At 36.2% G+C, this 72,089-nt stretch overlaps 2 protein-coding genes across 3 annotated transcripts; one reads left to right on the top strand and one right to left on the bottom strand.

The window, feature by feature from the left end:
- Window positions 1-31,747: 31,747 nt before the first annotated feature.
- LOC114283291 (tetraspanin-15) lies at window positions 31,748-33,641 on the top strand. The gene is made up of 2 exons (XM_028226109.2): window positions 31,748-32,335; window positions 33,328-33,641. The coding sequence occupies exons 1-2, from the start codon at window positions 31,748-31,750 to the stop codon at window positions 33,631-33,633; spliced, it is 894 nt and encodes a 297-aa protein (XP_028081910.1). The 3' UTR covers window positions 33,634-33,641.
- A 5,954-nt stretch (window positions 33,642-39,595) lies between these two features.
- Window positions 39,596-46,469, bottom strand: LOC114283292 (protein FLX-like 4). 2 transcript variants are annotated; one of them, XM_082924515.1, is made up of 5 exons: window positions 46,247-46,429; window positions 43,107-43,235; window positions 40,935-41,536; window positions 40,207-40,346; window positions 39,596-40,100 (listed from the first exon to the last, which is right to left on the bottom strand). In XM_082924515.1, the coding sequence occupies exons 3-5, from the start codon at window positions 41,483-41,485 to the stop codon at window positions 39,856-39,858; spliced, it is 936 nt and encodes a 311-aa protein (XP_082780641.1). In that variant the 5' UTR covers window positions 41,486-41,536; window positions 43,107-43,235; window positions 46,247-46,429; the 3' UTR covers window positions 39,596-39,855. The 2 variants fall into 2 exon arrangements, with proteins under 2 accessions (XP_082780641.1, XP_082780640.1); XM_082924514.1 differs by lacking the exon at window positions 43,107-43,235 and having other exon boundaries at window positions 46,247-46,469.
- Window positions 46,470-72,089: the final 25,620 nt, after the last annotated feature.

Raw genomic sequence — 72,089 nt, 5'->3', positions numbered from 1 at the left:
CCTCCAAAATCAATAAAATATGAAGAATCAACACTGCCACCAATTCAAATCCCAAATTCATTCATTCATACCACTGAATTAAACATAGAAAACAGACCCAATTCATAATTTGTCACCAAATTGAAAAATCCCAAACAATCTTTCCCAGAATTGAATCAATCCCAATTCGAATTACACCCAAATGATACAATTAAACAACTATCACAATCAAAAGAAGAGAATCTTACAAGGACTTCAGTGACGACGCTGGAGTATGAAGGTTCGGCGACTGGCATCACGGCAATAGCGGTGGCGCGGAGGAGGAGGCGATGGTGACTGCGTCGTTGCGAAGAGAAGAGAGTAGAGGGTAGAGAGAGAGAGAGAGAGAAAGAGTGACAAAGGGGTATAATGGAGGGTATATATATGAATGGATAGAGGGGTATAATAGTAATTTCAGTTTGAGGGTAATGGAGACGAGGACGAGGACGAGGACAGGGACGAGGACGGGGACGTGGACGGGAACGAGAACAGGCCGGGGCTAGGGCTGGGGAACGTATCACCACCCTCGGCCCAAAAATTGTCAGGGATTCATTTTCGAATACCATCCCTGCCCGTTGGGAGTATTTTTTGGGAAAAAATCGTTCTAATTGGGGTCCGAGGGCCGGGTCCCGGTCTGGTCGGATTTAAATTGCCATTCCTAAAATGCACCCTAGGATTTAGTTGGACATATAACTTTTCATAATTTTTTTAATATCATTATACTCTTAAATCAAATTATCAAAAGGACAAAACCTATAGTATAACGATTTCGGTTTTAACCCTACCTTTGCTATATTCTGGACTCAGGTTTCTTATTTTCGTACTGTTGAATATGTATTGCTTATTTTCTTTTCTCTTAAATTTGACTATTGGATTGTTGTGGTTGTGTTTGGGATAGGTTGGCTATTTGGTTTCCCAACTCTTGTTGCCCAAAATTTTGCTATTGCGCTCGAGCAGGCTTTGCAAACTCTAAGTACTTTTGTGGGTCTGCAAAACTACTAAGAGAGTGTAATCTACGCTCGAGTGGCGTTTCCTACGCTCGAGCGGGTGTGCACTCGAGCGGCCATTCTTGCTCTCGAGCGATGTTCTTATGTCTACAAAACTACTGGAAGTGTGTATTCTATGCTCGAGTGTCACTTCTTACGCTCGAGTGGAACAACTTATTGTGTCTGACGCTCGAGCATCAACTCCTGCGCTCAAGCAGATTGTGAGTATATTAGTTCGCGAAAATGACTTTTTCATCACTTTTTCAAATCTATTTCTCCCTAAACCCTAAAGTTGAGACCCTCTCTCTCTAAAACTTACCTTCTCTCTACCTTTTCATCTAGATCTAGTGATTTCTCCACCCTTGTGCCTTTGTTAAAAAGGAAGAGCACGTCGTGGGCTCTCTCTCCATCCGATTAAAGCTTGGTTTCAGCGTCTTTGAAGTTCTTCCATATTTTTCTTTGGTCTTCTAAGCTTGAGGTAGGGATTTTCTACACTTTCATATGATTTTTAACTTAGTTATTTGATGTTGTAAGGACAAGATTGAGATTTGGGGGATTTTAGACAAACCTAGGATTTTGATTTAAAATCTCAAAAGGAGGTTGTCAAATGAATGTAATGGAAATAGTTATGGGAGTATATATGAATTTATATTGTGTTAAAATAGTTGATTTTGGTGTTTGAGATGAGCTTGAGAAAAATGAGGTTTCGTCCTAAATTGTCTCCAATGTTGACTTTGCATAAATAATGAAATTGGAGGGTTATTTATACAAACGGTGTAGTTGGATATGTATTGTCTCTCACCTATGAAAAATTAGCTAATTTATCCACCTTTGAGATTGTATATCTGATTAGAAATATTTGTTTTGGGCTATCGATGGAGGATTGCCATAATTGTTGTACAAATTGCATGAGGATTAGGTGAATTGAAACTAATCTCTTGTTGGTAGTCATTGAATATGATGGTGTTATAATACATTGTATGTATATGATATTTGGGAGGAGAAAGGAGATGGACTCCATTGAATTAAGTTGGACTGTTTGTCCTGGGTGTAGGTCCCGAAAACTGTGCGTATACATGGGTGTCGATTCCCGCAGACGAAATTTTCTTAAAATGGCAAATTGAAGTGTTGTGTATTGATTTTGTATGTTTGAGAACCACTGAGTTGTAGTCTCAGTTGGGTGGCCTGGATAATAAGGAATACGACTCATGAATCGATGTGAAACGAATTGACATGAATGAAATTGAGATAAGACAGATTGTTATAAAAGAATTTGGCACATTATGATCTTGTAAGATATGATTGGTTTTATGATGGGCATTGGACATACATTTCATACTTATATCTTTGTGAAGATTCATATACTGTGTTACATTGTTTCTACTGGGCTCTGGTTCACCCTATTGGGAAAAACCATTTTCAGGTGCTGGTGACATGTCTCTGCCAAGACAGTAGCTTAGAGAGACTTAAAGCAAGGGCTCATTTTTTTTATTATTATTTAATTTGTATAGCCAAGGACTTTAACTGAATTGAGCTAGACTCATTTTTTTGTAACCAAGGAATGCCTTGGAAAGATGTATGCCGTTAGGACATTTAAATATCTGTTCAACTTTCATCTTTCGATTACTAGTAACACATACTGTAGATTCAGGATAGGACATTTATGAATGTATATTGCATGTGTCACCTTTTGTATATTAACTCTGATGAATGAAAGTATGTTGGTTCAGTTCTATTTCCACAAATGTGATCACTACAAGAAATTGCACTTTTGGCGACTACTTTTGGCGACAACGTCAATTTTTCATAGGCAAAACTATATTTTTGGCGACACAGTGATCAATTTCGTTGGTAAAAGTAGACCTTTACCAACGCAATTTACAATCGTTGCTAAAAGAGTATAACATTCGCTAGGCGCCAAAATTATTGGTTGGCGTCAAAATTTCAAAAATTTTAGCTACGAGGCTTATTTTTTAGCAACACAATAAGCGTCGCTATTAGTGTGCTTACTTTTGGCGACGACTAGTTGGTGTGGGCAAAGAGTTAAACATTTAGCGACGATAACACTATTCGTTGGTAAAAACTTTGCTAGTGAAATCAGGTGATTTAGTGATTTGTGTTTTTATTATGACTTTTCAAAGAGTTTTAAATATTCTAGTTATTGAATTGTAAAATTAAAGTGATCATCGAATTAGATCACAAAATGAACCCATCAAGCCCAAACACACTAAGTCACCCCTTGGGGCCACTGGAGATTTGCCCGGTCGTTAACTTCAGGGCCCTCAGGATTAGTCCTGGCTTCCCTTAAAATCAGCGGGTTGGGGATACCTGAGTTATCAAAAAAAAAAAAAAATTGAGATGGCTAATTTGAGATAATCTAAACTTTCCAAAGAATGTTAGATTATCAATTTTAATATATTTGGTTTTATTTTCAGAAACCTGTTTCAGATTTTTTTTTTCCTTAAAAACTTAAAAAAAATTTGGTGAAAAAATAAAAAAATACTTATTATTTTTGTATAATTTTATCTTTTAGGAGGTTATAAATAATTTAAAAATATATTTCTAATTTTTATAGTTTTCAAATTAGTTTTAATTTTTTTAAAAAATTAAAAATTATTTTATTTTTATTTTTATTTTTATTTTTGGTGATCTGTCTTTAAAAATTGAAGCGGTGATAAGTTACCTCTCAAAATTCTGTTTTTTTCTAGGAGGTAAAACCCCCCGTTACTCTCAAAATTTTCTCTTTTAATTTTCACATTGCACAATTTATATTGTGAATGATATTTAAAATAAATAAATAAATAAATAAAAGCGCCAATGACCAAAAATGTATTACGAACTGTGGCTTCTAATTGGGTTCTAAAAGGAAGTTTTTTTTGGGTGAAAGGAAGTTAGAAAGCTGTAAATTAGATAACCTAGAAGAGAGGGAGAAGAGAGAAGGTTCGAAGAAGAGAGAAGGTTCGAAGGGGAGAGTGGTTCAACGGCGCCAGATTTCGAAGGGGAACGATCGATGGCGGCAGCGATCGACGGTTCGGCGAGACCGGTTCGGCGGCGAGATTGGTTCTTCTCTTCGATCTGTAAAAAATCTCAGGTATGTTCGGATTCCCCACCCCCCTGCCTCTCTCTCTCTCTCTCTCTCTCACATTCATGTAAAGCACTATGTAAACATTTGGGGTTGTAGTCTCTTACGGTGGAGGATCAACAATTGACGATTGCGATATTTCATATGATCTCATGTTGTATAGGACAATTTCCGAGATTTTTGAATGACATAAGAATATGACTAGATACACTTGGGAATTCAATAGATTTCATATGCCTTGTGTAAGTGGATCCTAATCATGTTATGGACACAACACAATATGATCTCATCTTGTATAGGAACATCTGTGGGATTTTAGAGTCAAATAAGCATATGATTAGATCACGTGGGAAATTAAACATTGGGTTTCATATACCTTGATTAAGTAGATACTAGTCATGGATGTCTGAAAAGCATTAATTGTAACCATTTATACTAAATCGTAATGTCTGCTGTTGATTCATGAATGACTTTTTGAGATGTGTTACTTTGCAACCGAAGATCATGAATGTGTTTGTGCAGGACAGGGATTGTATAATTTCAGCGTATATTTATTAGAAATCTTGAATTAGAACAGATTAGATATGACTATTCAGTTAGGAAGGTTTATCTGGTGTTGGAATATAGTATGAAGTAAAGCTGAAAAGAGATAAGTTTTAGCAAAATGCAGTTGATGTCCAGTTTCTAGTCTATAAAATTCAGAATAAGAGAGAAATGTGTGTAATATTCTGATTGCTTTTGGATTGGCTTATCAATCCAGGAAAATCATCCTTAACCATGTTCCATGACATAAAGTTGAAAAGAATATCAGTGTTTTCGGTTCAAGTCTACTGCAATACATGTTGCTATGGTTCCACAATGATATTGACTGACTTATATAGATTGTCCTGTATCGCTATATCATTAGTGAGAGAGATATTTTTGAAAATGTTGAATAATGAACTACAATTTGGATAACTTTTACTACATAATGTGTGATAAATGACAATGGGCTTGGAACCAAACATTGCCTAAAGTTTTTGAAGTCTATTGCTAATCGTTTCCATATCCTAAGATTGATTGACAACCACAAAAAGAATCAAAACCTGACATATTAAAGTTGCACTTGAATCAGCAAAGAACATAAAAAGAAAAGGAGAAGAAAGTAATAAAATTAAAAAGCTACTGTCGTCCTTGTATGCAATAATTGCTCTTACATTAGTCTGCCATAAATTCTTGAGAAAAAACATCAATATAGTTCAAAATGATGACACAATGTAACTTGTAAGGTGGATGTTTCTGGTCCTTGTACATAGGGTGGTTGCATCCAAGCATAAAAGTGAAGCCATGTGAGAAAACAAATATACCTTAATGCTTATCAATGTTCTAATTATCAATGTTCTAAAAATATCAAATTACATTTTTTTTTTCGGGTGTCAAAATTAGTGGGTTAGTTAATTAGTTAGTAGTACGTTAAATTACTACTTATAAACATTCGATGCTTCACCATAAATTCAAACTCAGAATCTCCCCCAATTTATTTCTTAGAAATCAAGGAGTATAACCACTTGAATGTTTGGAAGAAAAATAAATAAATAAAACCCAAGGATCTCAACTACATAACCTAAACTTAAGTTCTGCATAAAACTATCAATTGATCCATATTAAAAATAGAAAAACAGTTTAGTCTTTAGCATAATTTGAACAAAGTGACAAATGTAAAGCAATAAATATATACATATTGTAAGTACATCTACAAAAGCATTTTGTTTATGCCCATTATTCAATATTCTACCTAAGTATGTAATGGGATAGGGGATGGGTAGTGGCAGAAGAAAGATCTGTCTTTAGGTCTGATGTGTGCACTACAAGAAATAAGGGTTTTTGCGGCGTTTTTTTAACGATGTTTTTTAAAACGTCATTTTTATTAATATTTAACGACGTTTAAAAACGTCGCATATTTTTTAAATTAAAACGACACAGTTTTGTGATTGAAGGCGTTTAAAAATGCCTCCAAATGCGGTAGGCCACACGCGCCTATTTTGAATCTGAGAATAAAGCCTTTGTAAGCCCTTAGGCCTTTAGACATAAACCAACATTGGATCCTCACGTCGCCTCTCTCAACCCTCTCTAAACCCTTATTTTGAATCTCACCTTCAAATCTCATAGATTCACCAATTTTGAAGCTCCACTACCACCACCATCTGCACCGGCGAGGTAGCGAGATTCACCGATTTCACAGATTCACCTAAATTGTATTATTGAAGTTATTTGGAGAATGAGAGTAGTTTATTTTGTGAATACGAAGCTGTGTAATTACATTTATGGTTTTATGATAGTTGTTAACTTCTATTAAGCTGTGAAATTACTTTCCAATTCCAATTCCAGTATGGTGTTCTAGCAACTTTAACTTTAACAACCTCATCAGCTCTATTTGTTGGTCTAAGAGTAAGATGAGCTTTAGGCTTTTCTTGATTCCATTTAGTTAATTTGTTGGCTCTCTTGTTTTCCTTAATTTTCCCATAGTTCCTCTCTCATTTTCTCTCACTTTCTCGCCCCAGCAAATTCCGACGAACGGTCTCCAGCAAGAAAAGGTGAGTAGAACCCTAGTCTGGTTTTGTCAGTTACCTATACCATCAATATCCATATCGTTAGATATTTTTTTGAATATGCTGAACATGTTCATTTGTCATCAATGTGAAGGATAATTTTCCATTGTTGTTTTGTGGAGAAGAATCTTTATTGTATAACATGATTTTGAAATTTTAGGTGTTAAGTATTTTTTTTCTTAAAGTTAGATGACAACTGTTACAATCAGCTTTCTTTTCCTTGTTTATCTGGAACATATGTCTTTCTCACTTATGCTTGGTGTCATTTCGATGTGTGGTGCTCATGCTTGTTAGATTGATGACTATGAAAAATAGAACTTATGTGCTCTTGATCTATGATATTAGGCTCTTCATCTCAAGTACATTTTTCAAATCAATTAATTCTTTGGTAGTCAATTTTGTTTCAGATTATTGAACCTTAGCATGAATTATATAAATAAGTGGCGTGGTTTAAGATTTTGTAGATTTGTTTGTATTTCATTACTTTTGAGAAGAGGTGGTAATTGATTTGCAAGACAGCTTGGGAAACTGATATGTTCTTAGTAATTTTGTCACGGATTAGATAGCTCATACTATAGATGGTCTCATGACCTCAGAGTGACAATGTATGAGAGTATTTGGGTGTTTGCAATTAATTAATCTGTTTGGTAATGCTTTGTTTGAAGTTTTCCTTCCTCTTTCATGCTGGACCTTCTTTCTCATGGGTACTCAAGAGGAGTACGATGAAAACGTTGCTTAACTTGAAATAAATAAATAAAACCAGTTTTTAGTTATCAATATATATTTTGAGCATCTCCACTCACTTGAATGCTCATAATTAGTTCTTTATTTGAATGTAATAATTAATAAATTAGTGAATGAGAAGAAATATTTTGACATATAATTGGTGATATATAATTAGCGATCTTGAGAAAAACAGGGAGAAATTACAATTCAGCCTGTTTGATTAAAAATATTTACAAGTTTCTCACCTTTTGTGTAAAAAAATAGAGCAAGAGTTGCTCTCCCATAAATTTCTCACCTTTTGGTAATTTTGCAACCTTTTCGCCCCTTTTTTCTACTTTAGTGAGTTTACTTTACATATACACTAGGAAATTCTCACCTTTTGGTAATTTTGCAACCTTTTCGCTCCTTTTTTCTACTTTAGTGAGTTTACTTTACATATACACTAGGAAATTCTTATATAATATTCCTATATACTTGTATAGGTGAGACTTGTTGAAATTCTAGTGAAAGAGTGTCAAAAAATTGGACTCAGTGTGATTCCTCTCATTTTGAAACAAAGGTACATCACTTAGCTCATAATTTTAAAAATGTTGTTCCCACTTATTATGGATGAGATTTACATATAAAAATTCAGTATGGTTTCATAATTCACATGGTTGCTAATGTATTTGCATGGTGTGATGTGCGCATGAGCTTATGAATATGATTGCGTTTTGTGTACATTTGTTTCCTCGGTGTAGAGTGCGGTGGATAACGCGTTGGCAGATTCTGAGTGTTATGGGCTGGCCGGCTCAGATGTTCGAATGTCCTGTTTCATTAACAAGGTAATACCTTTCCTTAATGTGATTGAACATGTAGTTAGTCACCCATCAAATATATAAATATAGATGTGTGCATCCACATATATGTGGTTAGTTTGGTGGTCTGACAACTGAGCATGGAATCTGTAGGCTTTAGTAAATGTTGGTGGTGAACTTGCAAAGGTTGTCTCTGGTCGAGTTTCAACAGAAGTGGATGCTTGTCTTGCATATGACACACACAGCATTGTTAGGAAGGTATTGATTTCTTCCAGGTTTTTTAAGTTGAATGTAGGATGTTGGAACTTAAAAGGTTGATTAAATTTCAGTGAAGCTATGCAATCCAGTTTTTTCTAACAAATTTTATTACCTGACATAAGGTAGTGGGACCTACATAATTACGTGTGGTTCATTCACTCATGTCTATAATGAAGATACTGCCATTAGTTAATGGCAGTAAATATCATGCTTTCAATTACTTTTTTGGTAGTTCTTTCTATATTGATTTAACGTTCTGAGCAGCATGCTTTTGTCTTATCTCAAACTACTTTGAGTTGTTGCTCAGTATATTCAACCTCCATTGAACATGAACTGTTCAACAAAGGTTGTGACTCAAAATATTTTTTTTTTAAATTTTATATTTTCTCAATAAGGGGTTTTCTCCCTGACCTGCTGAAACTGTATCATGGAATTGACATCCCTCTAGAACGATTGTTGTTTAAAATTCCTTCAACTTGGCAAGTGAGTATCTGAGAAATGTGTGTATATTTTATATGTTAAGAACTTCATGACACATGAATGTTAGTAATTCTTTGTATGGGTTTCTACTCAGGGAATAGAGGCATCAAGAGTATTGGAATTTGAAGGCATACAGACACACTTGACTTTTGTTTACAGGTGCATTGTAGTGGAAGCTTGTCCGTCAAATATTGCATTTGTTGGTTATGAAAACTTTGAATGAATTTTTATATTAATTCAGATGTGAAACTCCATTTATCAAGTGATCATTAACTGATTGTCGTGATGAAAATTAAGCTCATGTTTGTGCCATTATATCTGGCAAATGTAATATACACGGGTGTTAAAATGTTTCATATTAAAGGTCTCTGATCTAGCTATTGAAGTGACTTATATGGAAGGTGTGGTCATTCTATACATTTTGATATTTAGGATTTTGAGATACTCTAGTTTCTCCCTCTCTCAAAATAATAATGATAATAATAAATAATATAAAAAAAAATCGCGTAATGAACCTTGACTGCAAAGATGTTTGCTATGCATTATGCCCGAGAAAAGAAGTTGTGAAACATTCTTTTAAATACAAGCTTGGATCATTTTAAGAAAATCCTTCTGTTATTTTCTCGTTGACTAGTTTCTTGAACTTGCTTTATTGTTGGGATTTCAGTTTACTTGTCCCATCCCATTTGATATCCTCTGAAATATTAAATTACACTGAAAATGAGGATTTTACTTTTTCATTTGTGCACGGCCAAGATGCCTATAGCATTTTAGTGACGGCACCAGTAATTTGCAATGTGAATCACAATTACTTTTCTTAGGCCACTCAAAAGTCCCCAACTCAACTGATGGCCAGGTGTGCTTGGATGCTGAATTGAATGGCCAAAACTACGTCAATCTAGACATAGAAAATGCGAATGCTTATCCCCCATGCCTTGTGGATATAAACATTGAGAAGGGAAATTTAGAGACACCTAAAACATTGATGAAGATGTGGAAAAATTGAAGTTTGAGGGTCCGTTAACTGTAAGTTCCATTTGTATTTGCATACATACATATACATTCTATATATGATCTCCTTATTTAAAAGTCAAAAACTTTTAAATTGGATTGACAATGTGGTGTCATAGCAATTGGTTTATAATCAATTGGCTATACATACTGCCAGCATCCTTTGTCTCTAATTTTGTTATAGTATTCAATTAAAATATGATTTTTTTAAACATCATGATTAAACAACATTTGCAGAAGGCATTGCAAAGACAGATTAGCTTACAAATAGGGGAGAAGGTTGTGCAACTTTTAATGAACGATAGCCTTGTGTCACCCAAATTCCCTTCTAGAGGTATATAGCATCCTCACTGCCTTTTTCTTGGTGAACTATTATTTCATGTAAAACTCTGAAATTTATTTGTTTCTACATGGTCAATCCACAAATGCTATCCATATCTTCCCTAATATTTACTGCATTCAAGTATTGGCTTGAACTTTCTCCTGAGAATATTGTGCCAAAGAGCAAGCTGAATGGAGCACTTTTGCCACTAAAAATGTGTACTATACCAGGCTAGGATGGATGTTTCAATTTTCAAGTGTATTTTCTCTTAATGGCTGAAACTCAGATGTGCTTTATAGATTTAAATTGTTTTTCTTGTCATGGGATTCTAATTATTTTATTCAAACTTGTAATGTGTTTCATGTGTTTGAGCGATAGGCACCTGTATTTCCCAAGTCTCTGAAGTGTATTTGAATTTAGATTTTTTTTTTTAAATAACAGGATATGGTTGATGTTTGTCCAACAGGTTTTCAGAAGTGCCCGATGAGTGTTGTGTTTGTGTTTGACACGACATGACACGACACCTTAAAAGTGTCCATGTTTCATAGGTGTCAACTGTTAATGCTATTCAGCTTACTCAACTAGAATTCAAATACTTTATGCATGATTGTATTTATGTAGTCTTTGTTACAATTATTTTTCCTTAGTTTGAAACTCAGATGTGCTTGTTTCTTGGTTTTGTCACTGCAGTTGATTTTACCATCAACAAAAAGAGGGGATTGTGGGTCAACACTGGAGGTAGAATCTACTTTTACAGCTTATTTTGCACAACCTGAGCCTTTTGTGGCCGGACATAATTTGACCTGCAACTGCTATATGTATGTTGAATAGAGAATGTTGGTTGTTTCTGCTATACGTATGCTTCAGTCTCTCTTCTGCTTCCTTGGATGTGTAACCAAACAATTATGGAGGACTTCACCTCTCCACATAAAATTCACAATGGCCAGGATATACAGTTATTGTTTTCTGTATCTATTTCAATTATAATTTGGTCCACCTGCATCAAAGTTGTGTCCAATGAGCTTGTCTTTTAACCATCATTTGTTTTTGCAGAGTTATAATCGGGGATCTTTTCTTATTTCTCTACTTCCTTCTCATCATAGTTCCAGCAATTACTTCTTTCAAGATTCATCATGATAAGTCACCAATCTCAGGAAAATCCATACTGTATCTGAACAGGCATCAAACTGAAGAGTGGAAAGGTTGGATGCAGGTTAGTCAGTTTTTAAGATGACATGTCTATTTCTTAGAATTGTCTAATTTTTAGAATTGTCTAATTTATTGTTACTTGTTTTCAGTGTAAAAGAAACAATTTATTTCTTTTTGTGTTTGTTTCTAGTGTCTCTTGTGATTTGTTTGGAAGTTTGAGCTCTAATCAATATAATTCCCTCCCACTCCTTTCAGTTTTTCTCTACCTGGAAACACTTCCTGTCTTGTCCGCATCTTGTAGTCAATCCATATAAAAATATTGGTAGTTGATAAAGAGAAGTAACTTTGAGATGGGAAATTGCAGTTGGAAATGGTTAGAGAGAGATAGAGAGTCAACAAGTTGCTGAAAGTTTATTTATTACCCTGCTCTATAATTGGAACTAGGAGCAGTTTGTGAAGGGCCCAGGAATGTTGCCTTCAAGTTTAATTGAGGTGGGATGCTGATCAAATCTTTTGGTTATAGGACCTCCAAACTGCACTCTGTCTGAAGTCATTAATCCTGTGAATAAATTAAAGCTCTTTTCAGCCATAAGAATTTTGTTTTCACTTCCTAATCAGATGAAACATCTATAATAACTTCTCCATGCTTAAATTCTGCATTAACTTGCCATTCCTTGATGTCCACTCTTTTTTTTTTCTTCTAATTATCATGCAAGGATTAGCAAAGAACTTGGCTTGAGTAGCTCTTATTAAAATGCCTTTACATGTTGGTCATCTCTACTGAAATGCCCCCAGGAATGTCAAATAATGCAGCTGGCCTGGAGGTTGCAGATGCACCAAGCTCATCTAAGATGCATGAATCAGATTCGTCTGGTTTGTTGCTGCTGCCGCCCTTGTGGTTGATGTTTGCTGGGCTGCTGCTGCTGCAATGTTGCTGTGAGGCGGCTACTGCTAGATGTTGGTCTGCTGGATAAGTTTGTGGATACTTTTCGGGTCGTTTTGCCTATCTTTGTTAGTTTCATGTTTTCATTTTGTTATCTGTTGTTTGTAATGTGGATTCACAATTTGGATGTATTTGGGTATTTTAGTGAGTTTACCCTTTTAGGTTTTATACACTACTTCTAAAAGCAGTATCAGCAGTGTTTTTTTTGCTTGCACATCAACTTTAGGTGATTTCATATCAATGTTATTAGTTTGTAATAGTGGTGCCTGAGGGATGCCTCTTGTAAATCTGTAAATCTTATAAAAATATATAAATTATTTTCAATTGTTTTTGTTGGTAAATGTGTCGCCAAAAGTTTATTTTTGCCAACTCATATTGTGTTGCTAGAAGTGTATTTTTAGCCAATGTCAATTTGTCGTTGCCAAAAGTAAACCTTTATCGACAACAAATCGTCGGCAAATGGCAATATGTACCGACGTAAATGTGTTGCCAAAAGTTTACTTTTGTCCACTCATATTGTGTTACTAAAAGTGTATTGTTTGCCAATGCTAATTTGACGTTGCCAAAAGTGAAGCTTTATCGACAAACAAATCGTAGGCAAATGGCAACATTTACCGACGCAAATGTGTCGCCAAAACTTTACTTTTGCCGACGCATATTTTGTTGCTAAAAATATATTTTTTGCCCATGCAAATTTGTGTCGCGAAAAGTGTCACACAATCATCATATTTGAATGACTTTTACCGACGCAAGGTAAATTGCCGACGATGGATGTAGGCTTTTAACGACGACTATGTTCGTCACTAAAGGCATTACTTTTACCAACGCAATGATAAGTTCGTTGGCAAAAACTTTTGCCGACTCACTTTTACCTACGGGTTGCCAACGTAGCTTTGTGTGTCGGCAAAACTTTTTGCCAACGAATTTTCCCTTTTAGCAACATATTTTGTTGCGTTGCGAAATATGCAATTTCTTGTAGTGGATGGGTTTGCCATATTTTATTTTGGGACATTACAACTTGGTGTTAGAGTGTACCGAGTTTGAATACTTTGGGTACGTGGGAAGTGGTTAGTACCACAATGGGCTTGTCTCACTTGCTAGACACTTTAGTGCCAACGATATGTGTTTATATGATAACATGCTTATGTGATTATATGGGTATGAGTTTTAATTTGTAGGATGTTGATTGAGTCTACAGGTTTCTAGAAGTTCTATTAGAAAAGCACTTGATCACTGTTGTTTCTAATTGGAACTCTAGCAACGTCGCGAGACAGTCATTATCCGGAGCAAAATTCATATGTGGTTATGTGACTATGTGCTTATGTGGAGTGAATTATCGTTGTCCACCACATTAGGACCAGGGCCAGCCCTGAGGTGAGGCCACTAAGGTCGTCGCCTTGGGCCCTGTAGACATCCCCGGACGTCTCGGGAAAATCCTGTTTTGTCCATTGGGCTCACTACAGTTCGGACTCAATGTCACGGTTCTTAATCTGATCTCGCAAAGTGCAATACGAGATTGATAAATCATCAAAAAGTTCAAATCCGGCAAATCGTTTTGAAGAACTGATTTTCAGAAAAAAGTGTCAAACATGGACTGCTTTGCTAGATAAAGAGTCACCACCTAAATATTTTATTTTAGGGGAATTTAGGAAACCCTGACTTGTGCCTAAGGCCACGTGTCCATCATCACCAAAGTTGCCTCGGCTCGGGAACTTGGGTACGATTGGGGAAGGTCATGCAATGAGCACCCCCGCTCGCCCGATCAAAGATCGGCCACTACTAAAACACGATATCTTATTTTTGAAAACACATGTGTTCTTATTCCGATTATTAGCTAGAATTACTATGTGATGCGCACAACACACAAGTATAGACTGGATCGCCTAAGTTGGAACAAAACATCTCACGTTTGTTTTTTAAAGCAGTTTGCTACTCGCAAATAGGCTAAAATACGGATTTTACCACCCTCAAGTGGTCTTAGAAAACATGGTGATTTGCCACTCTCAAGTGGGCTTAAAACTCGCAATCGATGAATCATTCAAATTTAAATAATCCAACCTTCACCCACAGGCATTCAAGCAGGTATATCACATAAGCAGTTAGCCTCATGGCAAGCATGCTATCATGGCAGTTCACTCACACACATGCAAGGATGCTAAAGCGTAAACACTCACCGAGTACTCTAAGCCAAAATAGAAACTAGTTAGTAATCAACGCATGATCCTAGTTCATGTTAAGATGGCTAATGCGACACATGCAAAATGCAACTAAGATAGGCTCGGCTATTCTAAGATGGCATATGAGATGCTACAGACAACATGTATTCAACTCGAAATTGAAATACAATGCAGTTAGTATGATGCACCGAGCCCGGTGCATGCAAGACAGATGAATGAATGCAAACGTGCGAAGCATAAGGATGCTAATTGAAACATGCCCTAAAACTAACCATCGTAAGCTGGTAAATAAAATGGAGAAAGACGTGGGGTTGAAAGACATGCAGCACACACACACACACTTATTACAAAATTCGCCCTCTCGACGAAGGGTCCGAATAAATAATACAAACTAACTAGCTAACCTAAGCTAATCGAATTAAACTAGTTATTACACAACGAAATGAATAACAAACTAATCAACAAATTAACTAAGTAAGCAATTTAAATAAGCATGTAAACTAAATGAAGTGGGCTGCCCTAGCTCTGCCTTGGATGGCGAAGGATGCGTGCATGCTTGACTTGCCTTGTTCGGAAACCCCTCGCGACGCCCCAACTCACATTTGTTTGCAATTGATCTCAGAAACTTGCACAAAGCTCTAGAGAGATGAAACTCCACCCTAGGAATCTGTGGGAAGGCTGCCGACCAGCTTATAGGTATGGGAGACTAATGGCCGACCACCTTTTGTGGTGGAAACCAAAAAAAGTGGTCGGCCTACCAGTAAATCTGGTCGACCGACCAGTTTCCTCTCCTGGTTTCTGGTTTTCTGCAACAAAGGGAAAGAGAGATGCACGGCAAAGTATTTGCAACACATGTGTGCACGACCACTCTCCCCATCATTGCATAAGCTCAAAGGAGTGTAGTCCTCGACCCTCGGGCCACCAATCACGCATTTCGATGCATGATGGCCGAGGAGCCGAATTGCACGACTCAATGTGAAATAAATGCACACACAAGCACCTAAAGCCAACAACTCCATCATGGGTAGTCAAGAGTGTTGGCGACTGGGAATCGAGGCATGTTTCGTCACTTTGAGTACGAGACGTCCCTCGTTTCCCATGTTCGGGCTAACTTGCATCCCAAACACAATGCAACAAACATGGCATGCACAAATGCAACTCTAGCATGCAATCCTAATGCAATGCAACTAAGTGATGCAAACATGCAAGGGATAACATGCAAGCATGCAACTAGCATACACAATGCTACAAGCTACATGGCATGCACAATGCTCATGACACTAGCATACACAATGCACATGGAACTAATATACACAATGAGATGAACAAGGCATGCACAATGCAATGATCAATCATGCGACAACGTGGTATACACAATGCTATGAACTACAATGGCATACTTGATACAAAATGGACTTAAACCAAAATGGATGGGCCTCAGCCACACCCAAATCAGTGGCCAAAGATGGTGAAAACAAGGCTCCAAAACTCATGCAAACATGTCCAATGCAAGGACCTAAGCCCAAGGGCACAAAATGCAACTCTACAAAAGCATTAAAAGGATGACATATGGCATACAATGACACATGTTCCAGCTCTGAAATGACATACAAAGTGGCTCCGAATCATGTAAACAATTCACACAATGCATATTGAAAGGCTCAAGTACCGAAGCTAGTGAAGCACATTACACTAGAGGCATGCAAGGCGATGCTCAAATGACAAAATCAACTCCAAACAGACCTTAAACAGGCCCAAAACAATGGCAAAATGAGCCAAGACGGTGGCTTGAAAGGCATAAGAATGAAGCTCAATGCAAAGGCTCATAAATGGGATATAATGATACAACTCTCAAACACATCGAAAGAGTGACAAACATGGAAATATGGCCAAGAAATAAACTCTGAAATATCATGCTCAATGATGCTAAAACATGCAAACACCTCAAGTTAAGCATGCAAGGGGATTCAAAACTCAAGGCTAAGCAAGGCTATTACACTACAACCATACATGGCAAGCATTATTCGACCAAGGGACCTCAAAACAAAGCTAAGGCAACCCAAAATATAAACAAAATCAGTTTGGAGCATGGCCAAAATATACTAGCATAGAGGGCCAAAACAACATGCATTATAAACTAGTGAACATGATTTACACTACAAGCATGTGAAGCATATGAGAGGCTACCAAACCAGCCAAAAATAGAATCATGGCATGCCAAATGATGGCCAAAAACCCACAGAAACATGACCAATACATGCAAGAATGAGGTGTTACTTTGATAGGCTATGCAAAGGATTGTTCTACACATGCAAGAGGCAAACAAAAGGTGATCAAACCAGCCATAGATAGAGTCTAGGCAGGTCCTAAAAGTCACTAAAAAGGGCCTGAACCAAGGCTAGGAAGTGTGGAAATATATGCTCCCTTGGAAAGCCAAAAATGCAAGCAAACAAGGCCAAAAGAGAGAGGGTCACCCCTCTCTGATTTTGGCCCTCAAAACCACATGCCAACCACTAAAAATCTGCTGGATTTCAGTGACTAAAGGGCCAAGTAAAGATCAATACAAAGGTCTCATGGCATGGCTCAAAACAAGGCTAAATAGAGCATGCAAGAGGGTAGATGACCCCCAACACCAAAAGAGCCTTAAACAAACATAAAAATCACTTAAATATGAACCTTTTTTAGTTGACAACAAAGCTCAAATAAGCATGCAAATGAGGCTAAGAGAAGGATCAAAATAATGCTTAAAAAAGGGAAAAGTGATTACCCTTGAAGCTCAGCAAAACCAGTAAAATTTGGGACCAAAAACCAGCTGTTTAACCTCTGAAAACAACCTCCAAGAACCTCAAATCAATGGTGGAAGTGTATGGCTATGAGGTGTAGTATAAAAGGGTCAAGAACAATGCACCTTATGAGCCAAAATATAGAGATATAGAGAGATATGTATTGTTTTGCCTTAGAGAAATTCTGAACCTGGTTCAAGGAGGGGAAGGGTCTCTCTTATAGACAAACAAGGCCAAAGCTTCTTCAAGAAGATAAAAACAAGGCTCAAGATCCTCCATACACGTGTATGGAGGATACAGTCTGTGCTTTCCAGCTAGCACCCACTAAAATAGACAAAACAAGAGGGAGCTGGCCGACCAGAAAAGGTGGTCGGCCGACCACTTTCCCTGGTCGGCCGACCAGGGTAGGTGGTCTCCCACACAAAAAAGTGGTCGGTGGCTCCATTTGGTGGTCTCCACTTTGAAAGCAAGCTAGTGGTGTGGTGGGAGACCAGCAAATGTGGCCCAAAGACCAAGAAAATCAGTTTCCTGACAAGAAAATCGGCTGGCGGGGAGAAAGTGGTCTCCAAGGAGAAAAGGTTGTCTCCCACCCTTGTACCACCTCCCAAACAAGGAAAACAAGGTTCATGCCAAAAAAGAACCAACACGGATGCAAAATGAGAGTTCGAGGGGCAAAGCGCGCGGTCGGGTGCCCCGAAAACTGGTTATTGAGCACCACAAGTGACGTACGGCCACAAAAGTGGTCTCCCGGACCACAATGTCCCTCTAGACAGAGGAAACAAGGTGTGTTCCAAAAAAATCATGCCAAACGGAGAACGTTAAGTGGTCCCGAACCGAGGCGCGCGGCCGACGGCTTCGAAAACCGGAAACAAGTCTCTAAACAGGAACAGTGGCCTATGATCACGAAAAATAGCCTACGACCACTGAGAGATGGTCTACAAGACCTCTCCCTCCCTCCAGGAAGACAAAACAAGACTTAGTCCGCAGACCGAGTCAAAGTATAAAGAGTCCCGAGGTCCGGAGGTGAGGCTCTCAGCCAAGAACTCCGAAACCTCGAAACGAGCACAACATGCCCAATCACCGAGTGCTCAATCGATGACGTCTGAGTCTTAAGGTCGGTAAAAAATGGGGTGTCTACAATTGCGCCTCTTTCACAGAACTCGAAAGTCTTAAGTGACAGGAGTGAATGTCAAAGCCCAGAGACGACCCATTTTTGACAAGGCCGAAGACTTAGACAAACATGCAAGATAACAAAGAAATGTGCCCGCATGCAGGGGCAAAATGCAAGTGACAATGCAAGAAGCCGAACATAACTTATGATCATGCAAAGAAAGCTGTAACGAAACAATTATACACAATAAATGCAACAGTTTAAGCAGGCGAATGAAATCAAACCAAACTACATTACATGCAAAAAGGATGTAAGAGAATTATGCAATTCTCACTACGTCTCACACGGAGTACATACAATACCGTCCGGTTCGTCTGGTCACGCCAGCTTTAAATGAACCATACATACAATATCGTGCCTGTAAAAGAAAAAAGCTCAACAGGTACAATATCGTTAGAATCATGCATAGCAATGCAAGTAAAAAGTGTGTGACCACGCAAGCGAAGGGATGCATGACAATGCAACCTAAGTGTGACGCATAACAATGTGGAAGGGATGCAAAACAATGCAACCTAAGTGTAACGCATAACAATGCGGAAGGGATACAAGACAATGCAACCTAAGAGTGACGCATAACAATGCGGAAGGGATGTAAAACAATACAACCTGAGTGTAACGCATAATAATGCGGTAGGGATGCAACACAATGCAATGCACTAACAAGTGCAGATTAGGTGCGCAAGATAGCGCGAATGATGCAATGCACAAAACAGTGCGATGCGCAAGATAGCGCGATGCGCAAAATAGCGTGAATGATATGCAATGCACAAGACAGTGCCATGCGCAAGATAGCGCAATGCGTAAAATAGCGCGAATGATATGCAATATTAAAAAACAATGTAATAATATACAATGTAACGAAACAATGCAAATGATATGCAATGTATGTGAGATGATCAAACCACAAGCAGTACAAAACCACACAAATATCATAAAGGGATGGAGATGCAAAATCAAACTACTTTTAACACAGAAAAGGCAGTGGGCACGAGCCGAACGACGCCTAACACAAGCTAAGTGCCTACATCCTAGTACTAGCCACAACTCAGCATGTATGCTTACACATAACAGGACCGTGTTTCAACGTGGAAGGGGTGCGAGCACATGCAAAACTATGTGTTTCACAGAGATACCACAAAGTACAAGTAATTGGGTGGCATGATATAAGTGGCGAATGATCTGAGGAGGAAAGATCGTGATCCTAAATGTTGAATGTAACAAACTAAAATACGATGAAATGGATGCAATGGATGAATTGAATAAAGCGCGCGGCCAAACCACATTTTGCCTAGAAAATGCATGGACACGAACAAACCACGTCTAATACAGAAATGGTGCTGTCACCCTCAAAGCACAATTCCCTTAGTGGAATAGGCGCGTACACATAATCACATAACCATGCTTTAACGCGAAAAGTATGGGCACATGCCAGACTAAGCTTAACATGGAAAGGCGCAAGTGATATAATTGATATGCAGTAAATGCATGAAATATATTCTATGTACAATGCAATGGACATACTAGATGATGTAGTAGTTAGGAAGTGAAGGTACCCTACAGGGGCAATTGGCAACGACCTACCTCATGCTGCTGGGGACCTTCCCCTTCTTCTCAGTTGAACATTAAAATATATAATTAATAAGTCATATTATTGAGTCGTGTCATACATAGATTCATGTTAAAAAATAGTCAACCCTAACTTACTATATTGCTTGAGTTGTGTCAAAAATTCTCATTCTTACCCCCAACTAATTTTAGTTCTTATAGCATTGATAAGCTAAAAAATAAATATTCGATTCAACTAATTGAAGTTCAACTATTTTATATATATATATATATATATATATATATTATCTAAATTTTGTTAAATTGTAATGCAATAGAAATAAATTTTTTTCCTTTTTGTTTTATCCAAATAATTTTTTTTTAAGGTAATGATACATGAAGGGCCCAATTTAAAAAATTCACCTTAGACCTCTAATAACTCAGGGCCGGCCCTGATTAGGACGTGATTGAATTAGCTTCAGTATATTTGTAAATGTGCTAATCTCTTTTGTTACCCTCATTAGGATGTCAGGATGTGGACGTGGTGGCAGGTGTGATAAGCCTAGACGGCAGGAGATGCCAATACAAGATGATATTCCGGCACAGGAGGAGGTGTTGGTCAGGCCAATGTGACCGAACCCGTTGGTCAACAAGCCATGGGCGCCTTAGCTCATGAAATGGCCAGAGCATTAAGAGAATCTATGGACATTCTCACGGTTGAGAATCAAGTCCAGACATAAGTAGCTGGGGCAGGGCCATCTTTTCTGAAGCGGGAGTTCTTCCAATCGAATCCGAATGAGTTTTTGAGTGATCCCAAGGAGCTACTGAAAGATGATGAGTGGCTCTCATTCAGAAGCATTTGTTGTGAGAGGCCAAAGCAAAACTAGAAGAAAATCAGAGAGTTCCTCTCATTCAGAAGCATTTGTTGTGAGAGGCCAAAGCAAAACAAGGGGGAGAAGTAAGACTCCTCATGATCGTGATCAAAGCCGTGACAAATCAAGAGATGGTTCTTTTTCAAAGAAAGACATTGAGTGCTATTATTGCCATGAGAAAGGGCACATGAAGCGGGCATGCCGAAAATTCAAGAACAAGGAGAAAAGGCATGACAAAAGTGTGAATAAGAAGCAAGAAGACACAACGGTGGTTACTACCGATGATCTTATGGTCGTTTGTGAAGATAATTATATCAATTTTGTGGGCTAAGAGAGCAATTGGGTGATTGATTCTTGTATTTCTTTTCATGTGACTTCTCGAGTTGATTTTTTCACTACCTATACCAAAGGAGATTATGGTTCTGTTCTAATGGGTAATAAAGGTTTGCCCAAGATTATTGGCATGGGTGATGTTTGCTTGGAAACAAATTTGGGCTGCAAGTTGATGCTTAAAGATGTGAGGCATGTTCCCGACATTCGCCTCAATTTGATCTCTACTGGGAAGCTAGATGATGAAGGCTACAGCAACAAATTTGTTGATGGAATATGGAAGCTCACAAAGGGCTCTTTAGTGGTGGCTAAGTGCAAGAAGACTCATACACTTTATTCGATGCAAGAAAAAATTTGTAAAGGTGTTATCAATGCACTTGAAGATGATACTTCTACCGAAATGTGGCATAAGCGGCTTGAGCACATGAGTGAAAAAAGGCTTCAAGTTTTGTTCAAGAAATAGCTTCTACCCGGTTTGAAAGATGTATTTAAGCATTTTCAGGCCATGGTTGAAAGAGAAACAGGACATAAATTGAAGTGCATCCTATCAGACAATAGTGGTGAATACATTGGGCCATTTGATGAGTATTGTCGCAACCAAGGTATTCGGCACCAAAAGACAGTTAAGAAAACTCCTCAACAAAATGGCATTGCCGAGAGGATGAACCACACCATTGTGGAAAGAACAAGGTGTCTGCTTTCACATGCTAAATTGCCAAGATCCTTTTGGGGGTGAGGTAATGGGGACAATGGTTGACGTGATCAATTTGTCTCCTTCCTATCCTTTGAATAGTGATGTTATCGAAAGAGTTTAAACCGGTAAAGATGTATCTTATAAGCACTTGAGAGTGTTTGGTTGCCAAACCTTTGTTCACATTCCAAAAAATGAGAGGTCCAAGCTTGATAGTAAGTCAAGACAATGTATTTTTCTTGGCTATAGGCGTGATGAATTTGGTTATAGATTGTGGGATCCGATCAACAAAAAAGTCATTCGAAGCCGTGATGTTGTGTTTCTTGAAAACTAAACAATTGAAGACTTTGGCAAAGATGATCAATCGGAGCCAAAAAGTAGTGATCTCATTGACATGCATCCATCTCCTTCATCTTCGGTAGATGATGAAAATGGGAGAGATGTGCAGCCACCTATTAAAGATATAGAGGATGACACTAATCCTAATGAACTTGAGCCAGAAATTGAGGAAGAGCATCTAATTCAAGATCTGCCACCACAACTTGAGTTGAGGAAATCTACAAGGGACCGACAACTTTCAAGAAAGTATCCTCCTAATGAATTTGTGTTGATTTCCGATCAAGGGGAGCCCAAGAGCTACCAAGAAACAATTGAGCATGCAAAGAAAGATGATTGGAAAAAGGCCATGGAAAAGGAGATGAATTCCTTACTTGAAAATCACACTTATGATTTAGTGACGTTGCCTAAGGAGAGGAAAATTTCTGAAAATTGAAGAATGATAGCAAGAATCTGAGATACAAAGCACGTCTTGTTGTGAAAGGCTTTGGGCAAAAGAAAGGTATTCACTTTGATGAGATTTCTCGCCAGTTATGAAGATGTCTTATATTCGGGTTGTACTTGGCATGGCCGTAAGTATGAACCTTGAAGTTGAGCAACTTGATGTGAAAACCGCATTTCTTCATGGTGACCTTGAAGAAGAAATTTACATGGAGCAACCGGAAGGTTTTGTGGAAAAAGGGAAAGAGGAATTTGTTTGCAAATTGAAGAATAGTTTGTATGACCTTAAGCAAGCCTCGCGACAATGGTACAAAAAATTTGACCCTTTCATGTTGAATAATGGTTTTTCTAATACCACTTCAGACTATTGTGTGTTTGTGAAAAATTTCGTGGATGGTAAATTTAATATTCTTTTGCTTTATGTTGATGACATGTTAATTGTGGGTCAAGATTACACTATGATTAACAGGTTGAAATTGGAGTTAAGCAAGTCCTTTGCTATGAAAGATTTGGTGCCAGCAAAGCAAATATTTGGTATGAAAATTATTCGTGATCGGAAAAAGTGGCTGATTTGGTTGTCTCAAGAAAGTTACGTTGAAAAAGTTTTTGAGAGGTTCAACATGGATAAAGTAAAATCGGTTGGTTGTCCACTTGCGGGTCACTTCAAGCTTAGTTCGAATCAATGTCCTACAAGTGAGAAAGACAAGGAAGAGATGCAGAAAATTCCTTATGCTTCAGCGGTTGGTTCTTTGATGTACACCATGGTTTGTACAAGGCCGGATATTACTCATGTCGTTGGTGTGGTGAGCCGGTTTCTCTGTAATCCGGGTAAAAACTATTGGATAGCGGTAAAATGGATTCTAAGATATCTTCGAGAGATTTGAAGGTGTGTTTGTGTTTTGGGGATGGTAAGCCGATGCTTGATGGGTCCACATATTTCGATGGTCAGTGATGTTCATTCTAGAAAATCTACTTCAGGGTATTTAATGACTTTTGCAGGGGGAGCTGTGGCATAGCAATCTAAATTACAAAAATGTGTTACTCTCTCAACTACCGAAGCTGAATTTATTGCCATTACCAAAACTTGCAAAGAAAAGTTATGGTTGAAGAAATTTTTACAAGAATTAGGTTTGAAGCAAAAATGGTATGTGTTTTATTGTGATAGCCAAAGTGCTATTCGTTTGAGTAAAAATTCTACTTTTCATTCGAGATCGAAACACATTGATGTGAGATACCATTGGATTCGTGATGTATTAGATTCGAAATTGTTACAACTTGAAAAGGTTCACATGGATGATAATATTTCGAATATATTGACTAAGACTTTGTCGAGGGACAAACATTTGAAGTGTCAAACTTTGGCAGGTATGGTTGATGTCTCCACCTAAGTCGGTAAGGGAAGAATTGTTGGGTATACCTGCTTATTAGAGTATGAGACCCAATTTGTTTATTAAAAGAGTTTAATTTGGTTTGGTGTTGGTTATAATATATTTTTAATATATTATATCTAACTTTTGGAGGCCCAATTCAGTTTGGTAACAGCTAGGGTTTTGATAATAAAACCCAAGAATGAATAATATCTATATATATTGTTCCAATAGAGTGTGGCTGCTATAGAAACAATATTCAAATCAATTCAGTGGGGTTTGCTGTGAAACAGCAGTTTGTTTGATATAAATTCAATTCGGTGCTTTGTGTTTTTTGGTTTCGACTCTACTTTGAAGTTGATTTGGTTCGTTATTTTGGATCTTCTTCAACTCTGATTTCGAAGACTTTTGTTCATCTATTTGGTGAGGTCTTTCCTCTTATTTATTTGTGATTATTTGGAATTCACCTAAGGGTGATTTGTGAGATCATTCGTGTCTCGTTTGTAATCGTTTGGAAACCTATTGGTTGATAGTGGAATCGGATTTCGATCCCGTAGACGTACCTCACATTAAGGGAACTACGTAAAATTCTTGTGTTGCTATTGATTTAATTTTTCCACATTAGTTTTTATTCTCATTGATTGATTTACTTGTGGAAAATCATATATTTTCCCTAACAATTTTTGCCTAAGGTTGGTCTTTTTCCCATAATTTTAGTGGGTTATCACTAAAATTATTTTCTAACATTTACTTAATACTATCTAAACTTGGAATATCTTTTCTTTGTTTTCCTTATTTACCTTGATAGTGATTTGTGATATCAGTGATCCGTTGTTCATCTTCTTCTTCACTATCAGTTATAGTGTTTTTTTCACTACTAATTTGATCTTCAAATAGTTGTTGTCAATCTTTTTTTTTTTCTTTTTCTTTTTCTTTTTCTTTTTCTTTTTTTATCTTCATTAATTGTTTTAAGATCACCACACTGGGCAGTGTAGAGAAGTTCAATTTGTGTTCATAAATTTGGTTTTGTAATTTTAACAAGGTTAAAATCAAATTTACATTTGAAATGCAAATTTTAGCAATGAAATTTCATACATTTTAAGAGAAGTATATAATTCATCTTGAAGAAAAGGCCTATTTTCTTTTTATTTTAAAAATGTATTGTCAACTAAAAAATCTCCATCTAAAAATGAAAATTGAATTATTCTGTCCATTATAAATTCTTTTTGATTAAGAATAATAGGAACATAATAACTTTCATATTCCATAGTTACTGATTGATCGTTTGCCAATTTTAATACAATTGGATTTTCAGCTAAAGCCTATTTGTCTAGAGGTAATACTCCAAGTTTTGCCAAACTATATAAAGCACTAGTGTCAACTAATGCATCAGTAGTGTACGAAAGATAGCCTAGAAAGTTAAATAACATATGAATTTGTATGGCTAACTTCAATAGTTTTTTCAAAAAATTCATGAGATTTTTTACTCATATCTTCATTTAGTTTTTGGATTATTTCTTCTACTTTTTGGAGTTCCTCTCCAAATAATCCTCGTTCCTTTAATTTCACATTTAAAGTGATGGAGAAATTATCGAGAGAAACCATGTTTAGCTTTTGGTGTTCTTTGATCGATAAATTTGATGAAAATTTATTAGTAATAGGGATACTTATTGTTTTGTATCCTATTATTTCTTCATCTGAACTTTCTTATACACAATATTCTTGTGCACTAAATTCTTCAATGATAGCATTATCTTTGTTTTTTGTTCTTTCTAAGTCACTTGTAAAATTAGATCTAGTAAAAAGAATTGATTTTCGTCTAAGTTCACCTAGATAAACAACACCTTTGTTGTGAGAACCCGAATATAAAAATCAAGTAAATAATTAAATAATAATAATATTACAATCTCAAATATTTTGGTGGTGAATTCTAAGGTGCAAATTAAATATTATTGGAGGATCTTTTAATTAATTTTAAACCTAAAATAAATTTGTGGTGAAAGCATTTAATTTAGAGGCAAGATTTATTATAAAAAAATATATGGAGAGAGAGGAGGGTGTGACTTGAACTCTAGACCACAAGGTTAATATATAAGACTCTTACCATTTGAGTTGTATATAACTTACATCTATGTTTTGTATATTTATCTATTTATTTGACCTATGTGTGCCCACTACTAGTATAAAATAAAATAAACACAAACCCTAACTCTTGTTATAATTGTTTTCCACAACACTAGCAGCCCTAGCAGCCATGGGTTTATGAAGGAAAGAGAGGGGTTTTTCAATCATCAAGATTATTGTTGTAGCCAAGAAGGAGAGCTTTGGGTGTGTTGTGCTGTGTGGGTTCCAAGGTTTTCTTCCCTTCTTTCTTTGTTCTTTATCCTAATAATATTGTTATTTAATTCATTGATGGAGCGATTGTAGGTGTATATATTTTGTGTATATATATATATGCTGTTAAGAAATCTAAGGAGTTAAATTCATGTATAAAGAATCGGTGTGAATCTTAGTCCAAAAATTCTGCACATAATCGCTAACTTTAAAAATCAAGAAACCATATCAAACGGGTGAATTTTAATCTGAAATTTTTACAGTAGATCAATTACACATTTAATTGCATATCTCAATTTTTTCATAATTTTTGGGAATCGAAATCCATATAAATTGAGGTATTCAAATCTGTCCAGGAAACCAGTCCGAAACAGTAAATTCGGGATTGTTGTTCTCTTTGGGTATAAATCCAAAAATTATCAAATTAGTGTCATTAGAACCGGTTACGAGACTAGTTTCGTATGTTTTTGGCCTTGCATTGATTGCTCGTGTATATTAAGAGAACCGTCAATTTCTTTAAAGTGCTGCAGAAAACAACCTGTTTGGATATAATAAATTGTAGAAAATTATTTTGATAAGCAAATCAAGTGAAACCAATTGGGTCTGAAACTTAGGATATATTAGATCATATCTGGAGGTTATTGGAATTTTTCGAATAGCGTGGAGTGGGTTTTGTAATTTTCAAAGTTAGCGAATAGATTGGGAAAACTTGTTTAAAACACTGTTTCATCTTAAAGTTATTTTTAGTTAAGTTTCGATCGGAATCTATGTCTTGGGTGATTTCAGACCTTGAAGAACATAAACTTAGGTAATATTTAAGAGTGACGGTGAGTTGGGTTGAGCCGTGTTAGTGCGCTTTAGTTTGGGGCTACTTAGTTCGTATTCTTTAGTATTTTTAAATTAGTAGTGACGTGTAGTTTTCATATTGGTTCAGGGCACTAGTTGGACTTTCATACTCTATTCGAGGATTATATTATTTCGTTTCCAGGTGAGTAGTTTCATGCTACGTATTTTTATAAATGTTTCCCTACCCTAAATTGTTGGAAAATCAAATTGTTGTTTCAAGACTAAACTGCTTTGATAAATTATTATATTATCAATTGAATCAAATTATTTCTGAAACATGTGTGAACTTGGCATACTGTAAACTATTTGTTTTGGTCTCATGTTTATAATGATGAACCACCATGTTTTGCAAAACTAATGTGTATTGATTATTGGGACCATGTGTGTATTTAGTCCAGGGAAATTATTCCACTGTGTGTGGTGACTCTGGCCACTAGGGAACAGATCCGGGTTGGGCCGTGATGACTCTAGTGCTCAACGATTGTAAGGAACAGACCTTTAAAAACAACTAGGTGACCTTCAATCGGATCGTCTTTGAGAAAAGGCCCAGGTGCCACCCTGAGGATGACTCTTAGTTCGGTATTGGATCCAACGGGGCTTATAGCCTGAGAAATGTGTGGCAGATTATTTGTTTTTCTTGGTACCCAGAAAATTATTGGTGTTCATGTTATAATCTGTTTTAAGTGAAAATTGTCGTTTATCATGTTCTTGCGAGACATGAGTATTTTAAGTGTTGATTTGTGGAACCTTCTTTTTGAAACAGATTGTATTTACCAAACTGTATGCCAATCTAGTTTCTGTGATATATAACTTATTTTGGAATTGAACCCTGTTTTCAAAACTGTATTTACTATCCATGTTGCTACTCACTGAACTATCAGCTGACTTAGTTTTTATCACTTCCAGGTGTTAGAAGGACTTAGAGTGGACTCATGGCGTAGCGGGGACTCAATTGCATGGACCTCTAGGGCATTCCTTTAGTTTAGAGTGTTATGTCAAGTTTGTACATATTTATATTTATTCTTATCGAAGTTCATTTAGGATTATTTTTGATAGGTGGGTTGTTTATATCCCATAAGTTTGGATGATTTTTTATTACGGTTGATTTTGCCGTTTATAATTGTGACATGTCTGGATTGAGTTTTGGTTATTTTTTATTAGACTATTGTTCAGTTGTTCAATGTGATTGGATTCGTGTTTAGGCTTACGTGTGCCTTGGGCTAAGTCCCTGTGGGACACGGCCGGTCATGCCCGGATTTGGGGTGTGACATTTGTCTTCTCAAATTGTTAAATTTTCGAGATTTTTTTGATCTGAAGTTTCTCTAAGAACCCATTTCTTAGACCATGATAATTGTTTTATATTAACCTTTTTGAATTGAAATTTTCAAGTGTGAGCACTCATTTTTTCAAATAGTTCTACTTTAGGTACAAGTATAGTAAGAGGATTAATTGTATTAACCACTTTATACATAAGCATGCAAATAATAGCAATATTTTTGTTTCTTGTATCAAAGTCTTGCATACCTTGAGTTTTTATTTTCAATCCTAATACTCGATTAAGATTAAAATCTTCCAATGCCAACAAATAATTTAGTTTGACAGTGAATCAAATTAGTCCATTATACAAATTACTTTGAATTCTTCCAATTAAGGAATTTTCAAAGTTATGCCATCTATTATCCATGACACATATTAACACAAGAATGTCTTTTCCACTTGCAAATAAAAGGCATATACTAACTTGTATAAGCGCTAAATGAATATAATTATATTTTTTTATTACAATATTGTTTGATTTTATTCATATCAAACAATGGTATATGTACAAATGTTTCTTCTGTATTAGCAATTGAAGTTCTTTCTTCAAAAATTTCTACATTCAGTTTATTTCAAGATTTGAAGATTGAATTTTTTTTAATTGCAATTTTTGGCATTTTTCAATCGTTTATAGAAAATTTTAATTCTTCAATTTCAAATGATTAACGTTCTCCTTTCTTGGGAATGATCCTTTTATTCTCATTATCTGAATCCATTTTCATCATAAAAATAATTTCAGTTAAAGCATCCTCTAAGCTTTGTTCATTGTTTTCATCAGAACTAGATTCTGATTTTGATTCATATTTTGACATGAATTCTTCTACTTAATTGTCAGATTCTATTTCGTATCCCTATATTGGTTTATACTTTTCTTCAAAAAATAATATTTATTTAACTTCTTGTTTCATTTGTTTGTTAGGACATTTTTTTTGTGAAATGTCCTTTTTCTCCACAAAGCCAACATTTGTATTCTTCAAGATATTTTCCTTTTAGACATGGAGGCTTTTTATCTTTTTTTTAGTATATCTACCCCAAGGTTTAGGTTTCTCTTTATAAGAATTAAATTTTCTTTTATGAATTTTTTTTTTTTAATTTTTTCACAAATTTCTTCTTCTTAACCATTTTTTTTTTTTTTTTTTTTTTTTTTTTTTTTTTTTTTTTTGTCGTAACCATAGGTTCCTACCATACCTTCTATTTTTGAATAGAAGCTATAATCCATATATATTTTTCATATCTTTTATAGCTTGTCATTCTGCACAATATTTCTTTATAACTTTTCGCACAAAAGCTATTCGTCCACCTAAAGAATCACAGATTTGATTATTTTCCAATAGCCTTTCAAACTCTTTGTGAGATAGTTCATTCTATGGTTTGGAAAGTTTGGCTATAAATTGTTTTTACCAATGAATAGTATCTTTTAGGTCTAGTTTATAGAACTATTTTTTATATTCACAAGCATAATTTTCAAAATAACGCATATCATGTATTTGTATCTTAGTTAGATTTGCAAATGCTATTTTTTCTTGAATTCCCAATTGGCTAAGGGTTGTTCCACAAAATTCTCATTTATCTACCACAAATATGATAGTCTCTTCAACAGTAGTTAAACCTAACCACTAAACACTTATGTTATCATTATTTGATAGAGTATCCCAAATTTTTGCAGCCTGACCTCTCAAAGCAGCTTTTACAAAAGCATTTAGGCCACTGGCGCCTATAGCTTGTCCAGCTACACCAATTCTTATTACTGGAGCCCAATTATCTATAATCTCTTCTATGTTAGTTACACAGTTAAGCTCAAAATATATTCCATATCTATTAACAGGCTCATTTTTTGCATCTTTAAGAATAAAGTCATATTTTATATGAGTTTTTAATGGTCCTGTTTTTCCTAACTTTATTTCTTTCTTAGAAGATTTTTCTTCTTTATCTCTGAAGGTATTCATAAAATCAGGATTTCCCAAAAACCCAAAAGTTCCAAGTGCTTTGTTTATTTCAAATATTTCAGCTTTTATTTCTGATGATAGTGCTGTTCCTTTAACTCCGTTGGATTAATAGAATCGCTTATAAAATTTTTAAGCGATTTTTCTTTTTCATAATTATCCATATACAGATTCAAATATTTTTGAATATCTTTTGAGAATATTTCTTCTATAGGATTTTTTGGTGTGCATGTACCACTACCATCTTGATCTTTTTCATCTTTTGCAGTTTTTGCAGTTTATTCAATAACCTAAATCTTTTCATAAAATTTTCTTTTTTATTTTTAAGAGAAGTTTCTTTATTTCTCTTAACTCTTTAGATATTTCAATAATCATGATATTTTGATTTCTGCAAATATTTAGAGTTTCTTTACTCGCATCCATTAAACTATTTGATAGTCATGTGGTTTCAATTATACTGTTTTCGTAATCAAGACGTATAAAGTTTTTTACATTTATTATATCTTACATTAAACATTGAATTTCCATATTTAAATTTTTTTTTCCCTACATTTGATTTCTAGACTCTAATATCAAGATTAAAGGTCTCACAATGCCGTACAAGTGAAAATTAAATTTTAAAAAATTATACTTACTTAAAAACTTAACTCTAAAATTATACTAACGTTTAGAGCCACTTTGTGATTTATGAAACTTGAAGTGAGTGGAAAGATGAATTGAATTGTTTGGTGAGTGGAAAGGTGAGATGAATAATTCGGTGGAATTAGTGCTCTTTTTTTTTTTTTTATCAGCAAAGAAAAAGAAACTTTATTGATGATATGAGCAAAACATTCGGTGGAATTAGTGGAATTAGTGCTCTTTTTAGGGATGAAAAATTGGTGGTATCAATCTTTATTCATGCGAATTATAATTAACTTGGGTTTAAAACGTGAATTTCCAACAAAAATTCTGCCAACTTAGTCAGCTACAACCTGTCTTTTGCATCACCTTTCTCGGCCATCAACCCTAAAAATTCTCTGTGAGAAGTAACGGCAAAAGATGAAAATTTTAACTAAGATTTTGACTTAGTAAAATCATCTTTAGATCACTACCTAAATTTTTTACACATGTAATCTCTTGCATGCGAATAGTTCTCATGAGTCCAAACTGAAGACAGTTTATATATATATATATATATACTTATATATTTATACACTAAAGACAGTTTGAGAGTATTCCTTTGTTCTGTACAATCATGGCAAACCTTGCTGCTCATCATCCAGCAGAAGTAGTTGCAGTGACAGTGACAGAAGAGAAGAGTCAGCTCAAACAAGAAGACAATGGAACTAAACAGATGGGTAATCAAAAAGGGATTCAAATCAAATTTGTAATCCTTCCATTAACCATACTCTCTTTCCTTCTCTCTCTCCCAGTTCTGTTCTCATTCATATGGCTTCTTTACATTAAACAATATGACTGCGAAGATCTCTTGAAGCTTCCAAAGCTACAAATCGGTATTGTCATTGGATTGATCGCCGTGTTCTTGGTTAGCAACATTGTTGTGTACATGAGAGCTAAGGTTCCGGTCCCGGGACTTCTGTTAGTTATGGTGCCACTGATCATGATGCTCACTGTGGGACTTGGCCTTGTTGGAGCTTACAATATGGAAAGTCGAACAGTACCCGGTTCATCGGTTTGGCTTAAATCGAAAGTTCATAATGAAATCAATTGGTATAATATCAAATCTTGCTTGTATCATTCAAAAACATGTGAGGATTTGGTGTCTAGATCACGTAAGCTCAAGGCTGATGTCTACACTACTAGTAAATTGTCCTACATAGAGGTAACACTGGATTTTTTAACTGCTAATCTTTTTCTCTTGTACAAGTTTGTTACTTTATATTCATTTTATTTACTTGTGTTCTTGATTCATTTCACAAGATTAAGATCTTTGTGGCTGTTTTGGGTGGCTGTGTGCCTGTTTGTTTTGCAGTTTGTTTCTTTGTTTTGATTTGTTTGTATTTTCACCAACTTTCAGTTTTATGCTAGCAGATAATTGAACTTGCTCTAAGGTGTCAACCTAATTGGCATTGTTTAGTTTTGCTGTGATACTTTGTGAGTTTGTCTTTATTTATTGACATGTCTCTCAGTAATCTTTGTACAATTGAGTTTAATCAATAAAGTTTCTCTTCTTTGCTGATCAAAAGTAATATCAAAACCTTTTTAAGATTAAGATTGTTTGTGAAATGCTTTACTTCAAAAAAAAAATTAAAAATGCCATGCATCTGAAATTTTACCTAGAAAAGTGTCTAAATTTCAATGTATGTGAGTTACATCTACAATAAATTTGATCCATAAATTTGAAATTCTAAATAATTTTCTAGATAAAAATTCTAACTTTGTATCATTATTTTTATTTTTAATGAGTTTTCTCTAGAAAAATAAAAATTACAAATTATAGTTAGTGGCTATTGGAATTAGTTCCTCTTGTTTTGGCTTTAAATACTTGCATTAATTTTACCCAGGTAGTTAATATATATATATATATATATATTGATATGAGCTGAATTTGAATGAAAATAATAAAATTTTATCTTATGATTTCATTCCCAAGTTGTAAGTTTTTACTGCTTTTTCTTTCATATATGATCATTTTCTGTGGGAACTATTTTATCATACGCAATGTAACATATGATCATAATGTGTATCTTAACATGTTTATCAACTTTATATGTTTTTCTGTGGGAAAATTAATCAACTTTTATAAATTGCTAATTATTATTAATTTTTTGTTTTTTTTTTTTTTTTGGCCTTGTGTTGGCAAATTTTTTTAAGGCCGGTTGTTGCAGACCACCAGTTAGTTGTAACATGGAATACATAAATGCCACCTATTGGAGGAAGGAAGAAGAAGAAGAAGAATTGTTATTAGATAGCTCGATTCCATACAACAGAGATTGTGATTTGTGGACGAACAAAGAGAACGTACTATGTTACAATTGCAATGCTTGTAGAGAAGGATTTCTAAAAACATTGCAAGGAAAATGGTGGAAACTTGGGATGTTCCTCGTCGTGATGTCATTTTTACTCATTCTTTCACATCTCCTCCTGTTTGTCATCACAATGTGGGAGCAGCATGGATGATGGAAATTTAGAAATTTAAGATAGGTCTCATTTTGATTTTTTTTAGCTATTTTTAACCTTTCTTTGATCTTCTGAGACTCAACGTGTTCTATAAATAATTTTTGTTCACCCTATGTTTTTTAATTAGGGTAGTTACTAAGCTAAAGCTCCATATTTTTGTAACGGCCATATGGCATACCTCTTCCTTTGAATTATCAATTGATAAGAGGTAAATCTATGAGAATTTTTCTCAAAGATTTGAAGATAAATTATTGGTTTATTGTGGTAGTGACTCTTCTAAAATTAGTTTAAGCTAATATAAACAACATTATTATGTCTTGAAATATATGAGGGAAAAAATATACACCTCAAGTCATCCAAAATCAGTAATAGTAATTTCCAATTTTTTGTTGCTTGGTTATGATTGGTCATTTTTTAATAAAAAATAAAGAACTAAACAAAACACTAATTTAGTAGAACGGTGGGTTGTTCAGGTATCGTACCACGAGAACGTTGGACTAAATTGCATCAATTCGATTTGTAATTTCTAAATTAATCTGAAGAGAGGATGATTAATTTTTACTAATGAGAATTTAAATTAAAACTAAATTAATTGCAAATAAAAAGAGTTGTTCCGAATTTGGAGAGAGATTTAGGATCTCGAATCTACTACTAATCGCATATCACCTAATTTAAATACTCAATTCTAGTAAATCAATGGACCAGCTAATAATGATACATCTTAGCTACAAGCCTTGATAACATCACCACGAGGATGAGTATGTTCAAAATGTAAGCACAAATCATCTTTGGTCGGCACGAATCATCCACACTAAATTAGGGTTGTTGCACGATTCGTCTCCCCAAAACATGACTCGTCTCACGGTTTATATATACAAGAAAGTAAAACAATTGTATGACCATGCATTCTCAATCACAAAAATCGAACACATAAATCGAATGAAAAGATTGTTTTGAATAAAATATCTAAAAACGATTATCCAATCTCAAGGAAAAATTAGAATTAAAATACAAAATTGCATGATACTTGATTAGAATTTTATCTCAATTCTAAGAAAAAAGTTTAGCCGCTCATGGAGAGGTTGAATATTTTGAAGGTTGAGGAGAACGCCATGAATTGTTGATTGTTCTTCTTCTCTAACTTTTAGCCGTCTTCTCTAGGGTTTCGAATCCGAAAACAAGTGCCCAAAATCTCTTTTTATCACCTCCGGCCAATTCTGCGTTAAAATGTGCACAAGCAAAATGAGACAAATCTGCTTGTGTGGTTTAAATATTCCACTCGAGCAAATCAACTTAGAGGCGGATATTGGTTCAAGGAAATCCGCTTGTGCGGATTATAAATTTCACTCGAGCGGATATACTCAATCACGGATTTTCATTCTTTTTTACCTCTTTTTGCGATCTTTTCGTCTCTAGGGTGATATTAGCCTGAAGAGGAATAAAAACACTTTATTTTATCAAATATTATAAGCTCAAAAACGAAAAGCATAAATTAGAGAGGTTAAAAGTGTAACATTTCAACTTAGATCAAGTTCCGTTATAAATTAACTGCGAGAAGAATTTATTGATATTTTCAACTTTTGATAAGGAATTTTATTAGTTCTTCACCTAAATTGTCATTGAAATGCTCTATAACCCTCTTTTCCCTTTTGTTGTATATATGTTGTTTGCAAAGACAAGAAATTAACCAGTTCAAAGATGCTCTTAAAGAAAATGACAAGCGAAATAATGTGAAATAGGATATTCATAAGAAAATTTATTAAGAACCTTAAAAATTGAATACTTTCATGTTGAATACTACACAATTTCAATAAAACATACTAGAGGAATTATTAGTTATTGTTGGAAATGAGAATTTTTTTATTATCGGAAAAAGAGAATTTATTGATGATCACAGTATAAACAATACAACAAAATCATTAATAAAAGGCTAAGACATATAGCATGGAAGCTTGAAAAATGAGATTTAATAGCAGAAAATCTGCTTAATCGGTTTCTTATATTTTAAGTGATCTGTGTACATACACACTAATGATCTACTATTATTCCGTATCGTTGTGGAAGAAGATTAAAAAAAAAATCCTCTACTTTCCTAATGATAGAAATTTTGAGAAACGTTAATGCTTTCACAACATTTTTTAGGAGTTTTTAACAAGTTTGTTTATATTATTCTAAAATTTTGAAAGAACAAAAAAAAAATCATAGAATTTCTCTAAACTTCCTGGGAGTTGTCTTTATTCCTCAAAAAAGTTTCCGTGGAAATGGGTTTCTCCTCTCAAAAAAAAAAACAAACAAACAAACAAAACATTCCTAGTTAACTAAGGTTGGCTAAATGAATCAAGTGGCACCCCCTAACTGAATCGTGTTCAAATTTTCAAAATGAAGAGTTCAGAAAAAGAAATGGGCAACCCAAAATGAATTTGCAAGACAATAGTGTCTACAAGCAGCGTTTAAGGCATACGTTTTTTTCTTTACTTAATTTTTTTTTTTTTTTTTTTTGGGGGGGGGGGGGGGGGGGGGGCGCGGGCGGCGGTTGTGTTTGTGGAGTTTCTACATATTTTAATAGATATCACATCCACGAAGTTGTTGCACAAATCATAATTAAGTTACTTGGTGAAGCACTTAATTGGGTTCAACCCATCATTCTTTCGATCCCCATGAATGGAAAATTTACTGTTGAAATTTCCACTGCTTCTTCCAATTTTATATCACTACAACATATAAGAGTTTTAGAAACTAAATATTTTGATCTCTAAAAGTGAAAATTTTATTGCAAAAGACATTTAGGAACCAATTTTCATCGTTACGAGGATAGTCGCGGAAAGGTGGTCTCGAAAGTCAAACACAAGGCATTTAGCGACAAAATTTTGAAAATGTCACTAATAAATAGATTTTTATCGACGAAATAATTTGGTGTCAAAAAATTGGTCCCAAAAAGATAATAATATAATGACTGTCTAATTTTTGTTGCTAAAAATATAATGACACTTTTCATAACAAAATTATTTGGTCCCTAAAAAATAATCTTGTCCCTAAATTTTAGTTTCTAAAACCTTAATTTTTTGTAATGTGTGGATGATGAAGTCATCAAAATGCATCTAATCAAAATATTATGAATAACTTACAAGGAGGAATTGCATGTACAGACACTTTTGAGAATATGTAGTTTTTTTGTTAGATAAACGAAAGTTCGTTCTTAGTATTTTTCACTAAAATTTTATTTGGATCTTGGACTTGTTAAAAGAAAGAAAATAAGAAAAGAAATAGAATTATTTATACATATTCAAATAAAAGAATAATTTTTCATGACAAATATATACATATATTCATTTTCTTAACCTTACAAATAAAATAAAGTGGGAGAGAGAGAAATAATTAGTGTCTACTTCATTTTCTTTTCTTATCATTTTTGTTTGAGTAATGTTAGAATCCTAAAAATTCTATCAAAAATTTTATCAAATGTGTCGTATGGGTGTTATATGAGACATTTGATAAAATTTTTGATAGAATTTTTAATATTTCTAACATTTTTACTTTTGTTTTTGTTTTAATTGAAAGTGGTCAAAGTCATAAAAATAAATTTGAAACTTGCAAATTTTAAATTTTAGTTATTTATTGATTTATTTTGGTTAAAGGTTGGATCAAATGTCAAATCTCCTAATAAAAACCAAAAATAAACAAAACAAAAAGCCGAAAAATGTAGTGTAGTGATACCATAAAATAGAGTCGTGACATTATCTTCATCTTCGTTTAAAAATATTGCACACATTTCTTGGCATCACTTGATCAATGTACACAGAAAAATATATATACATGAAAATTAAGCTAAAAAAAGGCTTGAGAACCAGGCCCGGCCCGGCCCAGTCCTGAGATTTTTAAAGTTCAAAATCAATAATTAATTATTAAATTTTTGGGGTCCTTTAATTTTTTTTTCATTGAATGAAAAAACAAATTTGAAGGTAAAAGACAAAAATATTTGTGATAAAATCACAAAAAATACTTAGCATTACATTACAATAACTAATAAGTGTTGCTAGATCCTCGCTCTTTTTGCATTTTTAGAAGCAAATAAATCAATCATACTTGCATAATCTGATTTTTTTACAAAATCATTTTCAATGGATAACAATGCTAATTATTTTTTATGGTCCTTTCAAATTTTTAATGGGTAAATTTATTTTAAGTTAATTTGGGCATTCCTTAATTTTTTTTTGGATTTAAAACATACAATATATAATACTAAACTATACTAGGAGGGGGCCCTTTTTTTGAGTCTATTTTCAATGGATAACAATATTAATTTTTTTGAATCAGCCTTTCAATTTTTTAATGGGTCAATTTATTTTAAGTTAATTTAGGTCTTTTTTAATGTTTTTTGGACTTAAAACATACCTAATATATCACATTAAATTATAATAGGAGGGGCCCTTTTTTTGATCCATTTTGATAAGCTTTAGGCCATGGCCTAATAGACCTATGCCCAGGGCTGACCCTGTTGAGAACATATCATTTTAGTAACTTTTTAACTTTTTACAAAAAGATGTGTAAAAAAATAAATAGAGAGATATGACAGCTTATAGTGATTTTTTTAATTTTTTTGATTAAAACAGAAAATTGGCAAACGAAGCCAAAGTCCGAAGTGATTTTTACTAGGGATGATGTTCAATACTCCTTTAGAACTCGTGAAAGAATCATGGATTATTGATTTTGTACTCGCTGATATGACTAATCCTAAAAAAGACTAGGGTACAACATGAGAGTGCTTGATCCATCAATTGATATCACAGTAGGCGCTGTTTGGCAACCTGAGATTTAGGCTATTATAGCCTAAAACTGAAAATCAGCCCAAAAGCTTAACTGTAGCAAACTTTTTCTTGATTTTCAAAAAAAAAAAAAAAAATATGACTGTTGGTCGGCTGCTGCAGCAGTGCAGCCTACACTGCCACCAACAGTGTAGGCTGTAGGTTTGCTAAATTACATTATTACCCCTATTCCTCAATTTTTTAAAAAAAATGAAGTGAAGGGTAAATTTGTAATTTCAATTTAAACATCATTTCAAACACATTTTTCAATACAACAATCAACCTAAAAATTTAACTCAACTTCCCAAACACACAACTAAAATAACCTACTAAAATAGCCAAAAAGCAAAATAGCCTACTAAAATAGCCACTTCCCAAACGAGGCCTAAGTCACAGATTCAACTGTCTTAAAAAAGCATGGACTGCTTGAGAGAAGGTGTTTCACTCGTAAAAGATGTGAGAGAAAGGACTAACTGAAGTCACCATGATCGCGAATGCATTAAACACTTTCTTTAAAGGGCAACTCCTCCATTGGTTTTGTTTGGGAAGAATCCCGATTTTCTTTTTACGGCCCGCCAATTCCTGAAAAATAAGGGGGACTGTTGGCCTAGGTTTGGGTCAGCATTTGGCCATGGCTAAGGCCTGAGTTGATCCAAGTCACTCAACCATGGCGCTGGCTACTGTACCATTCCAGGAAATAAAACTGCACCACTGACAGTTATAACTTTTGATACAGCGGGAGAGCGTTTGATCCAACACCATCCATTGAATTGTCTCAAGGCCAACTCGAACAACTTACTCTAATTAAAGGGTAAGGTCAACGAACACATCAAACACACAATACATAACAAGTTCATCATGATCCATGTAAGTTTTGTCACTCTGTTGACAATAATAGAAGATAACCCGACCCTCCAATATCATTCCCGTTCCCAGAATTTTTTCCCCTAGACATCTACAATTGTCTGAAGACATATACTGCAGAGCAATAGGTCACTAAACATCTTGAACACCCTACATATCCCAAATTCTGCAAAATATGAGAACCGTTGGAAGTCAGATAAAAAGCTGATCATACTATTGTAAAACTCTCAGTAAATGGCGATTACTGAATATGTATACTCCTAAATTGCTCAATCAAATAGAGATGACTAAAACACTTAATCCAACAATTATCCTTCTACATAAATTTAGAGCATATCCTTTTTCAAACCATAAATTTTAAGCATTCTGTAGCTGATAAACATTAAACCATATGTGATAGTATTGAAAATTCACAATGGAAAATCATTGTTATTGAAAACGGTTCTAATTATAGATTTAATGAAGCATAACCGGGCTAAACTATGCCTATTACACAACCAGCAAAGCTCGGTGAATGGAAGTTTATGGACAACCTCTAATGGCAGCTTATGAACATTCACCTCCGAGGATGCGGGGCATCATACACACCTCCCCACGCAGAAGGGCCACCAGCAGTAGGAACAGGTGCACGGCCAGCATCACCAGGACCAGCTGCATAGGGAATCATTCCCTCTCCTGCCACCCCAACACCCATATGACCATGAGGTCTTCCATAGCTATCAACATAGGCACCACCACCGTGCACAGGAGGTGGATATATAGGATCTGGATGCACGTAGGGACCACCATAAGGGTTTGGTGCTGCATATCCAGCACACTATTATTAGTAAAAGTGAAAGGAAAATTTGTTGATCTCAAGAAATATGCAAGAAATTGTTGATCTCAAGAAATATGCAAGAAAACTTACCACGTGCTCTCTTCTCAGCATTCAACACCTCAGCACGCAACTTTTCCACTTCTCTTGCCATACCCATCATGTTTTTCTCCATAGCTTGCATTTGCTCCACTTTCTCCATATTCAAACCTTTCTCATACTCGAAAGTAGTGCTTTTGGCCCAAACAACAAATGATAAATAATTTCAGAGACCAACGTATTACTGTTTCTTGATTAACCATAAATTATAAGAATGGTGTCAAAATTGGAAACCAATGCTTTGCCATCTCGATGACTTAGTTTCAGACTCACAAAAATCCTTAGTTGGTGTCACGTATTAGATCCTATTTGTATGCAGAAGCAAATCAAGTCAACCAACCAACTTTCCAACCCCTGTGGTTACAAATTACAGCATGCTATGTCATGGAAAAGTCAGGACACTAACAATATCTTTCAACATTGTTATGCAACTGAAAGATACATTGAACATACCACTGTCTACTGCCTGAATTATTACGGACAGTGCGCCCCACTAGACAGCCCACTGGTTCAACAATACGAGGTGTAAGTCCCATTTTTCTTTGGTGGGGGAATGGGGTGGGGGCAGAAGGGGATTGTTGACAAGTTATCTAGTTTTTATTATCCAATTTCAGTACAATGACAACAGAAATTTAAACATTGCTACAATTTCAACACTTCAACCATGTCTAAGGGTATAATGGAAAAAGCACAGAAGAAGATGAACAATTTAATTCACTCACCGTAACCTCTGATGTTCTTGTCTGAGACTATCAAGTTCTGCATGCATTTCTGGTAGTTTTTTAAGATCAGCATGAGCCTTGTCCAATTCCTTGGTGGCCTGTTGAATTTGGACAGTCAGATCTTGTCTAGCTGTCACCAAGCTTTGTGCCTCCATGTGTGCCAGGTGCAGGTCCTTCTTGACACTCTCCCCATCTCTAATATCAACTTCCATTTTGGCAATCTTATCCAGTAAAACCCGTATCTGAATGTCAGCCTCTGTTTGGATGCTTCTTATATGTGCTCTGACTCTTTGAATTTCCTGCTGAGCAACAGCAAGATCTTGCCTCATGGCCACCTGAGTGGCAGCGAGTCTATGGTTCTCCCCGGCAAGTCGTTCCATTTCTGCCACCTGAACAGCCATTTTGTTCTCCAAATGCTCAGCAGGAGGAAGTGACTCCATGGGGTGATGACCAGCAGGGCCTAACCCAGGAAATGGACCGTGCCGCATCATCCCTGGGGCCTGGACCGACCGTCCTTCAAATGTTGATGGTATTTGTCTTCTTCCAGCCATTTGCCCAACAAGCCACTCAGACTAGAACGTTAACTAACTCGCAGAAGCAGGCTGCCAAGGTGCAGATAAATAAATAGGCAATTGCAGCTACGAAATATTTAATTATATATATAGTTTATCACCATTACAACTACAAAAAGAAATATTTTTGTGACCAACTACTATTGAACAGTTTCTTAAGAGTGACAATGGGTGCTTGTTTGTAATCCAAACACAACATTCAATTCAAAGCTTATAAAGTCCAACTTCTCTGAAAAAGAAATGAGAAAATCGAAAACAAAATAATCAGTTGAACTTGAATAGAAAGTCTTTTAGAGAATGTACACAAAGTACTATGAGAAAATACACCATAGCACTAGTGACTGTTTTCCTGTTTGAATCAGATGCATGAGTTAACTGCAGATATAAGCTCTTGACAGCCAAGATACTCATATTCTTTTCTAATTCTACAATTTCAAAGTTGAAGGATGTCTTGCCACTGTTGTCCATGATATTATGCCCTCATCACTCAATTGCCCATGATATATACTCGTCCCTAAAAACACATCATAACTCTTTAGGACTCCATCAGTTGGTTTCTCTAAGTCAATAAAAACATGTGTATATCATTTATCTCCTCTCTAAATCTTGCTAACCATAGTAAAAACTTAATAACTATACAACAACATATGCTAATCATAAGAGAGACAATGCACCAAACGCCATACATATTAATCAATCATACCTGCAAATATCACACATAAAGTAAATTATTGAACTTCATAATAATAAAGTACCAAAACAATGATGATGGCGAGGAGCCACCAGAATTTTGGACTAAATATGATCGAAAATGGTTTAGTGTACTAGATCCACGCTTGCATGTAAACACACACACTCACACACACAAAAATTACTAAGTTGCCTTAGACAAGCTGGATTATCTAACCAAAATAACTAAGAGGAGAGAGAGAGAGAGAGAGGTTCCAGCTGCATGGGTCATCTGAGTTGCTGAATAGATTAATATCAAGCAGCTAAGACAATGTTTTGAAAAATTGATACGTGTCAACAAAGAATTAGAAACACCATGACTTTTTTAGAACAGGTCCAAGTCAAATAGCAATGATTCGAAGCACTTCTTTTTACACTATTTCTCGTCTGACCTGGTAACGATGACACAGTATTGCAATTGTTTATTCCAAAACACCAGCTTAAATCATGACTTGACATCTGCCTGACGTTAAAATAACTTAATTCATCTCACAATTAACTAAAAAGACAATAAAGTGAAAATGGGAGATAATAATATAAATCATTAACACTTTTTTTCAAAAGGATTCCATCAAGATGATAACTACAATTCTTTACTATGGCTTTATGTTTAGTAGCAACATTTTATTTAATAAAAAGGATCTATTATTGTGCTTCATATCGATATTGGAAACGCCATGTTAAATTGGTTCCACTCTCAGTTTCTCAATATGGCTGTGGAAACTGAAGATTAGAATTTAAAATGTTGTTTAAATAAGTTTTTAAACTCAAACCAGAAAGAAAAATAAGAAGGAAAGTTGAGAGAAAACTATTTGGACAGCCAAAAGTGGACAAAATACACAAATCCCAAAATCATGTGAACAATATGAACCTTCAGTTATGAATGTGGAGGCAAACAAAGTTAAATAATGTTATTTTCCTTTGCGAAGCACACAGTAATGCCACTTAAATAACTGCTGAAAACTAGGACATAGCACAACCTCCTACTTTTTCTCCTCTCCTGCATTTGCATACGACAAGAAATGTAGATGTAACCAGACAATTCAATCAAACGAAAATGTGACTACTAAAGATACAAACATCCACATAATCACATAACACAAATTTGCAAAAGAAATAAAATAGATTAGTATGATTATTACAACATATTCATTCACAGTCACATCTTTTTTAGGAAAATACTTATGGTGTCATGCTAGGAATATACTACATGTTTTTTGAGTCGTCGTGTATTGCTTCTTGGTGGAAAGTTTGTTGCTTTTTGCACGTCTACATGTAACCTTTTGGATCACGTTTTGTGCATCATCGTATATCCTTCTTTTTTGGTAATGAAATTGCTTACTTACCAATAAAAAATAACATATCAATCACTAGAGATCTACCTACAAGTGTGTCCATATTTCTTAGTCTTAAGTCAAGACAAGACTAAGAAGTATGGAAGAATCATAATAAATAGAATTTCCAAAGAAGCAAGCAGCAAATGTCACAACATATAAAGAATTGGGACACTGATATAACTTTAAATTCAATTAATCACAAAGTTTAGGCATAATAAAAAAAAAAAGGATGAAAAAGATTTCCAAGTTCTCCTCAGGGTACAACTTCTTATTGATTTAATTAATGATTCTACAATGAGATATCAATCAAACAATATCAAGCGTTAATGGCATAAAATTTGTAAGAATAATATTTTTAACTATATCTTTAGATAAATAAGAAAGCAGTTTCATGGGTAAAAGGATGAGTAGCAACAATGAGCTTCTATTCTAACACCCCAATAATGCAATTAAATCTTCTTTGTTGATCTCCTGGATGCATTAAGTCATTATGCAACCGTCGTCATCCCATTTCTTCTCACTAGAGAAAGTTTAACAATCCAAAGTGAGTAGATAATTGTTTCTTAAATACGTATTGTAATTTCACCTATTTTTCTTCCATATTATTCATCACATCCTTTATATCCATTTAACATATTTTCCAGCATGCATTGAATGGAGTCCGAGCCCAATCTTTAATTTATTACAATGACCTCATTCGCCAAAAGCACAACAACTTATAACTCCTATTATTTAATATTCACCATCGTAAATTCTTATAAGCACTTTCTACACAATCACAAAGCTTCCAAAAGTATGTAGTTAGTACTTATTACAACTTATACACAAACAAAACACATGATGGAGTAATAGTTATGTCTATAGTTTCATTCAAAGAACCACTGTCTCATGCTCTTGATCATTAGCATGTCATTCAGATGAGGAACACTTTATGAACACACCTGTCCTGTGTTAAGACATGCCTCAAGACACTTTTGGGTGGTTTTTTTTTTTTTTTTTGTAATTTTAAGAATCTGATTGTGAAACAAAGAGGGAGTAAAGTGAAATTTTTTTTTTTTTTTTTTTAAATGCGTGCACATATTCATTGGTGTATCTTACATCCATACCCCTAAATTCATATTTATATACATAGCAAATAGAAATATTTTTTTTTTTCCCTATTCCCGCCATGTTCATGCCATAATTTTTTCAAAATCGTTGTGTCCTATGTCCATGTCCGTGCTTCTTAGGGACTCAACCTGCAAATAATTACTAAATCTAGTACTAACCAAACCAAGCCTTAATTGTAGCAAGCTTATCACATTTTCTATAATGGTGTATTAATCAATTTGATGAAGATTTTATGGGGAATATTCATCTACACGCTAGAGATTGGACATTATAATATTTTGAACAAATAAATTTGAAAAGTCACTCACTAGTTGGAAAAATTATTAAAAGTTAAAGGTATTTATACTGTAAAGTAATAGTTTAAACAAATTTGATGAAGAGAAATAAACTAGTCAAAAAAATTATAAATACACCGTAAATAGCAGCAAGTAGTTCAATTTGTACAACTTAGCATGGCCCCTCCAAGAAAAAAAATTTGGATCTGCTAATGCATGGATACGTACTTTCATGCACTACATAGAGTCTGACATAGCCCATAGCATTTTAAATAACTTACTTTTAGGGTATAGCATTAACTGCTTTAAAACAATAACATAAATGATAAATATCCAAAATCCATAAGTTTGTTAGATCTTTTCTAGATTCATCTTCGCGTTGATGGCCTACTCAAGTTGAAACCACAACGTGAATAAGTTAAATTAAATGTAATAGTCTAATTGCTTGACATTGACACGTACAAGTACCACATGCAACAGATACGAAAGACACTCAACGTCTCCGCCATAAATGTTCAAATAAGTAGCCTAATATAGATTTGTAGCCCAATGCTAATTAAGACAGTCCAATTGTGCAAGACCTAATTTCAGTAGTCATAAATTGGGGAATATTAGTTAAAAAGTGAGATCTTTCAGTCCCAATTTCTGAATACTCAAGTATCATCATCATCATCCCTCGACCACATTTCTCTTTTTGGTCTTCCATACAAATTTGCAACGAGCTTTGATATGCAAATTCATACAAATCACCATACAATCTATACAGTGATCTACTGAAGGAAACACACACACACAAGCACACACAAAAATCAAAATCAAAACCAATTAATAAAAAACTAAAACTACATTTTATGTCACTGATCAGAATCAACCGCGTTCACAAATAAAACACAACTGACAACAACTTCAGATAAAACCACATAAAATCCCTCATCGAAATAAAATCTACACAAATTCAATCGATCACCGTTCAAAGTACGGAGAAATCTACTCAAACAAACTCCAAGAATCAAAATTCGAGGTCACTGATAAGAATCGGCTAAAATCACCACGAAATTAACATCAAAAACTAGTTCAGGTAAATTTTATCAAAAACCCTCATCAAAACCAAAATAAACTTCAAGCAAGAACTGTAATTTATATACACATAGGGGTGTGAGCCTATATATATATATAACAAGAATTTTAAAAAAAAAATCCTATCCAATCCATTGATTTCAATCCAACCCATTTCTATGAAATCAAGAACAATGAAGATAAGGAGTTGTGAATGTGTTGAAAGTACTCACAGATAAGCGTTTGGACGAATAGAAAGAATGAATTTCGATTCTTTGTTGTAAAACTTGGGATAGAGCCACCGGTGTGTTTGGCGGCGGCGGACGGCGGTGGAGGAAGGAATGACCACCAGAAACGGGGAGGTTTTGGGGAAGAAACTGAGCGAAAGCTATTACGCTAACCAAAGCTTATACTGTAATATATATATATATATATACACACACTAGCTTAAGAAGCCTGTGCAAGGCCCGGAGACTATTGCAGTATATTTAAATTTTATATTTTGATAATTTTTTTAAAATAAAAATATTATTTTATAAAATTGAATAAAATAAATTATTATATATGTAATAGAATTATATAATATAGTATGTATTATTTTTTGATTTGTTATATAACTAATGATGTAAATTTTAATTTTATTATTATATTATTTTGGTTGAATTTATGAGTGTTTGACATTTTTTCCACATTTCTTAAAAAAAAAAATTGTGATAAGTAACTTTTCTTAACAGATAAATATAAAACAAATATTAAGATAATTCTTTCATATAAAAAACTACAAAGATAATTCACTGAACTAATAAAGAAGCAACAAAAAATAGGAAATTTTTTTTAAGGTCCCTAATATTAAGATTTTATAGCATAAAGGACACCTAATATTTTCATAATATCTAAGGTCTCTCAACATCAATCTAGAGAAAATTCGATCACCAGTGATGGCTGGCTGGCCACCAGTTTCTTTTACAGATATTTTGTGACAGCTATGCCAGCTGTTTGCACAAATGCATGCATCTTCACCTACGTGTAGAGCTAGATATCCTTGTAGGAAATTCATTTTTTCTATATATAGGAGACCCCCCTCTCATGTTTGAAGGTTCGAAAATTTTGAGATCAAAATTTTTCCTCTCTCTCTACAATTCTCTCTCTCTCTCTAGCAAATTCATATACTTTTGCCTACAAATCCTTAACCTTTGCCTATACACCCTTAACCAAATCTTCTTATCTTTGAGCTGAGTTGTCTTTGAGCTTGGTTTGAGCTCTTGAGGGTATTGTTTGCATGATTTTGTAGCTTGGACTTCATTTCCTCTTCAAGAGGTATAATGCTTTGTTCCTTTACTTGCTTTTTCTACTATTATACTTGTTATTTTCCAATTGATTTTGGGCTGTAAAACTTCTATTTTTTGGGGCTAAAACTTGGGTTATAAGGTCATTAAAGGCTGAGGGGTGATCTACCCTTCTTTGTACTTTATTTTGGACCCTTGCATCATCTTTTTCTAAGCTTTTAAACACTAATTTTCAAAGCTTTTTCAGTGGTTAAAATCATATTTTGATGTTCAAATTTGAAGGGGTTAGCCTCCCCTCTTTGTGTCTTACTTACTAGCCTAGTTTGTGCCATGTCTTAGCATATTAATCTAGCTATTTTTAGCTTAATTTTAGGTTGTTTTAGAGCTTGTTTTAGACTGTTTTAGCACTGTTTTGGGCTGTTAGTTGTATTTGAGCTTTGTTTTGCATGCTTGTAGTGTAATAGTCCTCATGAGTTTGGTGTAATAGTCCTCCTTAGACACCATCTCCTTTGAATTGATAGCATTTATATATGCTTTTCTCACTCATTTTCAGCATTAATAAACTCTGCAATCTCCCTTCTTTCTTGGCTTTTTGTTTTGCTTTGAAAGTGGTTCAAACAACTTGTTTGTTTAAACCATGGGATTGAGGTGTCATGCTTAATGTTTTAATCCCTTAGGGGGTTCATTACCAACGGTATGATATCTCTTTTATGCCTAAAACAACTCTTGGTTTGAGTCTTCTTTCCATTAGAGGACTTAAACTCACCCTTTGGACTCAATTGATTAAAGAATGATTGGTAAATTAAAATGAGTAATTAAAATTGAGGCTAAAATGGTACAAGATAATAATTGGTTGTATTTAATTGGACGTTAACCATTTCATACTCATTAGTGATGAAATGATTCAAGTTTCCAAGGTCACTATTTCTCTTGATCTTTCATGAAAGGAAAGTGGTTTTGAGAGTCTAATTTTCATTGCATTTATTGAATTTGCACATTTGGTTTCATAAGTCATCATGCAATGAAATTGCATCCATTGATAGTTTGTGAACCAAAATTGCTACTCCTTTGATTTGTTCATGAAAAGAGGGGTGAGTTGTGCAAACAAACTCTTGAAATACTCTGTATATGCTCTGTTTGTCCTCTGTTGCAGCAAGGAGAATTGGGCAGTAGTAGCTGGCAGGCCACTTTCCATGGCCAGTAGGTGGCCGACAGACCACCTTTGATGGCCGGCCGGCCATTACTGGTGGCCAGCAGCCTTCATCACTGGCCGGCTGGCCACTGATACAAAATTCAGTAGTGTGTTCTTTAGGCCAAGCAGAGCTGTTCTGGAAGTTGGCAACATTGTTGGTGTTCTATTGTGCAATAGAGGCTCTCCGAAAGAAAAACAGTGGCTTTTCGAGTGAAAATCGAGCATGCGCATGAACATCCCTTGCTTTTGGAGGCGAAGAGTTAGCTTAGTACTATTGTTTAGCTTAAGTCTTTTAATTGCAATGGTGTTGTAATAAATTAGTTAAGTACTTAGCTAGTTTTATTCATTTCGTTTTGTAATAATTAGCTTAGCTTAGCTTTAATTAGTTAGCTAGTTAGTTATTTTATTCATTCGAACTCTCCTTCGTGAGAGCGCAATGTAATAATGTGTATGTTTTCTAACCCCACGTTTTTCTCTCTTTTATTTACTAGCTTATGATGGTTAGTTTAGGGACATCATGTTTCAATTAGCATACTTCATGATTGCATCTATTTGTATTGCATGTACCGAGACTTAGTTCATCATTCTAACTTACATTGTCATTTAAATACTTCTTTGAATATGTGCTTAGACCGCATTCTATTTCAATTGATTCATATGCCATATTAGTAGCCAAGCCTATTAATTGCATATTTGCATGTGTTGCATTAGTCAACTTGCATAGTTAGGGATCATGCATTTTTCTAACTTTGTTTATTTTGCCTTGGAGTACTAGGTGAGCCTTTACTCGCTTTATCATATCGCATGTATGTGAATGTTGTCATATCTAGCATGCTTTCCATGAGGCTAAGTGCTTAAATGATAAACTGTTTGAATGCCTGTGGACAAAGGCTAGTTGCTTGAATTGGAATAATTTGAGTAAAATGTTTATATGCGATTGTTTTTTCAAGTGGTACATAGTTCGAAACAATTTTCAAAATAAACATGAATCAAGTATTCCAATTCTTGCAAAGTTAGTCTATACTTGTATGTGTGCGCATCACATAGCAATGCTAGCCTAATAAATCAGAACAAGAGCATATAATATACATAAGATTCATATCGTGATTAGTAGAGGCCGATCTTTGATCGGGCGAGCGGGGGTGCTCAAATGTATTCATGACCTTCCCTTCTCGTACCTAAGTTCCTAAGCTGAGACAATTTTGATAATGACGGACACATGGCCTTTGGCATGAGTCATGGTGTGATAACCCTATTCCATATTATGCTAATTGATCCTTGTAGACACCCCATTTTTGACCGTCCTCAAGACTTGGACGTCACCGCTTGAACACTCGGTGATCATCCATGTTTGTGTTCGTCTTGAGTTCCCGGAGGTCTCGGCTACGCGCCTTGCCTCAGGATCTCTCGACTCAACTGTTTTGTGTTTGGTTTTGCACCAAACACTTGTGTTTTGCCTTGGAGGGGCAAGGAATGGCTTGTGAGCCATCCCCACACATTACCGGCCATGGCTTGAGGCCACCGGCAGTGTTTTGCTGCCAGCGGCCAAATATTTGGCCGGCCGGCCAACACTATAGATAGCCAGCCGGCTATCTTTTTTTGGTCAATTGCATTTTTGGCCGGCCGACTACTATGCATCTGCTTTTACAGATATTTTCATGCAGCTGGCATGCACTTGGCTCCCTTCCATACACGTGTATGGAGGGATTTCCCTCTTAGCTAGCTTGTCTTGTAAGCTTACAAGATTGAAGCTCTATAAGAGGAGGCCTCCTCTCCCTCTTTGGGAGGTTAGACAACTTAGACAACATTTTCAGAGGGTTTTGAGTTCTAGGGTTAGGGTTCATATATCCTTCATCTCTATATCTCTTCCTTTTGTGTTTTATGTGTGTATTTAGCCTTAGTTTTACACACAAACACTCACCATCACACCTTCTCTTGGAGCTGAGGCCCTTGAGGGTTGTTTTTGGAGTTGTGGAGCTGGTTTGAGCTTGAAGAACCAGCTGGTTCACCATTGGTGAAGAGGGTCTACAAGGGAAAGAAACTTGTCCCTTTATTCCCCATTTTTACATTGCATTTTTGCCTACCTTGCATCTGTTTTTGAGCTTTGTGTATAACATATAAAAGTTCTATTTTTTAGTGCTCTAAATAGTTGGTTAAGGTTGCTTTAAGCTTTGGGGTGGTTTGACCCCTCTCAAGCCTTGAAAGGCTCCATTTTGTGCCATTTTGGTTGAGCTCCGGGACCATTGTGTTTGGGCCTCCTCACCACTGAAATCTTGAGGGATTTCAGAAGTGAGAATGGTGCCTTGAGGTCCTAGGAAGGAGAGGGCCACCCCCTCTCCTTGTTGTCCTTAAAAATGGCCCATTTTTGCCTCTTGAGGGAGCATCTAGTCTAAGTGTGTGTTAGCTATGCCTTAGCTGATTTTCATGCTTATTATGTCATAATATGCCTCTGTTTTTAGTTGGTTTGGACACACCTTGCTTGTTTAGCATACATGTCTTGTAATGCCATATTGTAGCCTTAACATGCATCTAGGTTTTAACCCTTGTTCAAGCATGCTTTTGGCCTAGCTTTGTGAAACTTTTGTACTTGTTTTAGCATGCTTAAGTTCTGTTTTTGATTGCTTTGGTCGACCATGACATGCTTGGTATAGCCACCTTGCATTTTGGCTTGTTAGCCTTGGGTGTGTGAGTGTGGAGCATGCTTTACTTGCTTTGATTTAGTGAGTTGGAACCATTTTTCATGTCATTTCAATCCACTTAGCATGCTTGTATACTTACATTTCATGGCCCCTTTGATGCTCCAAGAGGTTGTGTCCTATGTTCCATGTTTGGTCATTGTGTATGCTTCCATGTGTAAGTCATTTAGATGCCATCTAAGTGGTCTTTTGGCTTTGTTTTAGCATGCTAAAACTCTGGTTTTGGGCATTTAATTCATGCCATGTGTGGTTGCATTAAGTGTAGTTCAATCCCTCTTGGGCTTGCCTTGAATCTTGGACCATTGTTGCATGCCATGCTTACCTTGTTTGCATGTTTTGGCACCATCATTAACATAATTTTCAGAGCTTACATTGCATGCCATATGCCCATGTTGTTCCTCTTTTAAGTGTGCTTAAAATTTGTCTCTATGTGCCTAAGTATTGGACCTTGCATGCATGCCTATTTGTATGTGTTTTGGCTTCCATTCTTGAGCATGTTAGCCATTGTTTTAGGCCTAGTTGAGAGCTGCCTAATTCAGTTTAAGTCCATCTTTTGCATGCTATTCAAATGTTGTCGCATTAATCCACGTTTGCATGTTTTGGTTGCATGCTTGAAATCACTTACATTTGGCATGCATTCCCTTGGTCAAGTTGCTAGCATGTTTGCATGTCTTGCACACTTGCATGATTAGATCACATCTCGCATGCTTCATTAGCCTGTATAGTTGTGACATGCTTGTTTGCCTTGTTTGCTTAGGTTGCCTACCTAGTGTACATTGCATGTTTGCATGCTCCCCTCCATACCATATAGCATGCTAGATGTTTGCATGCCTAGGTTGTATTCCATCTAGCATGCATGCCTTGTCCCTTGATCTAGTGATAGGGATTAGGCCTTTGTTTGTGTGTGTGCATTGCATTTGAAATCAAAATGCATACTTGGTCTCTTGGGCCATCATGCATGGAAATGCGTGATTGGTGGCCCGAGAATCGAGGCCCATCCTCCTTTGAGTCATAAATATGATAAGGAGTGTGGTTGGTGCATACATTGCTTGAAACGCATTGCCATGCCTTGCCTGCCCTCTGCTGCTGTCAAACAGGTTTCTGCAGGAAGTTTTGGCCGGCCAGCCATATATACTGCCGACCGACCAAATATATTTGGCCGAGAGCTCAATGGATGGTCGATGACCACTTCAAAATGGCCAGTGATGATCCCACTCAGCCGGTGATGTTCCACAACACTCAGAGAAGCAACCTTGGGAGTTGTGCAATTTTCAGAGAAGCAGAACAGTCAAAGCAGAGGCAACTTGTGCATGGCAGTGACTTTCCGAGCGGAGCCGAGCTTGCATTGCATTAGGCCCCTTTCCCGAGGCTGTTTACTGCTTTCATTAGATTAGTCAATTTGTTAATTAATTAATTGGTCTGTAATATTTAATTAGCTTGTAGGTTAATTAACTTGTATTATTCTTTCGGTCCCTCCGAGCGAGGGCAAATCTGTAATAAGTGTGGGTGCGTGTGTGCATGTCTTCCAACCCCCACTTATTTCTCCCTTTTACTTACTTGCTTTTGATGGTTAGTATTAGGTCATGTTTACTTTAGCATACCTTATGCTATGCATGCGTGCATCATTCATCAGTATTGCATGCACCAGGCTCGGCGCATCATACTAACTGCATAAGTATTTCAAATCTAACTTGAATACATTCTACTTGTGCATCTTCACATGTCATTTATAGACTAGCCGAGCCTACTCTAGTGACATTTCATATGCGTTGCATTAGGCATTTAAACATGGACTTGGATCATGCATGATTGCTAGCATGTTCTTGTTTTGGCACGGAGTACTAGGTGAGCTCTTTATGCTTTAGCATCTCACATGAGTGTGAACGTTAACATGATAGCATGATTACCATGAGGCTAGATGCTTATTTGATGAACTGCTTGAATGCCTGTGGGTGAAGGTTGGATTGTTTGAGTTGGGATAACTCGTTGAAATCCGTATTTTAACCTACTTGTGAGTAGCAAATTCTAAAGCGTTTTCCAAACAAACGGATATGCAATGTTTTGTTCCAATTTAGGCGATTTGGTCTATACTTGTTTGCTGTGCGCATAACATAGTAATTCTAGGCTAATAACCGGAATAAGAACACATAACGTTTTCAAAAACAAATATCACGGTTAGTAGAGACCGATCTTCGGATCGGGCGAGAGGGGGTGCTCATAGCTGACCTTTCCCAATCTTACCCAAGCTCCCGAGCCGAGGCAACTTTGGTAATGACGGACACGTGGCCTTTGGCACCGAGTCAGGGTTTCCTAAATTTCCCATAAAAAATATTTAGGTGGCGACTCTGTATCTGGCAAAGCAGTCCATGTTTGGCACTTCTTTCAAAAAAAAATCTGTTTTAAAAAAAACGATTTGCCAGATCTAGACTCTTTGATGGTTCATCAGTCTTGCATTGCACTTTGCGAGATTAGATACAGAATCGTGACACCAATTGAGTCCGAACTGTAGCATGAGGCCCGAGGGCGCGTCTACAATCCTCCTTATGCATATGATTATGTGTTTGATATGATTTTGAGTGCCATTTATATGAATATATGTGGTTTTGAATTTCTATCTGTTCACCGTAGGAATATCTGTTGAATTATCTGCTTTGGAATTTAAATTGAAGGCCTTATCGGCCACAGAACCTGAAATTGATTGCGCCATTATGATTAGCGTAATTTTTAAAGCCTACGGTGAAATTTGATTGAAAATTGATTTGGACCAGATTAAATGGATTAAATTAATGTTATGGTGCCCAATTATTTTATATTAAAAGAATGCATTTGAGAGAGCTTTTAAAAAAGGGCCATTATACACACTCAATGCCTCTTTTTGTCCATTTTAGCTGATTTAACTCTCTAGAGAGAGAGAGACCCGAAATTAGAGAGAGAAAAGGGAGATCATCTAAGTTTTGTTCTTGAATCTTGGAAGTCTTGAAGATTATTCAAGAATTTGCTATGGATTGTGAGAATTAAAGCTCCTAGGTGAGTATTTCATGGATTCTAGTTTGTAATTTTGTAAAATTAAAGTTGATTAATGATCAAGAGCAAGAGTTGTGCCATAAGTGAAGGAATTGTGTAGTTTGATGAATTTGAAGTCAATTGATGCATGCATGTAGGAAATTGCTATGAATTTCCATAATTGAGCACAATGTGTGTAATCCATGTAGGATTTTGGTTGAAGCTCATGTTTGTAATCACCATTTGCACCATGTAAGTTGAAATGGGAGTTATATTCCACATGCATGTATAATTTATGGAAATATGAGTTGAAATACATGGAATTGTTATGTTGAAAATGAGTTTGGTGTTGATTGGGACATACATGTGATTATATTGTGAAACTGAGCTTCAAAATATTGTAATTGGGTGTTTATACCATGTTAGTATATGTATATGTGAAGATTGAGTCAAAAACATGCATTTTGAACCTTTGAATATCAAGTTGAAGCTCAAGAACATATTCTGGAAAATCCAAAAAAATTGGTGCCCGCTCGAGCGGCAAGCGGGGAAACCGCCGCTCGAGCGTGAAAAACGGGCTTCCAGCATTTTCTGCAGACATGGTGCTCGCTCGAGCGGGAGAAGTTGACGCTCGAGCGGGGAGCCATGTAGAGAGGCCTTCTGCTCGAGCGCCAAGGTGGACGATCGAGCGTAAATTCGACCTAACCAGCACTTTTGCAGGCCTCTTGGGTCTGTTCAAGCGGGGAAGTCCACGCTCGAGCGGGGACCCTGTTTTCTGAAATTTTGTTTATGCATTCTATGTTCCGTTTTCCATTCTCTTTCACTTCTAAGTACTCTTAGGCGTACATTGAGCATTGTAAATGAGTTAGAGAAATAAGAATTAAGCCTAAAAAGGAATATGTGAATTAAGAACGGATTGAATTGGTTGTGACCCATATGTGTTATGTGATATATAGGGTCAAGCTCCAGGGCAAATCAATTAGCCGATCACTGTGAGTAATATCTAACAAAGATATCTAAAATGTGTTATTGTCCAATTGCTTACGTCCATGTAAGTTGTATAAATGATTGGTATTCGATTGGTGGACAATGTTTGCTATACCAAATGAATGGGCCAGAGGCCGTTTTGACAAGAATAAATGATTGGGCCGAAGGCTGATTGACATGAATGATTGGGCCGAAAGCCGATTGACATGAATAATTGGGCCAAAGGCCGTTTTGACACAAATGAAAATTTGACATGCATGAATGGGCCAGAGGCCAGTTTGACATGCATGAATGGGCCAAAGGCCAGTTTGATATGAATAAAAATTGAATGGGCCAAAGGCCAGTTTGACCTGAATGATACCAATGAATTGGGCCCGAGGTCGTATGATGTGTTTGGGACCGCAGTTACTTAACTTACATATGTCTATGTATGTATGTACTAGTGTTCTAATGTATATTCTTATTTGATATTATTCATTGGGCTTTCGCTCACGCTCATTCATGTGTTTGTAGGTGAGCCAAGAGAGGTCCAGACCCAGCCTCAGTGAAGTCTGTATGGAACAACCTAAGTTTGAAGAGTCAGCCCTTACGTCTCACGCACGAGACACGTCTTCGCCCTTTTGCCTTTCTGTGTATTTTGTCATGTTGGCAAGGACTTCGGTAGACGTCTATGTATAGTTTTGCTTGGCTGAATTAGAGTTGATCCTGTCTATACAGAACCTTATGCTACTATACTTTCTGTTGTGAGTTATTAACATATGTATGTATGGAATGTTACGATGTGCATATAAGCACGGCTCTATGGACAAAGTTTTAAAATTGCTTCCGTTTGGTCCCCGTTAACTCTGTTAAAATACATCTGGTTTGGTTCGAGGTCGTAGGTAATCTCATGATTACTGACCGGTTATGTCCTTAACCCACGGGGCGGGTTCGGGTCATGACACATGGGTTTCCTAAATTTTCCAAAAAATATTTAGGTGGCGACTCTGTATCTGGAAAAGCAGTCCATTTTTGGCAATTTTATTCAAAATCGATTTTTCAAAAGATTTGCCAGATTCGAACTCTTCGGTGTTTATCAATTTCACATTGCACTTATGAGATTAGATTCAAAACTGCGGGAGTCTGAACTGTAGGGCATATTTCGAACTTCCGAAAGGGGGCGCGAAAAAGTCGAGCTACACATCCCAATACTCAAACTCAAAGGGTGAAAGGAGGAAAAAGACATGAATGACAATATTAAACCACGAGAATCGAATTCGAAATACAACAAAGGTAAGGTCAAAACCGGAATCGCTATAATCTCCGTCCTTAAGGAATTTCGTCCCTGAAATTATAATCATGTTTCAAAACCATATTTTAATCAATTTCCACAATGATTACAAATCATTTTTCAACACCATGACCCATCCATCAGTCATTTAATCCCATCACATGATAAACAAGTTCTCAATATACATCTCAACACATATTTCCAATATACATTTCCCATAATTTTAACCGATTTCAATATATACATTTCATATTTCCAAAACATATTCAATGTTTATGATAAATTCGCATTTCCAAAACTTAAACAACATATACGATGTTCATATTAAGCTTGCGTTTCCAAAACATATTCAACATATACAATGTTCTCATACTTTGAAACATAGGCAATGCTTTTACATTTCATTAACATAATCAAAATCTCAATATATGTTCAAACATCAACAAATAAGTTCGGATATTTCTCTCGGACTTCCAATTCAAGCTCCAAAGTTGCTTCCTCAATCCCGTGATATTTCCACAAAACCTTAACCAAGGGCATCGTCTTGCCTCGCAAGAATTGGTCCCGTGTATCCAAGATTGTCACTGGTCTCTCCTCATATGAGACATCCTCATCTACCTTTGAGTCGGTCCAATCCAACATGTGCGATGGATCCGACTCATACTTCTGAAGCATAATAATATGAAACACATTATGAACCCCGAAAAGCTGTGGCGGCAATGCCAAGCGGTAAGAAACCTCTTTGACCCGCTCAAGGATCTCAAAAGGTCCAATGAATTGAGAGGACAATTTCTCACTCTTCTTAAATCTCATCAGACCCCGCCTAGGTAATATCTTCAAAAAGACATGATCTCCCACCTCAAAAGACAAAGGTCTCCTCCTACGGTCGGTATAGCTTTTCTGACAACTCTAAGCCGTAACCAACCTCTTACGGATAAGTGCCACTTTTTTTATTGTTTCCTGAACCAACTCTGGGCCCAACAAAGGTGTATCACCCACCTCGGACCAATACACAGAGGACCTACACAGTCGGCCATACAAGGCCTCAAATAGTGCCATGCCAATACCCGATTGGAAACTGTTATTATGGGCGAACTCCACTAAGGGAAAATGCCTCTTCCATGAACCCTTGAAGTCAAGGACACAACCTCGAAGCATATCCTTAAGGATCTGAATGGTATGCTCGGACTGCTCGTCAGTTTAAGGGTGGTACGCAGTGCTGAAGGTCAATCTAGTGCCCAAGGCACTCTGCAAGCTCCGCCACAAATCGAGCTGTGAAATGCGGATCTCTATCCGATACAATTGTCACAAGGATCCCGTGCAACCTCACTATGTCCCTGATATACAAGTTGACAAGATAGTTTACCGAATCACTCACGCGCATAGGTATGAAGTGTGTAGACTTGGTTAATCGGGGTCAACTACTACCCAAATAGCATCACTACCTCATTGAGTCCTCGAAAGGCCTACAACAAAATCCATCGTGACATGCTCTCACTTTCACTTAGCTATAGGCAAGGGTTACAACAAACTCGCTGGCCTTTGATGCTCAGCCTTCACTTGTTGACAAGTAAGGCACTTCGACACAAACACGGCCACATTCTTCTTCATACCTCTCCACCAAAACTGGCAACTCAGATCATGATACATCTTTGTGCCTCCTAGGTGCATCGCAAGGCGCGAATGGTGAAACTCTTGGAGTACTTCCTCTCGGCAAGACTTCGATACAAACAAATGGTCACGGTATCTCACATTCAGGTCGGGATACACGCTCAAGCCTCTTTTTACCTTCCCACTAGGGATCTTTTCCCAGAGGGTTTCTACCTCTAGGTCACCTTTTTGTGCTTCTAACACTTGGTTTACAAGTGAGGGCTGCGCAACCACCAAAAACAAAGCCGCAAACTCAACAGACTCGCCAAGATGCAAGTCAAACTCCCCAATAACACCCAACATCTCTCATTCCTAGATGGCAATACAAGCTACGTTGCCAATAAATTTCCTACTCAATGCATCAGTTATAACATTGGCCTTTCTTGGATGATAATGCAGCTTGAAGTCATAATCCTTTATGAACTCCATTCACCGCCTCTGTCTCAAATTCAGATCCTTCTGTGTAAACAGATATTTCAAACTCTTGTGATCAGAAAACACCTCAAACCTCTCATCATACAAATAGTGTCTCCAAATTTTCAAGGCGAATATCACCACTGCTAACTCTAGATCATGAGTAAGATAGTTCCCCTCATGTGTTTTCAACTGCCGTGAGCCATAGGCTACCACTTCCCCCTCTTGCATCAAAACACAACCCAAACCTTCCCTTTAAGTATCACAACATACCGAATAGCCCAAACCCCTCTCCGGAATAATCAACACTGGAGTAGTGGTAAGTCTAACTTTAAGCTCTTGAAATGACTTCTCATAAGTCTCACTCCATACAAATTTGACCCATTTCTTTGTCAGTCTAGTCAATGGCGAGGCTAGTTTAGAGAAGTCCTTCACAAATCGACAGTAACACCCGACCAATTCCAAAAAACTATAGATCTCAAATGCATTCTTAGGTTGTGCCCAATCTTACACCACCTCCATCTTGGATGAATCTACCATTACTCATTCTCTGAATACCACATGGCCTAAGAACTTAACTTCTCTCAGCCAGAATTCATACTTCTCAAACTTAGCATACAGCTTATAGGTTCTAAGTAACTCAAGTACTACCCGCAAGTGTTCCTCGTGTTCTTCTTCAGAGGGTGAGTAGATTAGGATGTCATCCACAAAGACGACTACAAAACGATCTAGGAACTCACAGAAAATCTGATTCATCAAATCCATAAATACGATCGGTGCATTTGTTAGCCCAAAGGGCATCACTAAAAACTCATAATGGCCATACTGGGTGCGGAATGCCGTTTTCTAGATATCCTCATTTCTTACTCTTAACTGATGATAACCCGATCTCAGGACTATCTTAGAGAAACAGCAAGACCCCTTCAACTGATTAAACAGATCATCTATATGAGGCATTGGGTACTTGTTCTTAACAGTTACTCGGTTTAACTTCCGGTAATCAATACAAAGTCGTAATGCTCTATCTTTGTTTTTAGCAAAGAGAGCCGGTGCTCCCTAAGGTGAAGTACTAGGGCAGATAAAACCTTTATCTAACAATTCCTAGAGTTGAATCTTCAACTCACTCAACTCAGTAGGTGCAAATCTATATGGTGCCATGGAAATCGGTGTTATACTAGGCGCTAAGTCAATAGAGAATTCTATCTCTCGGTGGGGTGGTACACTGGTAAGATCCTCCAGAAAAACATTTGAGTTTTCATAAACTACCCTGGGCAACTCAACCCAGACTTCATCACACTTACTGCCCAATAAGTTGGCGAGAAGGCAACTAAGTTCACTATGTCCACGCGGGTCATACACTGGTGATAAGACTCTACCAACCCGGTCCCCCAAGAAATAAAAACAATCACTGCTCAAGGTATATACAGTAACCCTCTGACGGTAGCAGTCTATAACAGCCCCGTATGACGATAACCAATCCATACCCAAAATAACATCAAAGCTAGACATATCAATCAACACAAATGAAAAAGGAAGTCGGCGATCAGCAACCTCTATATCACAACCCTGACACCCCTGCTTTAAAATAACCTCACCACCAATGGGTGACTCTACAAAAATAGGAGATGTTAACTGCGCCAACTCCAACCCCAAAATCGATACAAATACAGATAAAATAAATGAATGGGATGCACCCGTATCAGTCAATACATTGGCAACTGAATTACAAAACAAGAAGGTACCTCTCACTATCGAAGGCGCTGGTACAAGACTTAGCATTGTGACAGCATACACACGCCCAGTAGCCCTCTGATCTACCTACTCACTCTTGAAAGCATAGGACTGATGCGCTAATTGAGCCGAAGAGGCTCCCTAATTGACCCTCAAGACCTGTGCTGACTGTACTGGATAGTGACTCTGTATCTGTCTCGAACTAGACGCACCAGGTGTGCCACCCAACTGTGGACAAAATCTCTTCATATGCCTCGCTTGTCGACACTGATAACAAGTGAGCGGATGGCCTCTCCCTTGACTCTGGGTCTAAGAACAAGCTGAAGACGATGCTACTCGTCACCTTCCTCCTCTCTATGGGCAAGCTAGAGATTTGTGGCCCAACTGACCACATTTGAAACAAGTGATGTCTCCCTGACCACCTCTCCCAGACCCCAAACTCGCTACTGAAAAAGTGGACCTCGACTGAGCTCCTTGGGACGACTGAGGGTTGGAACCCCTCTGCCTCTTACTATCTCCCTGCATATCCTGACTGCTACTAAAGCCCCTCATCCTCTCCTCCTCTAACTACATTACGGTCTTCAGATGAGCCGCCGCCTCCACAAGGCGTCCATACTCCCTAATCATCGACCCAGCCACTTTAAACATAAGTCCAGTCCTCAACTGCTTCTCAAACTCCAGACAATGGCGCTCCTCAATCGCCACTAACTCTGGTGCAAACCTCGACAAATTGGTGAATGTGGCCTTAAACTCAGCCACCGGTGTGTTTAACTGCACCAGCTTAGAGAACTAGTCTCTCAACTTCTCCTTAACAGTGGGAGGCAAAAACTTGTCCTGGAAGGCATCAACGAACCCTTCAATGCACCCTCGCGTATTTTTCTACCATTGACCTGCGTCTCCCTTCAGCTGGAAGGACGCCAAGGTTACTTTCAAACCCTCATCTTCGATGCCGAGCATCTCAAACATCTTCACCATCTACTCTAGCCACTCATCCATTTTTAGTGGCTCATTGGGATCACCCAAAAACTCATCCAGATTTGACCGGAAAAACTCTCTCTTCAGAAAAGATGGCCCTGCTTCAGCTACTTGGGCTTGGACTTGATTCTCAGCCCTAAGAATGTCCATGGATTCCCTCAATACTTTGACTATTTCATGGGCTAAGGTACCCATGGCCTGCTGACCAACTGGTTCGGCCACATTGTACTGACCAACTGGTTCGGCCACATTGGCCTGACCAACACCCTCTTCCCGTGCCGGAATATCATTCGGCATCGACATCTCCTACCATTTAGGTCTACTACGCCTACCACTGCGTCCACGTCCTGACATCCTAATAAAGGTAACAAAAGAAACTAGCACATTTACACATGTGCCAAAATTAACTCGCTCACGTCCTAATATGATGGACAACAGTAATTTACTTCACGTAAGCATCTATCCATATAAATACATACGAATTTTATTTCTGGACAATGACCATTATGCGGCGTTGCCAAAGTTCCGGTTAAAAAAACAGTGATCAAGTGCTGTTCTAACAGGACTTCTAGAAACCCGTGGACTCAATCAATATCCTAGAAATTTAATCTCATACCCATATAATCACTTAAGCATGTTATCATATAAGTATATATCGTTCACACTTAAGTCTATAGCAACTGAGACAAACCCTATTATGGTACTAGCCACTTCTCACGTATCCAAAGTATTCAAAGTCAGTACGCTCTGATATCAAGTTGTAACGCCCCCAAAATAATCTAATAAATTTAACTCGTAAGCAGAAGAATAATAGAAATAAAATACTTTCACTCATCAGGGTCTGTTTACAAGGGTTAACACATGCGATATACATTCACTAATATTCATCCTGAATCTATAGCATGTGTTACAACGATAAGAGAATTGAAATAAAATGAATAGTCATATGCCTTATAGGTTTACATCTTTCCAAGTCATTGCTTGGTTACACAAAAGTGAGCCTAGCTCATTACAAATTAAAGCTCTTGGCTATACAAAAGAATAAACAAAATAAATAAGCTCTTGCTCATCAAAAGTCCCTCCAAGTTATTGCCTTGGTAGAGGCATGTGTAGACACCTCATTTTTTACTGACCTTAAGACTCAGACGTCATCGTTTGTGCACTCGGTGATTGCGCATGTTTGCGCTCGTTTGGAGTCCCCAGGGTTTTCGGTTGTGCGCCTTGCCCCTGAGTCTCTGAACTCTCTTGGTTTTGTGCTTGTTTTAAGCCAAACCTTGGTGCCCTTTTTGCCTGGAGGGAGAAGTAGGGGTGTAGACCACTTTTCTCCTCTGCCAGCTAGTTTTCTCCCTTGTAGACCACTTTTGGTGGTCGATCAGCTAGGGTGGGTGGTCGGTCGACCAGCCTAAGTGGTCTGCAGCCTGCCACTACCTTCTCCTCTCTTTGTAGACCCTTTTTCTCCCCTACCAGCCAGTTTTTTCCCTTGTCGACCACCTGAGGTGGTCGGTCGACTAGGTGGGGTGGTTGGTCAACCACTTTGAGTGGTCTACGGCCTTTTTTTTTCTTTTGCAGATATTTTTGGTGCTAGCTGTGCCAACTGTTAGGTACAAAATGCATCCTCCTTACACGTGTAGGGAGGGATTCAAGCAAGCTTTGGCTTGCATATTCTATATAAGGGGAGCTCTCTCCCCCTTCACAAAGGTTCAGAATTTTGAGAGCAAATTTTCCACCCTCTCTCTCTAGAATCCTCTCTCTCCTCTCTTTTAGTGCCTAAAAGTGAGCTTTCTTCATACTTTTGCAAAAAGACTCATAGCCAAACACCACCATCTTTGTTGCTGAGATTCTTAGAGGTGTATTTGAGGTCTAAAAGCTAGTTTTGGGCTCAAGAAGTTGCAGTTCTTGTTGTTCTTCAAGGGTGAGTCCTATTCCCCCTTTTAAGCTTTATTTTGATTGCATATTTGGCCACCTTTCCATGCTCTTTTAGGCCTTACTTTCAACTGCAAAAACTCTTGTTTCTAAGTGTTTGAAATGTTTGTTTGAGTTAGGGGTGGTTTACCCCCTTTGGTGGCTTATTTTCCTTTGCTTTGTTCTATCTCTTAAGGCCTTTCAAACCACCTTGTTTTGGCCTTTTAACCATTGAATTCCAGAGGAATTTCAGTGGTGGAAAGTGGGTTTTGAGACCCAAAATGGATGGGAGTGGTCCCCTCCTCTTGTGTTTTGTTTGCATGTGTTGTTGGCTTAACACTTTGGCATGCTTTTCTACCTTCATAAGGCTCTATCTTAGCATGTTTTAGTCCTTATTCTAACATGATATAACTTTTTTTTGGGTTAGTTTGGTTGCTTCTTACATGCTTCATGTACTTGTAGTGCAATCCTCTTAGTTAGCCTAACATGCTCTATGCTTTGGACCATTATTTTAGCATGTTTTTGGCTCCACTCCAGCAAGCTTTTACTCATATTTTGGCATGCCTTAGCTCTGATTTTGGTCGACAAAGTCACCTCTTGCATGGTTTATGCACTTGTAGTGCAAGCTTGTTCACTAGCCTAGCTTGTTTGGTGTTTTGGCCTATTGATCTAGCATGTGTATGCTTTACTCCAATACATTTTTGGCTATGTTTTAGCATGCTTTAGGTCTGATTTGAGTGGTCTTGATCATGTATGCTTGGCTTTGCATAGTTATAGTGCATTTGGCTTTGCTAGCCTTAAGCTTTGAGGCCTCTAACATGTCATATTTGAGCTTTTTGCATGGCATGGCATGGCATCATTTGGCATGTTATTTCAGACCATATACCTCTGCCATATTCTCGCATTTATCATCCCTTTGTTGTGTTTGAGGGTTGAGCCTTATGCTTCACTTATGAGCCAATATGTATGCATGCTTGCCTAAGCTTTTGGGGCTACCATCTCAGCATGTTTTTGGTGTTATTTTACCATGTTACAACTCTGATTTTTGTTGGTGAAGTCACCTCATTCTTGGTTTTGGTATGTGTAGTGTAATCACACTCATTAACCTTGCATGCGTATGCTTTATGCCTCACATTCTAACATGTGTTAGCTCTACTCCATGCATGTTTTGGCATTGTTTTGACCTGCCTTGGGACTGTTTTGAGTCGTCTTGGCCCTTTGGGGCTTGCTTGAGATGGCTATGGTGCAAGTACCTTAGTTAGTCTTGAGTTTTGAGCACCCTACTATGCTATATTTATGATGGTTACATGTTTGGGCATCGTTTAACATGTTATTTCAGAGCATGTACGTGTGTCATGTTCTCACTTCTTTCATTCCTTGAGAGCTTTTGAGAGTTGTGTCTTTGTGCATTGTTAATGAGCCATCAAATGAGCCATCAAATGAGCATGTTCTCCTTGTGTTATATGCCTTGATCTTAACATATTTCAGCCGCTGTTTTGGCATGTTTGACCTTTGTCCGGGGTTGGTTTGACCATTTGAGATTGATAGTGCACGCCTCATGTGTAATATGTTTTATTAGCTTTGATGCCTTAGCTTTTAAACATGCCACGCATGCATTGCTTACATGATAGAGTCTTGCACATGTCACTTTAGCATTGAAGGTTGATCATCTTGTTTGTGTTGCATGTGTTTGGATTGGACGTTAATCCAAACACGAGGAATGTTGCACATTTCATACTCAAAGTGATGAAACGTGTAGCATTTCTTGGTCGCCGACCCTCTTGATCAAGCATGATAGAGGTGGAGGCCCTTATGTGTTATTTGTGCATTCATTGACATTGACTTGTGCAAACTTGGCTTCTCGTCTATCGTGCATTGCGATGCTCGGTTAGTGGCCCGAGAGTCGAGTACCGTACTTCCTTGAGCTTGAGAAATGATAGGGAGGGTGGTTGTACACACATATCTTGCAAATACACTGCCATGCTCCTTGTTGTTCTCTGTTGCAGCAAAACTGGAGCTTGGCAAATCAACTGGTCGGCCGACCAGTAGGGGTGGTCGACCAACCACTTTTTCTGGTCTACAGCTCCCTTTTCTAGTCAGCAGCCCACCAAGAGGTCCCCATGTTGGAACAGAAGCAATCTGGAAGTTAGTCCACTTTTCAGAGATCAAATCAAATGCAAACTGAGGCAATTCTGGGCATAGCAATGGATTTCCGAGCGAGGTGATCGAGCATGCATGCGCCCCTCGCCCCGAGGACCTTTTTTAACTGCTTTAGTTGCTTTACTTAGTTAGCTAATTCGTCGATTTTGTACTTAATTAGTTGATGTGCTTAATTAATCGATTTGTTTTGTAATAATTAGTTAACTAGGAATAGTTAATTAGTTTTGGTTTGTAATAATTAGTTTAATTAGCGCAGCTAGTTAGCTTATTATTCAGACCCTCCGTCGAGAGGGCAAATGTTGTAATAAGTGTGCGTGTGTGTGTGAATGTCTTCTAACCCCACATCTTTCTCCCTTTTATTTACCATCTTTTGATGGTTAGTTTTAGGGCATGTTGCAATTAGCATACTTATGCTTTGCATGCGTGCATCATTCATTCGTATTGCATGCACCGGGCTCGGCGCATCATTCAAACTGCATTGAATTTCAATACTTACTTGAATACGTGTTTTAAAGTATGTTATTCGAATGTTGCATTCATATTCCATCTTAGATAGCCGAGCCTATTTAGTTACATTCTTGCATGTGTTGCATTAGGCATCTTAACATATCTAGGATCATACATTGATTTCTAACTAGTTTTCTTTCTTTGGCTCAGAGTACACTGTGAGTGCTTACGCTTAGCATACTGCATGAGATGTGAGTGTTGCCTTGTCAGCATGCTTGCCATAAGGCTATTTGCTTAAGCGCTTTAATTGCATGAGTGCTTGTAGGTGAAGGCTCGATTGCCTGAATTGGGGCAACTCGATGATTGTGAGTTTTAAGCCTACTTTGCAAAGTGGCAAAATCATGTTTTAAAGCCCACCTGAGGTGGCAAAACCGCGCTTTAGCCTACTTGCGAGTAGCACTTTCAAACCATTTTTGAAAAGCAAACACGAGTTGATTTGTTCCAATTTTTGTGATTTGGTCTATAATTATATGTTGTGCACATCACACAGTAAGGTTAGCTAATAAACTGGATAAAAACACATATGTTTTCAAAACAACATATCATGATTAGTGGAGGCCGATCTTTTGACCGGGCGAGCGGGGGGTGCTCATTTCAGGACCTTCTCCTCTCGTACCCAAATTCCCGAGCCGAGGCAACTTTGGTGATGACGGACACGTGGCCTTAGGCATGAGTCAGGGTTTCCTAAATTTTCCCAAAACAAAATATTTAGGTGGCGACTCTGAAATCTGGCAAAGCAGTCCATGTTTGGCGCTTTTTGATTAAAATCGATTTTCCAAAACGATTTGTTAGATTTGGACTCTTTGGTGATTTATCAGTTTTACATTACACTTTGCGAGATTAGATTCAGAACCGTGACAGGAGTCTGAACTGTAGTAGCTAGAACCCAATTCGCGCCCTTGCGTGCGGAGCGGAGTTCGGGCGGTCTTCTGTAGTTTTGAAAATTACATTCCATCTCTTGAGATTTTTAATTTCACAACAAATCACCTTTTTTATTAATAAATAATCAAGTCAATTAATAATTTTTAATGATATTATAAATATGTTTCAATTAATAATTTAAATAATTTTATTATTTTATAGGAGAACGGTTATGAATTTTTTTTTTCGTTAATTCTGTTAAATAAAAAATTATAATAAGAGTTTGTAATATGGGTGTATTTGTAATTTACCCTATTTATAAAATATCTCTGTTATAACCGAGTAGCATGTGGCCGTTTTTTATTTAAACATTTCACTTCTATTTTTAACTAGACCAACCAAAAAAAAAAAATTAATGAATAAACTAGACAAAATTTGGGAGGTGCAAACACACTTAGATTTTATTCCAAAAAATAAAATTAAAAAAAATTAATTAAAACATGGTTCTCTAGTTTAAAAGAACATTATCTTTTAGTTTGATCACGCGATCCGCTGTAGCTCAACTGTAAACACGGCCTTGAGATTATTTCAGGTTCAACTCCTGGTAGCGGAAGTTATTTTTTCATGTTGATTGTTTCGATACGGCGTCGTTATAACTTCAGACATCTCCAAATTTCTTTTTATTGTTATGGATAAATTACAAATACACACTTAAATTTTATTTAAAATATGAATTTTTGTAATTTTAGAAATTAAAATTATATCATTGTTATAATTTTTTAATTAATAAAAAAATTTAATTACTATTCTATATAATAATAAAATTATTTGAATTATAAATTTAAATATAATTTTGACATTATTAAAAACTGCTAATTGACTTAATGATTTATTAATAAAAAGAATTATAAAATTATAAATTTGATTATCTGAGATGTAATTTTCAAAATTACAGAAGTTAATTCGTATTTTAAGTAAAGCCATGTGATATGTTTGTAATTTAACCTTATATTATTTTAAAATTACGCTGGTAATCTTCAAAATTTAACTTTTTTTAACAAATTTAAAATTTAACTTTTATTTATAAATAATTATATATAATAGTAATAACTAGCAATTTATGAAAGTATGTAGCATAATCATACAAGTAAAGACATACAATTACTTTCAACTAAAAAAAATAAATAAACAGAAAAAAAGAATAATTATAAAAAAAGGCTAACGAATAAAGCTTATAAAAAAAAAAAAATTAAGCATAATTTATAGGGAAAATCGGTCTAAGGTCCCTATCCAACTTTTAGTAATAGATTAGGTCCACAATCTATTCTTTTGTAGTCTAAGGTCCTCCCTCACCCATACCCATATATAACACTCACTCTCTCATTCTCTCTCCTCTCTCTTTTTGCACCAAACAACCCCTCTCTCTCTCCTCTTCGTCCTCAACATTCTTCGGAGCTTCACCACCGCCCCAACATTATACACAGACTTTGAGATCAATTCATTCTCAACAATTATACACATATTTGTTTCTGCGCTTTGCTCTATCAGTATCTTCCGTCATTTCACATTCTATGCATGGGCAGTTGAATTGTGCTTCAGCACAACAAAGAAGAGAAAGGCAAGACCGGAAAACAGCAAACACATTGCAGACAAGGTGAGTATGTCCATTTGTATCCTTGCTTGATTTAAGGCTCTAACTATTGCCAATCTATCCCATACATAAGAGCCGTCTGGAAGCTGTGGGCAGTCGCATTTTGATCTGCACTCTCTTGTGTCACAGTAGAAACTAATTGATGTCATTGCATTCAGAGCAAATTGGAATGGGTTGCTCCAATACATCCATCGATAGAACTTTATGTTTGATAGCAAAACAACTACCCCAGAAGTGGACACCCACAATGATGTCACAATTGACACTATAAATGCAGCAAGTATTGGCACTGGTGCTAGAAAAGTTACCATCATCCCAAAATATGTTACGCACAATGTGAAGGTAAAGAGCACTAGCCAATACATTAGGAATTCTGAAGCCGAATCTGTTCCAATTCCTGCCATTCCATTTCATATTTCAATCACTGCAAGTGTAGCAATTAAGAAATATGGAATTTCACCCACTGCCCATGACACTGGATAAAATATTGGAAGATACATTCCAGCCCTTTTCTCTCTGAAGTACACCAGCCTGTCTGTGCCTATCTGTGGTATGACATTAGGTAATGTCAATGAATATGACACTGAACTAAAAGCCATATTTAAAAAGAAAAAACTACACAGGCCTGTATGCATATACCCTCATATGGTGCACCCTTCAGAAATTCTCTGTGTGTGTCTTTTCTGTATTTTTTGGGAATTTCTCTGAGTTGTGGAGTCCAGAGAAATTCTTCCCAGAATTTCTTTGGGTTAAGAGAATTTCTGTAGAAAGGTTTGTCTGGAAATTTCTCTGGGTTGGGGAAATTCTCTAGGTTCCAAATTAAGCATTCCAGGTTTCAAATTGTGAACTGAATTTTTTTTTATTTGAATTGAATTTTCTCTAGGTTGAAACCAGAGAAATTCTCTGATTTTTGAACTGAATTTTCTCTGGGTTGGTCCAGAGAAATTCTTCCAGAATTTCTCTGGACCAATTTTCTCTGTGACGTGAATTTTCTCTGGGTTGAGAGAATTTCTCTGGCTGGGAATTTTCTCTGGATTGTGGAGTCCAGAGAAATTCTCTGGGTGGGAGAATCTCTGAAAATGTATGTCTGAGAATTTCTTTGGGTTTGGGGAGTTTAGAGAAACAGAATCCCTTTTCTTTCCCCCCCTCTTCACAGCAGCTTCCTCCATACCTTCTCCCTTTCCTTCCCTTTTCTCCCCTTCCACCTAATTGGCAGTCATAGTTATATATATATATATATATATATTTACAATTCCCAGAGAAATTTGAATTTTCTCTGGGTTGAAACCAGAGAAATTCAGAATTTCTCTGGATGAAATTTCTCTAGATCAATTTTCTCTGGACCAATTTTCTCTGGACTAATTTTCTTTGGACCAATTTTCTCTGGATTAACCTGAGGGACCTTAGACATTATGAAAATATTTAGTGTCCTTTATACTAGAAAATGTTAATACCAGGGACCTTAAAAAAAAACCCCTAATTTATATTCTCAATTGAAATGAAAAAATAAATTTTGATTAAAAAAAACTCCATAAAACTATCCTACTAATATATCCAAACATTTTTTGCAAATCATTTTAAAATAAGATCAACCATAGTTAAATTGAAGTTGAAAATATTGTATTAGTAGATATATATATATATATATATATATATAATTTAAACTCATTGTAATGTAAATTTGATATTTTTTTTTCATGTTTTGCAATTATTGTAATGTCTTTTTATAATAATGAGGCTAATTTGATTCCATAAAATGATTTACGCATTTAGAAGTTCATAGTGACCAAAAAACAATTAAAAATAAGTGCATGCATGGGTTTTACATATGTAAAAATTTTAATAACATGAAGAAAACATTCTAAAATGGAAGCAATTTAAATTAAAATTTTAAATGAAACTCTTATACATTTTTTCGCTTTGTTAAAGTCCATTATAAATTTTATTACTTTATGTATGTAACAATGTCACATTTTAGCATGATTTATTTTCCAATTACCACTAAAATTTAACCATATCAATGTTTCAATGTGGCATGATCCTAACATTTGACCACTTAGATTAAACAAAACAATTATATAAACATTAGTTATACATAAAATTATGAGGCTCGGTTTTGAGCAATTATACAATATAATGGCAAAGCTAAGTGTTTCGGATACACAAACACACAAGAAGAAGAAGAAGAAGAAGAGGAGGAGTCATTGATTTAACACATGCTTGCATTTGAAGACATATATTCTTACAATTCAACTAAAAAATAAGACATGACATGTTTTTTATGTGAACTCTATCTCCTTTTTTAAAAAAAAAAAAAAATTAATTCCAATTCTATTAAGAAAAAATTCACATCAACTTAGGAATTTTTGTTGCATTATACATAAGATCGCAAAATAGAAATTCTCCATTAACCCAACTAAACACCAAACAAAAAACAAAAAAAATAAAAAAAAATACAAAGAATGATACTTAAAATATAAATGTAAACTAATATATTTGTGGAGTAATAGATAGATACACACTGAAAGAGAAATACAGTGCCGGCCCTGGGCATTGGCCAACAAGGCCATAGCCTAGGGCCCCTCAAAATAGACCTAAAACAGGGGCCCCTTTTATTATGGGATAGTGTAATATATTAGGTATGTTTTAAGTTAAAAAAAGATTAAAGAGAAAATACAAATTAACTTAAAATAAATTGAACCATTAAAAAATTAAAAGGCCCATTCAAAAAAATTAACATTGTAATCCACTAAAAATAAACCCAAAAAAGGGTCATCCAATTATAGTTTATTGTAATATATTAGGTATATTTTAAATTTAAAAAAAAATTAAGGAAGACCCAAACTAACTTAAAATAAATTGACCTATTAAAAAATTGAAAGACCCATTTAAAATAATTAGCATTGTTATTCATTGAAAATGATTTTGCAAAAAAATAGATTATGCAAGTATGATTAATTTATTTGCTTCTAAAAATGCAAGAAAAGCGAGGATCAAACGACACTTATTAATTGTTGTAATGTAATACTAAGTATTTTTTGTAATTTTGACACAAATTTTGTCTTTTATCTTCATTTTTTTTTCATTTTTTTTCATTCAATGAAAAAAAAAATGTGAAGGGCCCTAAAAATTTATTAGTTAATTATTAGTTTTGGGCCCCGGAAATCTCAAGGTCGGGCCTGGAGAAATAGGGGGAAGGAAAAGAGGAGTTTAGAGGAAGAGAAAAAGCCTATAAAAAAAAAAATTCGTGCTTCAATATTTGTAAGGATTAAAGACACTTGGAAGGATGTTAGAATATTGGAATGAACACTTGACAATATTTTCAAATAATTTTCATATGTTTTAGGAATTTTATATTGGCAGTGTGGTCAATCAATAGCAGGGGCCTAAAGAATTACATGGCCCTATAAACAAGAAAATGATGATGAAATAAGATGATACATGTGGATGATGAATTTGTCTCCACACAAGATTAGGAAGATGATACACCCACTCCTATATCTATAAGAGAAACCAAAGTCAGATATCATTCTCAACCTAATTAGGTTGGGAGAATCCTCCGATGATCAAGTTAGTTATCCGTCAGCCATTAATTGTAAATAAATTGGATAGAGATATAATTATAAGGTTATTTTTGAGTTACTTGCCTCCCTCTTTACTCGTATGGTTGACTTCTTTTTATAGCTAACTGGTATGCTATTGTGGATTGTTGATTACATCTTAATCGGACAATTAGCTTCTTGTTAGAGATCTTTCGACTAGTGACCAACTTGTAATTGCTGCTAGATGTT

Source organism: Camellia sinensis, chromosome 4, assembly GCF_055761805.1.
Source record: "Camellia sinensis isolate YWXY chromosome 4, ASM5576180v1, whole genome shotgun sequence".
Classification (NCBI taxonomy): Eukaryota; Viridiplantae; Streptophyta; class Magnoliopsida; order Ericales; family Theaceae; genus Camellia; species Camellia sinensis.
This window is presented reverse-complemented; position numbering and strand designations above follow the sequence as displayed.

Excerpts from the sequence above, each read along its gene's own strand:
- LOC114283291 (XM_028226109.2), top strand. The coding sequence starts at position 31,748 with ATGGCAAACCTTGCTGCTCATCATCCAGCAGAAGTAGTTGCAGTGACA. Across the intron at positions 32,336-33,327 it reads GTAAATTGTCCTACATAGAG|GCCGGTTGTTGCAGACCACC; the intron begins GTAACACTGGAT and ends AATTTTTTTAAG.
- LOC114283292 (XM_082924514.1), bottom strand. The coding sequence starts at position 41,485 with ATGGCTGGAAGAAGACAAATACCATCAACATTTGAAGGACGGTCGGTC. Across the intron at positions 40,347-40,934 it reads CAAGAACATCAGAGGTTACG|CACTACTTTCGAGTATGAGA; the intron begins GTGAGTGAATTA and ends TTGGGCCAAAAG. Across the intron at positions 40,101-40,206 it reads TGCTGAGAAGAGAGCACGTG|CACCAAACCCTTATGGTGGT; the intron begins GTAAGTTTTCTT and ends CTGGATATGCAG.